We start from the raw sequence: 68839 nt of genomic DNA on the forward strand, positions 1-68839 counted from the left end.
ATAATTTAGTAAAAAGTTGTTTCACTGTAGCATGTAAGAGTATAAATAAAACTATCGTGAATTGTTACAATGAATTTTTTTTTTTTTTTTTTGGAAAAAATGGTGGTCTTGGTTACGAGGGTGCTATGGTTTTTTTCAATTTTTACCACAATAAAAATATGTTTTTACCTCCCCACAGCTTATCAAGAGCTTTTTTAGACTTTTCATAAAATTTTAAACAATAAAAATACTTCTTTATCTCTAAAATCAAAAAACTGTTAGGTTATTAGACAAGGGTTTTTTTTTAATTCTTCATGTACAATTAAAATATGTATTTGACCTTAGAAAAGATAAAAAATAAGGTTTGCATTCAAGGGTATTTTATATTTTCATATTAGTTTTTTGGATAATTACTAGAGTCACGGGAGTGTTTAGGTATTTTACGTTGAGTTTTTTATTTCTTAATCAAAAATGCTATCGATGCGTGCTAAGCACATGATAATGAGTAGTTGGTGTCCGTGCTTTTTAGAAAGCAAGTTCGACGCCACTTGGTGGCAAAACCTGACATTCTGTCATCTCTTTGGATGCGCCATTGTTTTCTTTTCCACATGTTGTGACGCGTGATGATGTATGGTGGTCAGATTATCATCGATGATAGTTTATTTAGTTTTTCCTTCCTTTTCTCTTTGCTTCCAGATATGATCTTTTCTTTTCTTTTTCTTTTTTTTTCTCTCATGTTAGATAAAATGCATGATTGTCCTCTTTATTTTTGGCTTTTCAATTTCAGTCTTCGTTCTTTTGATTTCTTATTTTGTTCTTATTTCTTTTATAAAAGTTTTTTTTTAATTTAGTTCTTTAATTACAATTTCTCATATATATGTTTTCCATTCGATCCTTATTCCTTTGATTTTTGTCCCCTTTAATTACAGTTTTTTGGCTTTCAATTTCATCCTTTAATAAAAAAAATTATTGTTTTATATTTTTTCAATTTGATCCTCATTATTTTAATTTATTTTTTATTTTTGTTAAAGCTATTTTTCAATTAATTTTAACCCTACAATTGAAAATTTTTGTTTGCCTTCTTTTTTTTTTCACCCTCATTATTTTAGATCCTTTTGTTCTTTTATGTGATTGATTTTTTTTTTTATGATTTTATCTTTTAAATTTGATTTGTTAGGGATTCGTATTCATACGATCTTATCGTTTTGCATTAGTTTTTTTTTAATATTTTTTTTGTGATTATCTTTAATTTCTTTTCTATGGGTTTATTTCGGTCTCATGATGCAAATCACGGGTTTTGCAAGCCTTTTTTTAATATAATTTTTTTATTAAAAAAATTTGTTTTATTTTTCAAGATATTATTCTAATTCATCTATATTTTGTTTTTACACAAATGAACTTTATTTTTCAAAATAAGAAATATTCATTTTTAAATAATATTTCTGATATGTCTGGCCTTACGCAATATTTTTTTAGAGTGTGAGTTTATTCAATTAGTTTCACTTGTATTTATCTTTTAAATCACGAGTTTTTTTAGGCATGAGTTTATCTTTTATTGATTTAAATAAACAAGTTTAATAAACACAATCCAATAAATATCTCATTTTGTATGATTGAATATCTAATCTACATTCATCTCTCAATTTTTTTCAAATTCTCTTTTGGTTATTGTTAACTACTTTTTTTATTTTTTTTACATAGATGATTATCGATTTATTTAATTAGATTCTTGTATAAGCATTTCCATTTACACTTTGAATTTTTTTATGTAAAAAAACACATCAAAGAAGCATGCATACCTAGTAATTTTTTTACAACCCGCAATGGAGCATGAGTTAAATAGCTAGTTATAACTTATACAGTATTTGGGATGCTGGATAAAAATGATAATTTTGAACAATACAAAAATCATTTTTTTCATGTTTAATGTTATTCTAGTGGATAAATTCTTGTTCCACTAAAAGTGATAGAGCAAGCTTGTTTAATTATCTGCATAAGGATTAACCTGGATTGATTCAGGTTAATATAAAGATAAAAATAATTATTATAATAGTTTTAAAACCCGATTAAAGAATCGACCCGAGATAAGGCTCAGGTCATGGGTTGAGAGACTTAACATGAGTTGACCTGAATTTAAAAAAAGAGTTCAAAGAAACCTCAATTTTTTACCAAAAAAATTCAAAAAAAATCAATGGATTCTTGACCTATGTTTTATCTCGAGTCAACCAGGTTACAGGTTGACTCAGGTTTTTTATCGGATCAGGATAAATAAATTCTTCCTTTATTTTTTTAAACCTGGACTAGCTAGTTCTAAATTGACATAATCTTGTACAAAATCTACTAAACATAAAATAAAATAAATTATTTAGTTCAATTCAATTCACACGAAAAAACAATTAATTTTTATCAATTTTAATTAAATATTTTCTAGTGTACCAAACATTCTATTCTATGTAACTACATTAATTAATCCTAGAGTTTTAGAAAAATGTATAATTAATCCCTATATTTTTAGTTGATTTATATTTTACTACTTTTCCTACGTTGTTTAAATTTTTTATTTCTTGAGAAACGTAATAGAAATAAGAAAAATAGGAAATACAGGGAGATTTGATTAGAAAATGAGACATTTTAAAACAAAACTTTAAAAACAAAGATGATCAACATGGGTTGAGGGATTAATTAATAATTTATAATACTACAGGGACTAATAAATTAAAATTTAAATTGTATAAGGACTAAGTTATTATCAACTAATCTAAAATGCGAATTTATAGCTTCTCGTTCACTCTCTCCCCTGCTTTCTGGGTTTGAAGTGCCATGGACAAGGCAACATCTTGGTAATCCTTATTTTCTTCAACGCTAAACTGTAAGCTTCAATCGACCGGTAATGGCCTAACTTGTTCTGGGTTTCGATTATTATCTGATAATTCAACGTTACATACAACGTTTTAACTGCTATTATGTGATTTTTAGCATCTCACTTTGTCTCTGTCTGAAAGAAAGCGTCCATATCGTAGCCCCTAATATAAAACTATGCTGATATTGTAAAATAGTTGGAGTTATTGCATAGAAAATGAATCAAATATTGCTTCTTTAGAGTATGAATGAGTTTAACTTTAGCTAAATAGGAAATATCTTGGTTGCAAATTTCAATCTTTGATGGGGATTTTCGGTTTTTGTGTATATTTTGGTACTTAATCCTGGGTCTCTAAGTTAACCTTTTGACAATTTAGCAAACTAGCATTCTTTGAACCAGTTCTCAATTGTAATTGCTTCTGAGTTATTATGCTTGGCTTTAAGTTTCTTGTAATTCATTGGAAAATATGGACTTGTCTGCTCTCATGTTTAACAGGATAAGGAGTGATAAAGGAATCAACACCAGGATACTGATGGCCATTGTTACTGGGTTCCCGAAACAATTTTCAGGTCTGTTTCTTTCTCGTTTGGTATTAGTGTTTCTTCACTATCTTCTTTTTTTTCTTTTGGTTTTATGTAACTTGTTTCTCTTTGGTACAGGTTTGGTTTGTCCTCGTAACTATAAACTATCATTTGGGACTCAGAGATGTAATGAAGTCAAATTTAGTGATTATGGTGCTGTTCGGCTGGAATGTAGAAGGGTGATTCTACTTTTTACTTGTTTTTGATAGTTTGCTTCTTTTTTTTATATATAAGTAAATTTAATATGCTATTGCATGAAGATGCTTGCCGTTGATTATTGTAATTTGATCTTGTAGAATCCCAGAGGAGAACTTCGATATGTTCCTGCCAAGCTGTCTTGCAATAAGCATGTTCTGTATGCAGGAAGAGGTCCTTACCAATTGAGCCATGAAGATGACTTGCCCCAAAAGCCCTTTTGGCTAAGTTTTATTAAGGAAGCCATCGGGTATTTTAATTCACATATTTTTATTCTACTTCTGGTTTTTAGCATATTGATTCTGTTATAGGCCTCCGATAGTTTCTTGCTGCATTTAGTGGAATTACTATAGATGCTGTGTATTTTGATATGAAAGAAGGATGCAGTGAGCATTCCCAAAGTGAATGATGTTTATTCTTCCTTTCAGGGCTTGGAAAGCTTTGTTTGTATTTCTGGCTGAGCAACCCAGTCAGCTGAAGTACATAGAGTGGCCAGGTTTCCAGAGCACGGTATGTTGCAGTAGCATAATATTTTTCTCATTTCAAAGAGGTAGAATCAAAAGTAGCATGGAGCAAAGTTGATTTATACCACCAAAATACATATTACCAGTATGGCTAATCTGCAGTTTTTTTGGATCGGGGTGATTGTTGTCTTCCGTGTAATTCTAGTCAAAGTTTGGATATTAAAAGCCATTTCTATTCAAAGATTCTTAGGTTTTTCCTTTGGTCTTGTGCAGCTGAGAACTGCTATGCTCACTCTTGTTCTTGTTGCGCTGCTGATTGTTGCCCTATCTTCAGTTGACTCTGTTCTATGCTACGTGTTAGCTTTGCTTCTAAGGAGAACCCCTTGATAGAAGACTGAACTCCAAAAAAGCGTGCTTTCACCCCTGGCCAAGCTCCATTTTGGGAGATGCTTGCTAGTCTGTTTCCTGCCGAGATGTAAGTAGAAAACTCTTTTCCTGATGGCATGAATTGAGCTGCTGGAGAAACATCTTACGAGAAAATAGCAGAGCTACTGAGTGGCGGGAAGAAAACTACACATGCTGAGCTATTTGGCCTTTTTATTCCTCTCTTTTTTTTGTCTGGGCGGATAGTTCATGTTATTTCATCCGTATAAATTGCAGCTAGCATTTGCTTTTGAAGCCATCAATTAAGTGTGTGATTATGTAGCTGAAAATGTTTTTTATAAATAATAAAAAAAAACAATAAATTGCCTTTTTGGATTATTTTTTTTATGATTTCTATGAGGATGTTAAAATTATCGAAAACATTAACATTCTAGATTAAACCCATCAAATGTCTTCATATTAAAATCATTTTAATATATCTATAAAGGATATTAATTAAATGTTTTTCCAGACCAAAAAAAAAAGAACATTTTAAAAAACTAATGAATGCGTAAAGAGACGAGCATTGATACCCTTGTGAAGTTCCCCGACCGGAACCTAACCAACTTCAGCGGTTTTATGTTTTCTTCCCCTCTGTATGGAACGCAACTTTAGCAGAGTTATGAATTCAAGCATGGCCAAAAAGAATTGGAAGTGAACATTAAAGTACCGTCTATGGCAAGTTCATTACCCTGCAAGTTGTAAAGCAGAACCCAGAAGAGAGAGAGAGAGAGAGAGACCATATCATATGATCAAGGTAATTAATAATTTATGATTTAATAGCAAACTAGGAGTTGTTACAAACAAATTCCAGAAGATGGAATGTTACATGATGCATAACCGTCTACACAAATCAAATCTCAACTCTATCAATGAAACAGGAATCACTAAATCCATCGTCCTGTTTTTCATTACAAGCCTTGAAGAAGATTATGTGGCACGGGAAACTTCTAAGAATTGGAACAATGTCTAAGACCCTTGTACAAGAAAAAAAAAAAAAGTGTGGAAATCACATCGAAACTTTATCCCATTGAAACTGAAAAACACAGAAGATCTCCTGACTGAAAAAGGAAGAGAGAATAGAAGCTTGAGTATTAAAAACTTGGAAAACTGCACCACTTTACACCATTCCCGTACCACCATTTGAGAGTTTTTCTAAAACCAAAAACTGTCAGGATTCGACCGATCTGTTCAAGGTTTTGAAGAGGAGCAGCTTCAAGCTTCAAGGAAATATGGCAACACCAATGCTATGTCTGGAAAAAAAAATTCATGGCAACATCCTGGTCCGTGCCTCTTAAAGAATACCTCACAGCTCAATTCATATAGGGAAGTGCACAAAATGAATATCATGAGTGATGCAGGTGAAACGCTCAGAAGAACCCACTAGCGGAAGACAAGTTCCAGCAGAAAAAATCACAACAGCATCATACTTGATATTTTAATAACTTCTCCTTCACTGGGGGCTCCAAAGCAGACATGTACTGGTCCCATGCTCCATTCCTGAGCATCTGTAATCGCATACATTGCCAGACAAAGTATATATGAACCTATATTGCCAATAATTATTCTTACGCTAGGAAATGAATATACATTAACCAAGTACACAACAATATAGAAGAAGATCCCGAAAGGAAAACTAAAATAGGGCATGGGAAGAAGATTGTAGGTTTTTTATTTTTTTTCACTTGTGGTTTTGCCTGCACACATTTGCAAGCTTCAATTCCTTGTCTGCAGAAATAACAGTCTGAAAAGGGATTTTTGGTGTAAATATTTTATTAAAAAATCATATAGTGTGCACCATAATACCAAGGCTTATAAATATCAGTTTCAAAATACTTGAGTTCCATGGCATTGAAATGTGGCCAGAACTTATTAGATAAACTATATATAGCAAGTGGGATGTATTTCTGACCTGTTTATAACCATGCAACACCTGGCAAACTTCATTGTGTAGCTCTGCACTTCTTATTTCCTACACAAATAAGTTCCCAAACAATAAGGTATTAAATCATTTCACAAAATATAACTTGTGAAATACAAGCAGCAACACCATCATTACATGCCAACTTGCGATCGCTTTGCACATGAAAACAAGCGAACTTAGAGCTCCAGAAGGATTTGTTCTGACCTGAAATGTAAAAACCACCTAAACATAAGTTTTAACTATGGATCCAATTCCACTGAAAAACCATTCTGAGAGCAAATGCATACCATTGCACATAGACCTCGGAAGGCATCCTCCTTCTCAATATCATCATGTATCCTGTCAAAAGTCAATTCTGTTAAGTTTGTGGTTGCATGAAAAGTTTCATGAACAGAGATGAAGATGGACCGACACTTACATTGACAGAGCAATGCACCATGATTGCATGAAATGCTCCATATGTGGTGATACAAGCTCAGGACAAACCCATGCAAGTCTCCCAAGTGTGATTGCACTATTTTCTGTGAGTGACTTGTTGTTCAGTTCCTGCTCAGCACCAGAAATCATATGATAAATATCACGAAGCCACACCCACACACACAATAATAACAAGAAGACCATCACCTCTGAATGTTGAAGGATTGGAACCAAGCATGACATGACAGTCATAACAATAGGAGAAATTTCTTGACGAACCTAACATTGTAAGAATCACAAAATCAAAAATTGTGTTACCATTGATAAAAATATGAAACCAACAAGGGAGCTGAACAGTAAGTCTCATTGTACATGGAATTGCATTTTATGTCCTTAGGTTCACCCAATATTTTCTATGGACATTTCCCAACCAAGTCTTAAAATTTCCAAGTTGTGCGCAGATGGACAAAGAAGACGAGACAGAAAGATGATAACAAGATACTGGAATTCCCAGTCGCCACCATCAGCAATGAAAATGGGACCACATCGCAACAACATGGAAACTTTTGAGCCCAAATAGGAAAACAAAAAAGCTAGTGTTAAAACATACTTCACTCTTACATTATACTGTATATTAAGTCAACTATACGCAGCCACCCACTGACCTTAACTGCTAATTCTCCAATAGCCCAACAGGCATTATTTGCTACTGAAATGGTTTCCTTCAGTTTAGGAGTGTTCTGCAGGAAGCATTTTTTTTGTTATGCAAATATGCTGCTGGTCAAATATAATGCTCACAAAATCATGACATGAGATTCACTAACCAGTTGTTTGACTGCAACATCAAGAAATTCAGGCAATCGGGGGCCCAAATGAACAGTACATACCTAGACCAAAACCACCATAAGGCATTGATATTTACCAAATGTACCATAATAATGAAAAACACATGAGCCAATCACTAATCTTGTGGCCCAGGGTTAACTAGCTGCCTTTTCTTTAAGCAGTCACAAGAGTAAACTTCCCATCTCTGAATATTAGGGAGAGGGGTGAAAGTTAGATTCAGTCAACAGGAGAATGCAATTCCAACTTACTCTTGCAAGGTCCCCAAGGAGTGCAAAAGCACTTTGTCGAACATCATAAGCATCATCCATGCAACATTGCAGGAGGAGGTCCCTCAAATTACTTTGTGAAACCTGCAGATGGAACTTCATAAGATAACTAACAAGCAAGACATATTTGCAGCAAATTGCAGTGATTATAAAGCATCAAATGCACACAACGCCATGGTTAGCACGTAAATGTACGGTGTGCACTCCATCAGTGCTACATCCAGTATGAATATGCAAATCGTTAAATCTCATACAAACACTGCTTTCTTTCCAAAGTACGGTGGCAAAATTGCATTCTAAAGCAGAAGCAAACAAAGCAACAAAGATATATGTCCATTGAACACCATAATTCTTCGCATTGATTCATGGGATAGTATGAATGGAAGAAACAGAAATTTGCTTTGCACTTTTTTTTGGCAGATGAACCAACTTCTTGTACGGGAGAGCAAAATAAGCAATTTCACAACAGAAGAAAAGATTTAGAAGAGGAGTACCAAACTTTCTATCCCGCTACCAAGACCCTCAGCAAGTCCAGAGAGAAGATCTAGAGAGCACACGATGAATTCTTTATCATACAGAAACCCAGCTGCAACAGGATCAGCCTGTAATAAAAATTGACTGAGTCTCTAAAAATACATAATCCAATAAAAAGAACCACCAAAACAGATTGTTATATAGGTGATTAGAGGTAATAAAATATCAACAGGACAAGCCACTCAGCCACAAAGGGATATTATTTCTTTTTAGAATAAAATCATGGAAGCATAATTTTTTATTTGCGTTTGTTGGGCAACAAAAGAAAGTAACAGAAGTCATAATTCAGCACGTTGGCCCATAAATATAGCACACCATGTGCACCCTTGCCCTCTTGAAAATGAGGGGCCAAAGCTCATTAGTTATCCCATCACTGCTAAAATGGTCAATGAGAAAATAGGCAGTGAAATTTGAGGCATAATTAAAAGTTGAAACTAAAAAACATGGTTGGAAGTGCATAAGCTATTAAACAGTAGAGGCCAGTACTCAATAGCATAAAGTACAATCCGAAATAAAAACCACTCAAAAGCAGAAACAAATGACTACTGAGTGTAAAACAAATCATCACTTCTGGATAATAAACATTGTATAAAAGAATACGCTCAAACCTTTGCTAACTGTTGGCTATGGATTATGGCTGTGCACCTCTGAAACACAGGTTCTGCAAATTGAGAGAATCCTGCACCCAATGCCTGAAAGAAACAAAAAAAAATGTGCATCTTTAATCCCAGTATAGCCTGAGAAATGTATCTTTAAAAAATGTCTTAAATTGATGATTGTAATTACATTTTAGGATGGGATGATTATCAATTTTAATAAAAATTAAAACATGCCCCATCTTTCCATAAATCTGAAAGCACCACTACAAGGACGCATCTCTTACTTCTTACATAATATTGACTTCATGTGAACAGCAGGGACATGGATAAAGGTCAAAATTTAAAATTAATCACACCTTTGCTAAGGATGTAAAGCACTCCAGCAGGGGAAAGAGATCTTTGTCTGAGTTTGAAAGCTGCTGCCACTTTGCAATTAATGGTGGCATCAAAATTTCAAGATAAGCAGGCTGCAAATTACCAAGATAGTCAATTAAGTCAAATTGCTAGTAAAACTCTCAACTGTATGCATCATTTGAAAGGAGACATGAGAGGAAATTATGGGAACAAGCATGGGGGATCAGTCAAATGATGTTGAAACCTGATTCAGTTCTGCTCCAACAGCATCTGCTAGAGTTCCAATAGCATCATATACAATTCTAAGGTTCCTTCTCTGGATCAAATAACACATGTAAATGAAAGAGTCTAATGGTGACCATAAGCTGTTTATGAACTTAACAACAAAATCAACAAATTTACATCTAATCATTTTAACAGTAGAAAAGTTAAGTGTCAAGAAGGAACCTGATATTTCCCAAAAGCACACACAAGGTGCTGTAAAATAATTTCTAATCGTGGTGCCAACTCTTCAGCAGCCTCCTGTAAACGCAAATAAAGCATTCACATCTATGCAAAACATTGAAAACATAAGAAACAATTAAAATGAAACTGTTGGAAGGACCTCTTCTAGTGTTGCAAGAGCTGAGCAAGCAGCCTCTTGCACACGCTTGTTAGTATCCAATATTCTTCGTAGAAGACCCATAAGAACTTTGTCAAACTGTTCGTAGCCTTTCTGGTGGCCACTTTCCTGGATAGATAAGGGAAGAATCTTCAAGTGAATAATCCAGAATCAAAAAGAGAAAACTGAAGGTAATGCAGCACCAATGAATGATTCATCCTTATAACAATAAGTGAGGCAACTAAATTTAGTGAATAGCCAGGAAGCAAACACACTTGTTTTCAAAAAAAAAAGTTGATTTAACAAAAATGGACAATACCTGAACAACATATTTGCTGAATCGCGAAATTGTCCAACAGGAAATGCTCCGTATGAGGGGAAATTTATCATCTAATAGAGGAAGAAGAAAACCCACCATCTGCATGTACAAAACACTTAAATTTCTTGCAGTAATTCAACATTATGAAACACTAAATTTACAAAATAGCATTCTACTGTAGAGGGAAAAGGATAACGATGTAAAATCGCTTAACGAGGAGGATTGAGGGATAACACAGAAGATACAAGCACTACAATCAAGATACAAGCACTACAATTAAGGCCATTTCTTATAAATAAAATTTCACTGGGAGAAAGAGACAGGTGGCTTTAAGCCAAGTTCATGGATTAGAACAGAAGAAATAATGAAAACAAAAAAATAAATAAAATTCAAGCTGTGTTAACTGCAAAAGGCACCACGAGGCCATCGTCCACCAAATATGTAATTACCCTAAAGATTCAAATTTGATCTCTAATGTCAGATTCTTAACACCTTCAAAAGTCTACCATTTCTCTCTTTTCAGACTAAACTAGTTATGAGAAATACTTAATTAATTTCCAAGAAAACATAAAGTCATAGCTGCATCCATTATATTTGACACCCATGTCATCTGCTTTAAGACTTCAAAAATTATTACCTGGGATAAATTAGGATAAAGACCATTTATGCAACCCTCAGCGACAGCACCAAGAGCCAAAACAGCTGCTTCTCTGTCTTTCCAGGATTCATCACCACTAGCAGACAGCTTAGCCTGCGGATATTTTGAAGTCACGGTAACTATTCAATATATGAGCATATAAATATAAGATTATAATTCAACATAATGAGATCTGTGGAGATTGCATAACAATTATGGCTGATTGAAATAGCTTGCTCATAACAGGATTCGTGGTTTCTTTTCCAGTTCTTTAGGTGGCAAGAGCAGGACTCAAACTGAAGATCTACCCTCTCCCCAATATGTATGGATGGGGGGCTAAATGACCAATTGGTATGGCTAGATTTATAGTATTACAACTGTCAGTATGCTCACAATCAATTCTCTAGAGATAACATGCCAATGACCAGCTGCAACCACACCATCCGTAAACTAATTTCCCATAGAAATATGTGCTATTAAACTTATAAACATAAACATGCATGTTGGCTTGGTGCCTTTGCCAAACTTGCACAATCCAAGTCAACGGCTCAATCCAGGAAACATTTCATCTTCTGATCAACCATGAAGACTAAGTGTTTCAACAGCTACTTCTGGCCTAACAAGGGAAAGATGGGGAACAAATAAAGGCAATAGCACTTGGAGGACAAAATCTCTACTAATGCACAATGGAGATAAAAAGTCAAGCACATAAACTATGCTTCCAATGAGATTAATGCATCCAACACCAGATAAGTTAACTACCTGAACAACAGGCATCAACGTTGGAAGAATCTCGTCTCCAAACACATTTGAGAGAATATCAAGAGCTGCTGCACTGCATTTTCTTAAATTCCACACATTCACTATGTCATCATCCTGCAATCACACCAAATTATTGATTTAGAAGAATTTTCATCAATTACCTTGTCTTTCTACATTAAATGCACCACAAATTTCAATATGTTTACCAAATCATAAGCTAAAGAAACAAAATGAATAAAGATGTAAAGATTCTAGTAGCTTACATCATCTTCCACGCTATCTGATCCATGAAATCGTGATGTATGAAACCGAGGTTTCAGATCCTGCAGTGCAGAAATTATACAGAAAGAAGAAGAAAAATACTTAGTTTCAAATGCAGTACTTCAAGCATGAAGTCGGTAAAGAAACATAACAATCTAGAACACCCTGGAATTGAAACACAAAAATAAACAGATTGAACCTGATCCCGGTCTGGGAGAGACTCATCTTCCTGCAACAATGAATTGATGCCAGGTAAATAATGAGTTATAACAAATGCTATCCAGAATCACCAAAAAACATAAAACAACCCAAAGAGAAAAAGTTACCTCAGCCTCAGCGAGCGACTCATCATCATCAGCATAAGCCATATTTGACAGCAAAACCTGAAAAAGTTTGGCCAGAGGTTTGGAAAAAAGTTGCAAGTGGCTCTGAAGAAATTTAGTAGGAAATAAAGCAACAAAAATATAAAGGGCTTATGCAGTACCGGAATCAGACGTGGCAAGAATTCTCTTAAATTCTCAGGAGGTAACTGAGCATCACAGTATGCAGACCTGCAATTATAACCGATATTAAGAAGGATGCGAAAGTGGACATATAAATAGTTGTAAAAACTGAGAAGGCATGTAAATATTCATCAGCAAATAAGTTCACATAGGTTGTGCTTGCAAGGTTAAAGAGAATAAAATATTTCTCTTGTTAATCATGCTTAAAACAGTTTGAAAGAGGGGATGAAATGGCTTCCAACATTTAAGTTTTAACACCAAAAGAAGAAGAATTGTCAACCTGGAGAGAAAATTTAGAAAGGGGTCCTAAACACTAACTTTACGGCACTGTCACCAGGACATCAATGCCACCATCACAAGAAAGCTACTGGGATCAGCACCATCATGTTTCACTGATGCCATTACTAATTCACTGCACTACCACCCCGAACACTACCACATACATTTTCACCTTTAAGGTTCTTAAAAGATCTCACATAATCAGTTGCCCTCGACATTTATTCTTACTGACTCCTATTCATGAAAATCATTAGACTACAAAATTCCAAGACAACCCCAACCCAAGACAGACGTAAACTCAAAATTCCATTTTTTACATATATAAGAGTTTCTACTGGAGAGAGGCAAGAAGAAAAAGTTTTTTTCAATCCCAATAAATAACACCGCTTGATCTTCTGTTTTGGAATGTCAATAGAAAATTTGGAATGAAACCTGTAAATTCAAGACATCAACGTAGAACTAGAAAAGAAATAGATTAGGGGGTCAATCCACATCCTATCTCATACATAATGGGATCAACTTCAAGTTACCATGATGTCTATAACCAATTCCCCAACCCAAGATGTCAAAGCTACAAAATTATCAAATATGTTGTTCATGGAGTGGAGGTTTACCAGAATTCACAGGCTTCAAGAGCCACTTCATCATCACCATCCTTGTTGACTTGCAAGATATATTCAGCTACACTCCTCAAATGTGGCTAAAAATAGCGAAAAAGTCATATCAATGACATAGAAAGTTAAAGCAGGGTGGGATAATAAAACTATGGCACGATAAGGCAATTGTAGAACATTAAAAAGAGATGCTCAGTGGTGCACAAGGGCAAGTAAAAAACAACTAATAAGCGACTAAAAACGATACAGTACAAGTCCAGTCAGAAAGAATATGCACGAGATTAAAGTAACAAGATACCCACCTCCAAGAAAGATGGTCGGACCTCAATTAGCTGTACAAAAGCTGCACAAACCTGTATGACACAGTTAAAAGATACATGGATCAGTACAGCCAAACTTGTGAAACAGAAAAGCTATATTCTGAATAATTACCAAAGATTATATTTCAATTCTTTTTGCTGTGCTGGGAACCGAAACATAACATGATAAATGAATCCCAACAAAAAGTACAATTAAAACACCACATTTTATAGTCAGATTACAACAACCAATAAATGAAAACCAGAAGCAGATAAGTTACTATTTTTTCATGCAAGTTAGATTCAATTGTGATGAGGCGATGAGAAAGTATTCACCAATTTTCGCACTTCTGCAGCCTGGTCATTAGCAAGAGCAAACAAACCTTGAAGGTACTGATTCATGGATGCATATAGAGCCTGCAAGAAATTAACATATGTAACCAATTGTCTCCTAGTATCACAAAAGCATCTAGCAGTGACTGGGAAACAAGATGAAAGCAAAAAGTAAACTCACAGCAGGCATTAACATAATGTATTGATTTACAGAACCCAATGCCAGCTTTCTCAGTGAAGGATGAGGTGACTGGAAAAACTGTTCATAGCAAAACCAGGTTAACGCAATTAGCTTAGTGGAGATCGTAAAACAAGAAGAACCTCCATAATGATCTCAGAGCTCTGAGCAAACACCCATCTAACCTGATATAATCGAGGAAGAAAAATCTTGATAGGTCGTTCAGACAACCCAGGCACGTCCGAATCCAAAACTTGCGGAATATCCTCACAAATCTACATCATCAAAGCATCACCTTAATACATTAGTTATCACCACCCGGCGAGAAAACACATTCTCTAATTCATATATTTCACACAAAAACCACGCCAAATAAATTATCATGAGCCTTTCCTCTTGGCCACATTCATCAATATCACACGCTGGATAACAAATACTTAATCTATTGACTTGCATAAAACCCAAACTTGATCAACGAAGAAGTAATCAACAGTACCTTGGACAGAGCATCCATAGCGCCTTCCATGTGATTAAGATCATTGCTATCCAAACAAGTAATGACAGCTTGCAACAACTCCGGCCATCCCAAAATCCCTCCTAGTTGAACAAAAACACTAATAATCGTCCCTGCCGTCGACCTTATATGCCTATCCGCTGCTCCTAAACACGGCAACAACTCCGATTTTATATATTGTTGATTGTCAGGCGTCATAGTTTTATAAGCATTTCTTAGGTTATTTTTCAACAATAAACCTGCCGCCTGCCTTATCTCCACCGATTTCCCCTAAAAACCAAATAACAATAATTAAATTAAAAAATTACCGATAATCGGACGCAAAATTGATGAGAAAATCGGTTACCTCGGCTCGAGAGAAAATGAAAGCGAGGTAATTATTAAAATCGGGGAATTGAGAGAAGTGCTGTAATTGTTGCCAAATCTGAGACTTATCAGCGGTTGAAGTTGGTGAAATTTGATGCTCTAATAATCCACAGATCTCCTTGAACCCTTCTTCCTGTGGCTGCCACGCCGCCGCCGCTGGTGCCTCCATCAATCCAGTTCTTGAACGAGTTTCGGGAAGAAGGGGATGGAGGAGTCCTTTTCTCTCTTCCTGTGTGGATTCTTTCAGGGGAATATTCTCGCCGCTTCCAAGTAGCGCAGTCTACTTCTAGTGTGCAAGCGAGAGAAGGAGAGAGTTCTGCTTTGGGGTGGGGGGTTTTGTGCGATAGGGTACACGGCAGAGTTGTGTGTGAGCACTCGGCACCGATGGGTTAATGATTGGATCGGATTATTAGGATTGTTAAAGGAAGGGGAATATTTTGAATTACTTCACTTGATTGGTGTGCTTAATGGCTGCTAGTTGCTATGCTGTAAGCCATTATTGTTATTTTTCTATTTAGTTTTGTGATTTCTAATTGTCAATTTTTTATTTTTTATTTTTTATTTTACAAAGGCTTGAATTGTCAACTATATCTAAACTATTCGTCTAAGATTACATCTTTTATTGTTTGTATTGTTCTTCCATCACAAAATATCTATTTTTATTCAAAACTATATTAACAAATATTCTGAAATGTATAGTGTTTTGACTGTGTGTGCACTGTGGACTGAGGGACATTCGACTTTCACAGTAAAATTTCTTAGCTTTGAATGCTTAAAATGAGGGTATTACTGTCTTTTCACGTGAAGTAAAATTACTTTTTTCCCCTTTGATTGAAAAAATTAAAGCCTTGGATTTTAGTATTTTTCATATGTTGCAATTAAAACATGAGTTTACTCTTGTAAATGACAAAAGACCATGCATGTATTTAGTGGTGTTTTTTTTTAGTTTAATGTGGGTGTCCGGGTCAGTTTACGCGTACCTCGACTAATGTAGTGTTTTGATTCTTGCAAAGTGATTTATTTGTTATATACAAGTTACTGAGAGATGTTTTAGTAATTTTATATTGATTTTAACAGTATAGGTATCATATTGACCTTAAAAAGTGAAAAGCAATAACTTTTGGTGTAGGGGCCTTATAGTAATTTTAATTTTTTAATTAATAATGGAATTATTTCGTTATCTCTACCATTCAATTTGTTAACATTGACTTCCGAGCTTGGTTGTCATTTTCTCATGATTTTTTTTGTTATTATTGTTAGTCCTTGGGGTATTTTTATTTTTTTACAAATTAATAAACAATATAATTACTTAATTATCCTTGTTATTTATTTTTTTTACCCTTGTGTTAAGGGCTTGATTGCAGTTTCTAATTATTTTTTTATTATTATTGTTTAATTCTAGAGGCATTTTCAGTTTCGTTCAAATTAAAAAGAGAAATCTACTTGCATGTGCCTTGCAAGTGTCAACCGCTTCACCGTCTTTGAACGGCACATGCGGATGACTTTGGTAGTGGAAATCATCACTCTGTTGCATCATTAGATTCGTCTCGACATCCTATATCTCATTAGGTAGTGCATGTATGGTGGTTATGGCTGGTTTGGCTCTAATTTGCTTTTTTTTCTTCTTCAAATTGTGTGTTGATCATGCAAAAAATTACATCAACCCTTCAATTTATTTTTTCTTTTGATTCGGCCCTTCTTTTCTTAATTGCAATCGTTTTATTTACATTGATTTTTTATAATTGGATTTTATTTTTTATTTCATCCCTAGTGGTTTGATGACCTTCAATTTATTTTTTCTTTTGATTCAGCCCTTCTTTTCTTAATTGCAATTGTTTTATTTACATTGATTTTTTATAATTGAATTTTATTTTTTATTTCATCCCTAGTGGTTTGATGTTGTTAATTTTTTTTTATCATATTTGATCATCATTCTTTTAATTGCTATTTTTTTTAGTTTTGAATCATTTTCTTGATTGAATTGTTTTTCTTTAATTCCATCCCTATGCATTAATTTTCATTTAATTTTTATTTTGAATTTGGTCATAATTCTTTTAATTGCTATTTTTTGAATCATTTTTTTAATTCATTTGTTTTTTTCAATTTCATCCCAAAACACTTAATTTCATTTGATTGTTATATCGAATTTAGTCCTAATTCTTTTAATTGCTATTTGTTTTGTTTTGCATTGTTTTTTTTTTCTCGATTTCATCCCTCAATATTTATTTGTTGAAGAATCTTGTTTCTTTGTTTTTCCGGGTTTGCTTTTAATAGGGTCACCCCGGTCTCATAACCCGAGTCATAGATCTGACATATTAGCTAAAGTCAACTTTGATTTTTTTTAAAAGCATTTTTTACAAAAAAAATTTTCAAATTGGACGATTAAATTGAAAAAGAAAAGGAAAGAACTTCAATAAAAAAATCAAAAGAATGAGGGATAAATTGAAAAAAAAAGAGCATAAACTTTGATTGAAGGACAAAGTAAAAAATAATTAAAACTTTGACAAAAAAGCCAAAGGTTAAAATGAGAAATCAAAAAAATAAGAATCAAATTAAAAAAAAAACATATGACAAATTATAATTGAAGAACTGAATTGAAAATATACAAAACTTTTGTAAAAGGGTCAAAGACAAAAATAAGCCATAAAAAACATAAGGACTAAAATTGAAAAAAAAGAAGAAGGAGAAGAACACAAGACAAACATGTAGTTACGTTGGGAGAGATAGGAAAGAAGGAAACAGAAAAAAAGAAAAAGAAATGTTGATCGGTGATAAACCGTCCATCAACCACAGTCATGCGCCACACCAAGACAAAAGGAACGTAGTGGTGCTTCTAAGAAAACAGTGGAAGGCCAGGTTTCAAAAATTGGTGGCGTCGTATGCACCGTCTTTTTCTATATCTTCCCATCATATTAGCAGATGTTCATTCTTTATATTTTGTTAATGTGTTCGGCCTTGTATAATAATTTTTATAGCGTGAGTTTATTCAGTCAATCTTATTTGTATTTATCATTTAAGTCATGAGTTTTTCAAAATTGATTTATCTTTTATTTATTTAAATAAATAAATTTAGTAAACACAATCAATGAATATCTTATTTTTGTAGTTTCTTTTTTATTTATTGTTAATGACTTTTTATTTATTTACATAAATAGTTATCGATTTATTTAGTTAGATAAATGCATGAGATTTTCAATTTATATTCTAATTTTTTTATGTAAAAAAACACATCTAAATACCCTGCATATCTGGTATTTTTTTTTATAAAAAAATTGTAACCCAAGGTGAAATATGAGTTAAATGGCCAGTAAATAACTAGAATTCAAGATAAAAGTAAAAGGTTGGTCCTTTGTTTTTTCAGTGTATGCACACAAAGTAGTCCATCAACATGCATATTTGAGTATATTTTACATTTTTATTGTTTGTGTATAGTTATTTCCTCGCAACATACATGCTTAGATTCAAAACTATATGAATAACCTTGAATTCAATAACCTTAAAATGCTTTTTTCTTTGAGTAGTCCTATCTCTACTTTGGAAACAGGCTGCCTCGAGCTAAGGGCAGTTTCCTCCGTGAGCGTTGTTGTTCGGGACCTGGGGTCTTTCAAGGGTTCTCAGATCTGCGTTTTCTCAACAAGAATTTTCCCCGACGAAAGAAAAAGAAAACAATCATTGCACTGTCAAATGATTTTCCTTCCTCTTCTAGTCTTCTCCAAATCAGAATTTAATACTTTGATCCTTCCTCTGATGTAGACTGTACCTTCTGCAGACTAATTAGGTCGTTTGGTACTGTATCAGGGCAGTGTCGGTCCATCTGTCTTCAACCGCAGTGCAGAAATGGGGGGAGCTGCATTGGGCAACACCAGTCTTTTCTTCCAGGTGACTATTGAGCCAAAGGACCTCCAGCAGAGCTTGATTAGAACGTATGATCTTGTTTATCCCTTCATCAACAATCCAAATTGTAGCGAAACAGACAGCAGGTCTTGTCTTCAGGCGAACATGCAAGCAAAAACAGGGAACATGATGCCATTGTTTCATGAATATACTTGTATTTGAGAGAGCCTTTGCTGCTGCAGTCCTCAGACAGACAAAGAAAGAAGCCATAACGGTTGGCTTGTCTGGACTCAATTCCTGTCTAGCTCGTAAGCTTCCAATTCTGGGCTTGAATAACGCGTGCTCTTACCAATGGGCTTAGCTGTGAACTAATTTGTGGAAAAGATTTTACAAAAAATGTTTTTTTATTTGTTTTTTCATAAAGTATTTAAAAATCAATTAATACATTATTTTATAATTAATTTATAAAAGGTATTTTCATATTACCAAAATATTTTATGAAATAATTTACTAACAATACGCTACCCAACACCCCCCGGCCCCCACTTCATTTCTCTACCGGTATCTTCTTTACCATCATTATTATTATTATTATTATCACTATATTTTTTTTCTTTTTTCTTTTATCACTTACCAAGCATATATTAACACGAAAAATACATTTCCGTGAAGAACACCTCTCTCCCAGTTTATCAGTTGAGTTGGTACGAATTTGATGGAGCAATCCAGACCATAAATTTTGACTAATTTGAGCCATGTAGCACCGTTGGATCAAGCGGGACCATATGAACCATGGGTCCAAGCTCCAAGGGTGGAGAAAAATAGGTCCAAGTCATAACATTTAGGCCACCTGTCACTACAAATCAAGAAACCCAGCCCATTGCAACTACAAGCAGCTTTCTACAAGGAAAAAAAAAGGGAATAAGACGAAACCTTTACGTTAATACGTGCTAAATAATTGGTACATAGATTAATTTCACCGCGCTTCGTTCTTTTCTTATACTTCCCAGATCTGCCAGTCATTGTAATTTACCTGCAATCTTTTTTATTAATTTCAAGATTTTTATCAAGTTTTTGGAACTCATTTTCTTGAAGAAAGAGGGATCAATTCAGTGAATATTAATAATAATCTTATGGAGAGTGATGGGCAACGGTCCGTTTCTTTACGGTTGAACCGGAGAGGTGGAGACTACCGTAGCAACAACGATAATAATCAAACACCATCAAATAATTCTAAAGGTAATCACTATTTAATCACATGGGTTTGTGTTCTTTGTGATTTTGGCAGTAAGGGGTTTTGTGTTTTTGTTTCAGTCCAGTCTGATGGTGGTGTTATGGTGAAACAGATGGTGGAGGTTTTTTTAGTGCTGGGAAGTTGCCAAGTGATTATCCTGTGAAGATAATTTGGAAGAGAGGATTTGTTCGCTTGGTTCTTGTTGCCGGCATTCTTTGGATGTTACTCATTCTTGCTGTCTTATCATTTCATGTTTGGTCTTGTCAGTCTTCTTCTGTATTCTTTTCAGGTAAATGTTTTACCAACATTTTTAAGTCCTGCTACTCGTTTTTTGTGTATTTACTCATTGTGATTCGCGCGCTTATACGAGGTTAGTGATAAGGTGACTTGTTTTTTCTTGGATTCTAACAATCTGGGGAATTCAAGAAATTGGTAGATGCAAAGTTTCCCATTATAGGAGTGACACCTTGTTCAAGAATTGGATGGGATATCTGTATTGTTTTGGCCAACTGTTTATGTGAACATGATGATGCAATCCTGGTATTTGCGTTATACAAATTTGTGTTATGTGGTTTGATATGATATCGGTTATGTTTGGCATGCAGTTATCTGTAATAAAGAAAGCAAGGTATACAACTTTTTAAACACGTGGGGATTTGTGCCGCAGCAACATCGTAAGAATTATAGCAACATCTGTTCCTTGAAGTGTTGATCGCTATGTGGTTGTTATAATTGACACTACTTGCCTCTGAATCTTTAGGTTGTCCGATCCCTGTCATCGGTAACCCTGAAAGAATAGTTATTCCGGAGGGAAGAACTCATGACCAAATTGTTAAAAACATTTCCTATGTTATGGAGGATGAGGATGGGTCTCAGTCATCCCCATTATTTGGAGGACGTCAAAGCTGGAAACAAAGAGAGAAGAGTTTTAATTTAAGTTCTTCCATGAAGGTACATACATAAACACTCATTGTAAAGTCAATTTTGTTGTTAGTTTAGTTCCTTATTCCTGACAATAGCAAATTAATCTTCGATGTTGATTTTATGATGATGGAGGGAATTGGATGTTTTTGGATTTTATGTGAATCACATTCTCACAACTAGTGGAAGACTGGAAGTTGAAATTTTCTGTTACTTATGGCTGTCCTTCAGTGAATTTAATTCTGTTTCTTATTTTTAAATGTGCAATCTGCCTTTCAGGTGCATTGTGGATTTATGCATAATGGTGGTGCAGACATGGATCTTGTAGATATTGAATATGTCAAGAACTGTAGGTTTGTGGTTGCATCTGGAATTTTCGATGGATATGATGTACCTCACCAGCCTTCAAATATAAGCGAACGTTCTAGGAAACTCTTTTGTTTTCTCATGGTGGTGGATGAGATCTCTCTTGATTTCATAAAGGAAAACGTTACTGTCAGGGAGGACCATAACAGGGGACGATGGGTTGGTATTTGGCGTCTTATTCTGCTGAAGCATTCACCTTATGACGAGCCTAGGAGGAATGGGAAAGTTCCCAAGATTTTAACCCACAGATTATTTCCTCAAGCACAGTACAGCATCTGGATTGATGGTAAAATGGAGCTGCTTGTTGATCCATTACAAATTCTAGAAAGGTACTTCCTTGCATGGTTAATTTACAGGTCACGTCTTTTAGTCCTGTCATTTTAATCACAAAGGTGGAGATGAAAAGTAAATGAATTTAAAACTTGAAGGTTAGCCTTTCTTTTGTTATAGTGCTATCTTACAGCATGAGCGAAATATATGTTGTCTGTTAAATAACCCTTGAAGATAAACTCTTGCTGACAAGGTTTATGGGTATGCTATGATCCCTTTGTTTCGCCACTATCATTGACACACGTGCGTGTGCACAAGCACATGTTTCTGTCTGTGAATATAAAAGGAATCGGTAACAGGTAATTTGAATGGCCTTTGATCTGCAGATACTTATGGCGTGGGAAGAATACGTTTGCCATTGCTCAGCACAAACATCATCGAAGCATATATGATGAGGCTGATGCAAATAAGCGGAGGAAACGTTATGCCCGACCCCTCATTGATCTCCATATGAAAATATATTATTATGAGGGAATGGAGTCCTGGAGTCCGAAGAAAAGCAGTGTTAGTGGTAAGAAGAGAAATCACAACTTCTTTAATCCTTTATTTTGTTGCATTTCTTAGTTTTTTGGGGTGACACTTGTTCATATGATTGCTAGTTCACTTGCTAGTTATAACATTTTACATAGGAGCAAATGAGCGCACAGACGAGGGCTGTAAAAGTGATAATCATGGTGATTTACACAAGTTTTTCTCGTCTATTTATTGATGTTGGTAAATGCAGATGTGCCAGAGGGAGCTATTATCATACGGGAACATACAGCAATGAGTAACCTGTTTAGCTGCTTGTGGTTTAACGAGGTCAATCTCTTCACACCAAGAGACCAATTGAGTTTTGGCTATGTTGTGTACAGATTAGGAGGTGCATTCAGGTTCTTTATGTTTCCAAACTGCGAGTACAACTCACTTTTTGTGTTGCATCCACACACCCGAGAGCATTCATCCAAAGTAGAGTGGGTAAAAAGTATAAGCGAATTTAAGGGGAACGGTAGCAGTATGAAGGAGAGCAGAGGCGGGTTAGGCCTGTGGACTCCTTATCCTGGGGATCTCAGTTCAGTTGTACTGCCAAAAGTAGCAAGAACATCAAAAGCAGGCTGAAGTTAATCCTTTTGACACTTTTAACATTATTGATCTCTTTTATTAATTAGCCCCTAATACATTATTAGAGAAAGAAAACCAATGCCTAGCCCAGTTCTGTACATTATCTGTGAAAGAAAAGGAAATGTCGGGTGCTTAATTTTTGTATCCTGTAGGTTCTAGAAATCTGATTACCTTTTAAAATCACTCTGAAAAAAGCCTGAACACCTTTTGAAAGATTGTTTTGTTGTTCATGGTTTGTGTCCTGCCAACTTCTTTTAATAAACTTTTCCATATTAAAGACATTATTATCAAGCAATACCTTGCTCTTGGATTTCTTTTTACTGTCCTTTTTTAAGCCTCGCTTTTAGACGAATGATCCTTCTGCCGATGGCTCCCTTGGCATTTCCCTTTCAGCCTAAAGCTAAGAGCTTTGTACGAGTTGCAGTTCCCTTTGTTTTTACCATGATTGATTACGATCCTTGAGAGTCTAATGGATCATTTCTGTCAGTGTGAAGCATGCGCGCGTGAACCCATTGTGTGATTTGCAGTCGGTAGTAGGATCACACATGGCTTGGATCTGAGACTGCGAGCAGCATGGCTATCTGTCAGAGAGTTGAGGCCGCGAGATGTGTAGCATACAACAGTCGTGAGAAAGCTTTCCCACTGGCAGTCCAATGGAGGAGCAGTCAAGTGAAAGCAGATGGTCATGCTCACTTCCAAGGCTGGTCTGTTAAATGACTTTGCAAGGACACAGAATGTATAACAAAATCTGACATGGTTAATAAATTAAGAAAATGTTGCTTGAACAACGTCCATCTTGCCGCCAGATGGTATCCATTTTTTGGGTAAATCGCAAATTAAGAAAACCATACATCATCGAACCTTGTTAATTGTAACATTGATCATAAGATGCTGCTGAAACAGGAAAGAGAATCACGGGAGCGTGAAATTATTGGCTCTCTGTGCTTTGTTTGAGAAAAAAATTGTTGAAATAAATAAATAAAACGCTTGATTTCCTATATATATATATATATATAAAAGGATAGGCTTACAAAATAAAATAAAAAAGGCAAAAAAAGAAGCATCACATAAGGCCAGGCCCTAACTTTACTATAAGTCCCACGACTGGGCAAGGGGTATCACCATGACCAACTAATAAATAAATTACAGGGTAACACAGTCCTCAGTTTTTTTGGTCTTTTGACGAGCCGGACACCTTCAAATTCGTGACCCAAATGGGCACACTACCTTATTATTTCTGAAGAAAAGGAACTTTAGACAGATCAACTTCTTATAGCTCATAGAAAGAAAATAATCAAAGACTACAAACTTCTTTTCTCAATTGGCTGCATCTCGGCTGTAGAACTGGTCGAGGGTCTTAGCAGGTATACGGTGGAGTAGCTCACGGGGAAAGATGCGGAGCAGAGTCCATGCCAAATCAAGTGACTGGAAGATGTTGCGGGTGTCATAAGCTCCTTGAGCGACGAATTTCCTCTCAAATTTGTCCAAGAACTCTAAATATAGCTGTTTATTGAAGAGAACACATGTTAGTTCCCGTGAATCAAATAATTATAAACATAGCAGCAATACTGTGTGAGAACAGGGGAGAGTAATGACCAGATCTTCAGAAGAAAGAGCTTCTTCTCCAACCACTGCTTTCATGGCCTGAACATCCTTCCCAATAGCATAGTTTGCATACAGCTGAGAGATAAAGAAGTTTTGAATAAAATCAAAGGTTAGACAGCTTAAAATGGGACAATAAACTAAAAACCAAGCAACAATGGTTAACAAATCAGACCTGGTTGGACACATCAGAATGGTCCTTGCGAGTCATTCCCTCACCAATGGCACTCTACAATGGTAATCAATGACACAATTTATAATATGCCTATAATATGCCTTGTACCTTCTAATTGGTTATGAACCATCTAGCATATCAATCCTTGATGTATTGAGAATTCAGAGAAGATTCATCCTTACCTTCATGAGACGAGACAAAGATGGGAGGACGTTGATGGGAGGATAAATCTGCCAATCAAAATGGGTCAACATTCAATCAAAAGCTCCTACATAGAGAAATCTAAGTTACCTAGGACCCATGGCATGTTGTAAGACAGCTAAGAGAAACGATTGATCATGTGTCCTCTGAACTTGCCTGCCTATTTTGTAGCTGCCTGTCAACATAAATCTGTCCCTCTGTGATGTATCCCGTAAGATCAGGGGTGGGATGAGTTATATCTGGTCAAATAAGAAAATCAAGTTAAAGAAAGTGTTCTTGTTCAAGGAAAGAAATACGGGATATTCAGTGTCGTCTGAGAATACATTACCGTCATTTGGCATAGTTAAAATTGGAATTTGGGTGATGGAGCCTGTTCTTCCTTCAATACGACCAGCTCGCTCATATATTGTTGCCAAATCAGTGTACATATATCCCGGATAACCACGCCTTCCAGGTACTTCTTCTCGGGCAGCAGACACCTGGAATGGCAATCGATAGTTTTTGTCACACAAACACAATAACATGAAACTTGAATATCTCATAATGTACCTGGTAATATTATAATTTAAACTGTTAACTGTCTGAATTTCAAACAAACTGAACAGCTGACAATTAATACTCCAGAAACAAGCTAGATATATTGAGCAATAGACCCACAAAAAATATAACAATAGATATTTATGCATGCAAGTAAATGCTTCTAATGTATGTACAAACTCAGTAAGATACATTCTCCCATATGTTGCTTTAACTCACCTCACGAAGAGCATCAGCATAAGAACTCATATCAGTTAATATGACAAGAACATGCTTCCCACATTCATATGCCAAATATTCTGCAGTTGTAAGAGCAATACGAGGTGTGATAATACGTTCAATTGTAGGATCATTTGCCTGTATGACACATTAAGAGAATCAAATTTCAGAAAGAATTCATGAACGGTACAAGATAATAAATTACAACCTCCAGTCACAAAAAATTACATGTTCAAGAATACAACAAAAACAAGGTTCAAATGTCAAAGCAAAAGTTTACCAAGTTTAGAAAGAGGGTCACTCTTTCCATTGACCCATTTTCCTCAAAATCACGTTTGAAAAATTGTGCAGTTTCCATGTTTACACCCATAGCTGCAAATACAATGGCAAAATTTTCCTCCTCCCCACCCTGAAAGTTCACATGGCAAGTTAGTAACCTAATTACAAACTTTAGTTAAAAAGAGCTGAGAAAGAAATGTCAACCAAACAACTACCTAAGTAACAAGAAGCTCCTATTTCAAGGCAAAAGAAAACAGGGAATTGAAGTAATAACACCAGCGATGCCTAACTACTGCACATGCAATTTGATTTGGCACTTAAAAAAATCAAGGAATTCTACTAATATAGTTAACTCAACAGCAAAAGAGCTTTTGAAGTAATTTTTAAGTGTGATATAATCGCAGTACACATTAAATTTAAATTCTTCTGATGATGCTACTATCTCCATTTGAAAATATGTTTTATTTATTACAATGTCTCAAAAGAATATACTGTCAAGGCTCCATTATACAGGAACATTATTCAACCATGCATGTAACAGTTATTTCACTTAGCGGGAACAGGGTTGTGAGTCTAATTCTAACTGTGCAATAAAGTGTGGATGTTACCTCAAGAAGATTGTCAGACTTCTCCAATCGCTTTACCAAACCTGCTTGGCGACATATTTGAGCAGCTATTTCATTATGGGGAAGACCAGCGGCAGAAAACAGAGGGATCTTCTGTCCTCTAGCAATAGAATTCATGACATCAATTGTCGAAATCCCTGTCTGAATCATCTCCTCAGGATAGGTTCTTTCACTAGGGTTGATTGAACTCCCTGCAGAAGGCATAACATATAGTAAAGGGCCGTTAATATTATTAACTCTAAAAGTGTCAGCAAGCGACATATATTAATAAAGACTGTTCACTTCAAAAGATTGCCTACCAGATATATCCAAATAAGCTTCAGGCAAAATAGGAGGACCATTATCAATAGGCTTCCCAGAACCATTAAAAATGCGGCCAAGCATGTCCAAGGAGACTGGAGTTTTCAAAACCTACAAAAAAGGCCAGGGAAAGTAAGTGTATCAATAGTGTAGACCTAGACTCCAAGGAAACTACTATGATAAAATTTAAAATTTAAAGGGTTACATTATGCAAAGATGTAAATGGCCATACACTAACTTCTCTATTAGTAATGACTTAAGAGGCATATACTAAAATCCAGCGCAAGCAATATTCCACATCAGAAAAAAAATCAAATATCAATATCAATTTGAACTTTATCCTTGAAATTTACAAGTCCTAACTCCTAACCTGCTGAAAATTATGAAATACATGAATTTATGTACTTGCCTCAGTGGTAAGGCTCAGCCATGTTTCTTTAAGATATAAATGCAATTCATTCTCTACTTATATTTCACCCCAGAAGCTATTTTCTGCAGATTTTTCCCAGAAGAACAAGTTATAATTGAATTTCTAGCAAAATGAGATCTAATTATCTGGTAAAAGTTTGTTTGCTGGCATGCAAACACGTTAGCGTGCAGATAGTTTAAGCAGCTCAAAGTACCTGCTAAAATCTCCAACATTTAATTTGCAGCGTTTAACAAGTTCAAGGCTCATTAGCATGAGCAATTGCAATTGTTTCTTTGATACGAAAAATCAAGAACTTTTTAAAAGTAAAATAATAATAAATAAGACTTCATACCTCTCCAGTAAATTGCACAGTTGTAAACTTGTTGTCAATGCCAGAGGTTCCTTCAAAAACCTGGCCAAGAAAATACCGTGTAAAAAATGCCTTCAGCCTTTAAAACAGGTGCACTTTTTTTCACACCACAATTGATTAAAGATTCATTATTAGTTGCTGACCCAAAGAAAAGATCCACTACAAATTAAGCTAAAAGCATCATCTTGAAGTAACTCAATTTATAACAAATCCTTCTACAACTGGACACACGACCACGACACAAACTTAAAGTTTAGCAATTTACTTTAACCAGGAAAGAAACCAACTTATATCCAACCTGCAGACACAAAGAAAAAAGATGGAGAATGCTGAATAGCAATCACCTGAACAACAGCTTTCTCCCCATCAACTTCCAAGACTTGACCACGTCTGGTTGATCCATCGCCCAAACGAATATTAACAATCTCTTGATATTTGGGTCCCTAACACAGTGAATCAAACAATGCACCAATCAATAAAAACTGAAGCAGCACCATAGTGTTTAATAAAACAAACAAATTATCCTGATTATTTCAATCAAGAAAACAGAAGTATTTACCTTCACTTTTTCAAGTATAACAAGAGGTCCAGCAACTCCAGAAACAGTTCTATACTCTGTAATACATCAAACAAAAACTTTAAGCTCATGAAAACAACCCCCTACCACCTCGATCATTGCCCTTAAAACACTCAGCAAATTTAAATTAAACAAAAAATCTGTATCTTCCTAACGGATTTCCTCCCATCCCAAACATTTTTATATATTTCACCGGTCCATTATCAGTTTCAATTCCATTACAATTCACATGATATATCCGAACCAAATTTGTTATTTATTACCATCGAACAACACTACACAAATATAATAGGTAGAAAAATGTGCAAAACTTACCCATGCCGATCTCGAGCGTTCCCTCCTCCATATCGTGATTGTTTGTTTCTAAACCCATTATCAACCTTCATCCACAAAAAAAAAAAAAATCAAATTAATTCCAATACATTAATCAAAATACACAAATTTAATTTCCGTATAAAAAACAGAAACGTCATTAACATTCAGCAACTAAATACCAGTTGACCTAAAAATTAAAAAAGAAAGCTTTTCAATTTCAAAATTTGAAATCCACAGCAGGAACGGATCAATAAATATAACAATCTAATAAAATATCCAAAACTTCCCTACATTTTCTTAGCCAACAACAAACAAAGCTTAATCAATCAGAGACACCGAAATAACTCACTCACTGCTCAGCATCAAAACCCAACCAGACTAACTAACTAACCAACTAGATTGAAATATTGAAGAGCATCAAAAACGAAAATTCCAATTCTCTGCAATCGATTCTATCAGTAAAAAATAGATGAGAGATTTTTATTGATTTATTGATTTATTTATGAAATGATAGTGAAAGGAGAGAAATGAAAATTTTGGATCTGAAATGGAGACGTACCTTTTTTTTTTTATCTGGCTCTGGTACACAGCGAGAGAGAAGAGAGCGATAGGGGGAGAGGGGAGGGGAAAAAACGAGCAAGCTGAGAGATCTGATTAATTTTGATTTTTTTCTTAAATAAAAAAACTTTGTTTTATAAGAAATTATTGAGAGGATGACTAAAGTAGTTATTTATTAATAATGGTAATAAGGATAAAAACCCTTCCTCCGGATTTACTGTGGTGGGATCTCATACAGAGGGCGTCACGCGAGACTTGCAAGAGATAAAAAGAGCGCGTAAATTTTAGTTCAGTTTAACCCTTATAGATTAAAAATTGTTCCACTTCGTTTCATGTAGTCTCAATTTACCCCATGGTGAATTGAGGGTAAACTTGGTATTTGCATTCTCGATTGCCAGGGCCTCAATGCCCATCGACAATGGAATTCAAGTTAGGGCATAATATTAATGAGTTCTTTTCTCTTTTTTTTTAGGGGCCGGGCCTCTACCAACCTCCCATGTCTCCCTTGGTATTAGATTTTTTTTTTTTTTTTTTATAAATCCTGATTAATATAAAAATAGCTAGTTTGTAATTGCAATATTAAATTAATAGTGGCGGTGAAGAAAGATGTATTTAATTGACGAACGAGAGAAATAATAGTTGTAAATAACATGATGGAAAAAAAGAAAATCTTTGAAATAAAGCTTTTTTTAAAAAAAATAATGGATTTTTTAAATATAACTCTCCTCAATTCAAGAACTACATATGTACAATCACACTCATTTGAAAATAAATTTTCCCAAAATTCAAAGAAAAAGCCACCAAAAGACTTTTAGGGGTGTTGTGAATGTGGTGTTTTTTAGTAAAAATTTATTTTAATATTAAGACATCAAAATAATTTAATAATATAAAAAAAATTAGAAGGGGTTCTATAGTATTTTAACATTGCACATAAAATTTTTGAACAAATGTTAAATTTTTGTAACACAACAATTTTTGTTTTACTAAGTGGGATTAAAAAGGTTTATTAACTCAAAATTTATTTATTTTTCATTTCTTGATCCCACATGTGAGAATGTTCACATAATTAATGCAAAATCCATGTTATTTTTTATTTCTACAATATTTATTTATTTTTATTGTTAATAGTAAGCATAATTTTTACATTTTCTGAGACTTGATATGAAAAATGATCTTGGTTATTGGAATCACTCAATCAACTCATATATTACAAAATTAAACTGCATTAATATTTTTTTCAAAATGATATTTTTTTTAAAAAAATCTCTTTAATGTTGACCTATTTGAGTCACAAGGCAACCAATTAGGTTAATTAAGTTCAACTCAGTCAATATCTTTTTTAATTCAAATTGAAAATCAACCCGAGCCATAGTTTTTCATGTCAATTCATTGGGCTAAGCCAAGTTTAAAAACTATGGTGTAAAGTGTAAAGTCTCAAAAATTATGGCATACACGTTGAACTTGATGCTACAATAACACTGCATGAACTTGAAGAACTATGAGAGATCAGTGCAACATATTAGTATATTCGAATGAAAGGTTCACTGGAGGAAATAATCAGACAGTGGAAATTGAGAGCTGAACTCCTTAAAGTTTCTGTTAAGGTTTCTGAGAGCTTGGATATGAGGTTCATCTTCATCTAGTGAAATTATTTTAGCATAATTTCCTTCTCCAAGAAAGTCTACCACTCGGTTGGCACCCTCCAGTCCAGTCACGTAAGATTTTTCCTGTTGGAAGTAACATGTAGAACCATACAATTAAAATTTTGTTTTTTTTAACCCACTCAAGGCAATCAATTTAATCAAAAAGAGATAGCACCTGTGACCATGATCCGTGCCGCGAAATAATCCAATCGCCAGCCATGAACAAGTTCGGGAAAGATGTAGATCCACGCATCATATATTTGTATGAACCTGCGAGAGGAAAAGTTGGATGAGATTAATGGAAAAAAAGGAAAGGTTGGACTTGATGCAGAAAAGATTGTTGAATCTTAATGAAGCAGAAAAGGCCTATCAAACAGTGTCTAGTGCGAAACAAGATGTTATTAGCCTGCAAAGCTCTTAGAAAGCTACCTGGAAAGAAATGTGTCAAGGATTTTGGAAATCTGGCAATTTCCACATTGGTAACATGAGCTACCTCAAAGTCCTTGACGCACTTGGAGAGATAAGACATTACTTTTGTAGCTATGTATTCGTCTTTGAGCAGTACCAACTCATTACCATGATACTGCATATGAAAAGTAATCAAAATAAAGGTACGCATCACCTCAGACAAAATTTGTTAAAGATCGTATCCTTTGTTATAGAATAATACTCACAAAATCAGCTTGGACAATTGTTACAGGACTGTTCCTATGCTCATCAAAAAGTTCATTCAAGTTAAAGAAAGTCCACCCAGACGAATCATCAAAGGAAGAGCAAACATTCCTTGCAAATGGAATCCTGATCTGCTCACACAAGTCAGAGTAGAAAGGTGCAAGATTTTTTAAGTACATAAGCATAGACTTCAAGAAAAATGGAGTTGTCTAAGTATCCATGCTTATCATTATAAGTCGTGTTGGTGCAAAAATGTTGCATTTAAGCTAAACATGTGGTTAATGGCGAGACATGATGACCTTTATTTGTCTATCTTATAATACATGTTGGCACTTCATTCTGCATATAAGCTAGAATTTAAAGTTCTAGATACCTGAATGCTTCATTCATTATAAATAAACCAAGAAAATAAACTAACGTTTGCAAAAGTAAACTAGTTTTGGGTTTTAGATGGTTCATATCTTTATTTGAATGAGAAATCCAAAGAGAAAAGACATGTAGGATTATCCCTGGACATACCTTCTTGTCTAGCCAAAGTTTAGTGGAGACCAAATCACTGGCAGCCAGGTTTAAAACCTTCAGAAACTCCTCTCTTGTATTTAATGCTGCACTATATAAGACCTAATTATCGGTTAAAATAGGTTTATAATCCAAGGTGAAAAATGTTTCTCCATTGAGTGTCACATTTATCGATTTAACAATTGAGTAAAAAAACATGTACATTGAGCTGAAAGTTCAACTAATAGTGAAAATTTGAAATCAAAGGTGAAAAAAGTTACGGAACAACAAACCTATTCTTAGTGAGTTCCTGGACCGTGGAAATTCCAACAGCCAAAATAACTGCATCTGCCTTGTATGTCTCATTGTCACAAACCACGTCTGAAATGCAACCTGTTTCCTCATCGAATGAAAAATCTATCACCTTTTTACTGTCCACAAATTGACAACCTTTATTACTCATCAACTCTATCCATGGATTGAAAATCCTTTCTTTGACTGACCCGCGACACCATACCATATCGAGATCTCCCTATAAGCATCCAAATAAATGATATTTGTAAAATTTATATCAAGAAAATGAAAATAACACACAATGCAGAAGTACCATAATCATGCAGAAGTAATACCATATTGATGCAGTGGTATGCAATAATACAATAGTATATGATGCAAAAGAGATCAAAGAAAAAAAATTAATACAACCTTTCTAAATTTTACCTCGCGGCCAATAATTTGGAATTGTATTTAACTACATCGTTCATCAGACAGTGATACACTGTTGCAGCTTAGGTAGTGGCGGAGCTAGAGTTTTTTCAATGAGGGGGCAAATTATTAACAAATACTATATTATATAGATATGCATTAGAAATCAATTCAAAACACATATACTAATTCATATCAAGTAAAATTAGTTTAAAAATACTTTTAAACTGAAAAAACTTACATTATAATTGTTCTCTTCGAGTTTTTATATTTTGGAACCGCTTCATAATAGCTTCATTATCAATCTTATCGAAGATATCTTTCTCAATGTATATAACCAAACTATCATTCATCCACTTATCTCCCATCGTATTCCACAATCTACTCTTGACAATATGCATAGCAGAAAAAACTCTCTCCACTGTAGCAGTTGCAACTGGTAGAAGTAATGACAATTTGATAAGCATATATACTAATGAAAATATCAAATTCTTCTTTGTTTTTACCATTTTCTCTACAAGACTAGCAATACCTTCAATACCAGAGAACTCATCATCATCACGTAGATCAATAATATATGTATCAAGTTGGTCACCAAGTACCATAAGGTCTACTATAGAGAATTCATTGGGATAAAAAAGAGCAAGGCGAATAAGCTTTTCTTTATTGAAAGTAGAGAAAGAGTCACTTGGATTTAAACATACCACACAAAGAAGTAACTTTGTACTCGTCTCGGTAAAATGATCATCCAACTCAGTAAGTTGCATGTCAATGATATTGTTGAACAATTCATAACGAAAATGGTGTAGGTTTGTAATCCCTTGAGATTTTCGCCTTGAACGCCCACGAAGGTTGTACTCATCATCCATGTTTAGAATATCAATATCATGTTTGATGCAAAAAGATAACACTTCTTCCAGTAAAGATTCCCAATCATTCTCTCTCATCATTTTGAATCATTCCTTTGATGTTTTCAATAAACTTATATCATTTTCTATGTCTTGATCTTTTCTTTGTAATGCTTGTGAGAACTCATTAGTAACTGTTAGTATCCTTCTTAAACAATGAAGCATAAATACAAAATTAAATGATTCCATAATATCTGTTAAAACAATTGTTTTTGTTCTTTGTTCTTAGTTCATCCCATCCTTCCTTATAATCTCAAGCACATCAAGAACTGATGAAAACATTGCAAGTAGATGAATAATTGTAACATAGTAGGAGCCCCAACGGGTATCACCATATATTCTAAAAGAAGTTTCTTGATTCAAGCCTTGTCCACTAGAAATTTCTCCATTTTCAAGTCCTTCAATAATTCTAGCATATTGTTTTTCTCTAATCACCCCATCCTTTTGCATGATGCTCCAACTATGTTTATAGTGCTAAAAATAAAATTAAAGACATCTCCAACTTCATTATGTTTCTTTATAACAACCACAAGAGTCAATTGAAGTCTGTGACCAAAACAATGTATATAATATACACTTGGATTGCTATTTACAATAAATGCTTTCAATCCATTGAATTCACCTGGCATGTTACTAGATCCATTATATCCCTGACCATGCAATCTTGATATGCTTAGCATATGTTTAGAAAACAAAGCTTCAATAGCTGCCTTGAGTGAACTAGCAGTTGTATCCCACACATGTTGAATACCAAGAAAATGTTCAATTATATGTCCATTATTGCCTACATATCATAGAACAACTGCCATTTGTTCATTGATTGATATGTCACGTGACTCATCAATTAAAATTGAAAATAATGAGTCACCTAGATCTTTAATAATCACATTTGTAATCTCCCCTGCAGCAGCTTGAGTAATGTCTTTTTGAATATCTAAAGAAGTCAATTTATTATGTTTAGGAGCTTCACTAAAAGTAACTCTTTTAATAGCTTCATTATTTCTGAAAAGGAAATGCAAGAGCTCTAGATAATTTCCTTGGTTGCTTAAACATTCACATTCATCATGACCATGAAATGGAAGTCCTTGGTGCAACAAAAAACGAGCACACTCTATTGAAGCATTCAATCGAGTTCGATAATCACTTTGACTCTTTACTGTTTGCTCAGATAACAAAGTCATGATACTTTGTTTTTCATTCATCAAATTCTCATATTTTATTCGAGCTGCATTGTGACTACTATTAGACTTTCCAATATGAAGATCAAATCTTTCCTTTTTTTCCAATTTGAAAACCCATCACCTACAAAAGAATCAACACCCTCTTTTGAAGAGATAACAATACAAGCAAAAGACACCATCTTTGGCTATGTTGTACTCTAACCATGTTGGGTATGCACCAAACGAAGCCGGATTAAAGCGTCGTAGTGTTGATATATTCCCAAATTGTTTTTAAGGAAAATCACAGTGTTAAGGTTGGCAATGACCTTTTTGTAGATAAGCTCTTCGGATTGCATCCCTATCATTTATATGGTATTCATAAATTGGTCTTCTTAAGCCAGGGTCAGTAAGGAGAGTGTCAGAGTTGATTTCAATGAATTTTCTTTGAACTTGATTGAGTTACATGACTCAAAGCTTTGATTGACTCTTTATCCTCAATGGATTTACGCTTGAAATACTTGTCTAGTGACATGTTAATTTAATATGAACATGCTGGATTTTTTTTATCATCATTAGTGTCTGCATAATAATTAACACAACTACACAATAATTCACTGTTAAATAAAAGTCAGTTGAGTTACACAATAATTCTAAATCTTCCATATGAAATTCATAGCAAAATACACATCAATTCATCAAATCAAAACCTATTTCAATTCATATCTATATGTATATAATAAGTATATTGATTACATTATACTTAATCATTTCTAGATATTTAATTGAGGAGCAATGCCTAGTGTATGTGTAAGAGGAATAATTCTTGAAAAACATGCTTTCTACTTGATATTTTACTTACAAACAAAACATGTGAAAAATATTAAATTTCAATAAACTAATCTGCTAATGCAAGAGATGTCAAGAATAGTGGTTTTGCATGAATATTAATTGATTCCTTTATAATAAGAAAAGAAACATTTAATTGATTAAATTAGCAAATTTAAACATTTATTTTGAACATATTCATACCAAAACCCTTAATTATCATAAACCCTAATATTTTTAATAACTAATTATAAAAGAATAAAATTAAAATTAAACAATGAAATAAATATAAAAAATAAAGAAAATTTACCTAATATATAAAGCAAAAGGCAAAAAAAAATTAATTGCTTAACTATACTTGATGAGAAATTTGCATATTGAAGAGGCAGAGAACAATAACTCATGAAAAGAACAAAGCGGCGCAGCAGCTCATGAAAAGAACAAAGCGGCAAAGACAGGGAACAAAAAATACTCTTTGTTAATCAGGGGACTCCATATTTTTAAGCCGGTCCCTATTGATTTGATATAGAAACAAAAGGGAGAAAGGAAAAATTTGTGGAATGAGCTGTGTGTGTGTGTGTGTGTGTGTGTGTGTGTGTGTGTGTGTATAAGTCAACAATAATAAACAATAATAACTTCAACTTTCCTTCCCTACAGTAACAATTCCCTAAACTAATATATTAATATTTTAACATAAAAAAAGTTAAGGGGGCAATTGCCCCCTTTTGTCCTTCTATGGCTCCGCCACTGAGCCTTGGCTATGGAACCGAGCAAAGCTTGCATGAAATAGGCCTGGTGGTCTCTTTAAGTTAAAGGGTAATGCTGAATGACATTGTTATTATTGTGAGATACACTATTTATAACTAGGATTGATTGTGTTTACCTTCTGGCATATATAAAATTCTTTGTATTTACTGTAATACAACCTTTAAAAGCAATGTTGTAGAATGATAACTCTAAGCTTTTGGCTTCCAATCTTATTCTTGTCTCACGGTACCAGAGCTTTTGCATGTCAAAAGAAAGTGCAACCAACACAAACAAAACTCCTAGTCAATTGAGAGGAAGAGATAACCAAACACAACCCTCTAATGATCCTTGTTCACTATATTTTTGGCATCCCTTAGATAACCCGGGGACTACTCTCATGACTCGTGTTCTCAATGGGGATAATTACCTACATGAAAGAGAGCCATAAAGAATGCTCTCTACGGAAAAAAAAAAGTTTTATTGATGGATCTTTTGAGAGACTAGAATAGACTGCATAACAATATACAGTTAGGACAAATTGCAATTCCATGGTTATTCCATGGATTTTCAATGCTTTATCATGAGATTTGCATGATAATATGGTTTATGCTAACATTACAAGAGAGTTATGGCTAGAATTATAGGAGCATTTTTTTCAAGTGAACGCTGCACGCATGACATGAACTCAAGAAAAGATCTACATGCTTCGTCAAGACAACGAAACAATTGATATCTATTATTCCAAGTTTAAGGCTCTTTAGGATGAACTCCAAATATTTGATATTATTCCTTAATGTCACTGGTACTGGAAAAGAATTTCCAGCAGTTAAAAAGAGAGGGAAGGTGCTTCAATTTTTCCTTAGTCTAAATGATTCTTTCAAGACGATATGTTTCTAAATCCTAAATAGTGAGCTTTTATTATAATTAAGTAAATTATATGGCATGATTTTTCATGAAGAAAGATAACAAGCAATAGCATGGTCACATCTTTCTATCATAGAAGCCACTACACTTACTGCCACTTCAAAACTCAATAGGAGACATAACAGATTTTAGAAGCAATATGAGCATTGAAATTATTCAAATCATACACAAATTAAATGCTATTAGCTGATAAGGTATCAATTAGGTTGAAAACAACAACATCGCAGTGATTAAAAGAAACCAAGCAAGCCTGCAACCTGGAAGTTAATGAACCATGTATATATTGTGAACTCAACTGATTCAGGGGGAACAACAGGACTGAGTGATGGCTCAAATATTTCACTCATCTCTGGTCTTACTATGGAACAATATAATCAACTTATGTGTTTTCTAAATTGTGGTTCCTTGAGCCTCGTTAATCATACTGGTAAGTCTGATAACATATAGGTTATTGACAATGATGTCTTTAACCATATGGTTGGTTCCAATTAACTTTTTGATAAAAAGCTTGCTATTTCAAATCATGTTCTAGTTGGTTAACCTAATAGTAATAAATTACTTACCACTCATATAGAAGATATTGTCATAACTCCTCTTCTAAAACTTTAAGATGTTCTTTGTGTCTTTGGTTTCTCCTGTACTCTATTGTATGTTAAAAAGATAGCTAATAAATTGTGTGGTCCTTTTTTTTGTTGATTTTTATATCTTTCAAGACCTCAAAACGTGAAGGCTGATTGGAGTAGGTAAGCTTCAAAATAAGGTTTATCAATGCTCTTTTAATAACGGTTCTTGTGTTGCTCATTCAGCTTCAAGCATCAAGGATGCAAGTTTATGGCATCAATGTTTGGACCATATTTTTTTTTCTCATTTAAAACAAATTCCTCTTATGAATAATGTTATTTTTAAAGATTCTGTCTGTGACATATGTCACAAGTCCAATCAAACTCGTTTGTGTTTTCCTAAAAGTTCAAATAAAAGTTTAAGGTGTTTCTTTTTAATTCATTATGATGTTTTAGGATATTATCAAACACCATCTTTCTGTGGTGCCTATTATTTTTTAAGTATTGTTGATGACTTTCTAGATGTACATGGGTTTACTCAATATGTCAAAAATCTAAAACATCTAATTTTTTTACTTTATTTTGTAATATGGTTCAAACATAATACAACCTTCTAGTTCCAACGATTAGGAGTGATAATAGAAGGGGGAGTTTACCTCTCATAAATTCAAATAATTTTATGTTTTAAGAAGCATTGAATTGCGCTCATACCCCACAACAAAATGGATTGGGGGAATGCAAGCATCGTCATATTTTTGAAATGGCTCATGCTTTTCGATTTCATAAACACCTCCCTCTTAAGTTTTGGGGTGAGTGTGTTCTTACAATTATGTACTTGATCAATATCACTCTCTCCCCATTCCTAAATGGAAAAACACCATCTGAAGTGTTATTAGGTAAAGCTTCTACCTATAACCATCTTCATGTCTTTGTATCTTCGTGTTATGCTCATAATTATTCTAAGTCATATGATAAAATTGATCTGCGTGCCTTTCGTTGTGTTTTTCTTGGTTATTCTTATGGTAAAAAATGTTAAAAAATCTATGATTTGAATACACACAAATCATTCATCTCACATGATGTTATTTTTTATGAGCATGTGTTTCATTTCAATTCTAATCATGATCAGGATACCAATATCATTGTCCTTTTACCTTTGTTTGAGTCTCATATTGACAATGTAGTTGAGTCTATATCATCATTGCCAAACTCCACACCTAATTTTCATGCTAGAAATACTTCTCCACCCATTGAGCAAGTCATGCATGTTCCTGCTTCTCTCAAACCCAGACGTGAACGCCAACTTGCGTCCAAACTCTAAGGTTTTGCCTTTGAGCTACCATCTTCAATAAATCCCTTTGCACTTGCACTTCCAATAACTAACTCAGGTATTGCTTACCCCTTTTCCTTTATTATTTCATATACATATTTTTCACATTCTCACCAATCCTTTTTAGCAGTCATCACTTCCCTTGATAAGCCTTGGACATAGTCCCAAGCCATTAAAGATCCTAGATGGCAGCAACCTATGCAAATTGAAATTATTGCTCTTGAGACTAATGTTACTTGGGACTTGAAGCACCTACTTCCTGTAAAACATTTCATTAACTCCAAATGCGTTTATAAAATCAAATGCAATGTTGATGGGACTGTTGAGAGATTTAAAGCTTGACTTGTCACTAAGGGGTTTACTCAGGTTGAAAGAATTGTTTATATCGACACCTTCACTCTAATTGCTAAAATTACTAGTGTTCGTTGCCTTTTAGCAGTGGCTACCAGTGAAGGATGGAAATTGCATCAACTGGTTGTCAACAATGACTTCTTACATGGTGACTTAAACAAGGAAATTTATATGAAAATACTCATGGGCTTCTACAAACCTTGTGATACTCATGTGTGCTGCTTGCACAATTCTTTATATGGTATCAAATAGGCTTTCAGGAAATGGTTCCATAAGTTCCAGACTTTCTTGGTTGATCTTGGTTTCCAACAATCAGGTGCTAACCATTCTCTATTCATAAATGGAAGAGACAATATCTTTATTGCTCTCCTAGTATATATGGATGATGTTATTGTGGCTAGTTATGATTCTAATCAAATTTCTAATCTTAAAAGAACACTTACATGCTTAATTTCACATCAAAGGTCTTGGTGTATTGAAGCATTTTTTAGGAATTGAAGTTGTTCTCTTCTCCTAAAAGCATTATTCTTAAACAAAGTACTTATGCCTTGGATATTCTTCAAGAAAAGGGTCTTCTAGCTAGCAAACATATGCACTTCCCTATGGAGCAGAAGCTTAAACTCCAACTTGATCTTGGTAAACTAGTGGCTGACCCATGTCAATATCAACGACTCATTGGGCGATTACTTTATCTGACTGTCACGTGGTTAGACTTGAGCTACTTAGTTCAAGTTCTAAGTCAGTTCATACAAGATCCACGACAACCCTATCTTAATGTTGTTGTGTGCATCTTGCGTTATATTAAATTGTCACCTAGCCAAGGTATATTTCTTCCTAGCACTAGTTCTTTACACTTACAAACTTATTGTGATTTAGATTGAGCTAATTGTCTTACCACTCGTCGATCCACCTCTGGTTATGTTGTGTTTCTTGGTGATTCTCCTGTTTCTTGGTGATTCTCCTGTTTCTTGAAAATCAAAGAAACAAGTCATTGTTTCTCATTTCTCAGCTTAAGCAGAATATAAAACTATTACATCTATGACTAGTGAATTCATTTGGCTTCATACTCTTCTTCAAGACTTACAAGTTGATTGCTCTTCTCTAGCTCATCTTTATTGTGACAATCAAACAACCATCCTATATTGTTGCAAATCCTGTTTTTCATAAACGAACTAAACATATTAAAGTTGATTTTCACTTAATCCGGGAATATGTTCAACACAATGGCATCCCTACCTTTGATGTTTCTTCTACAAATCAACTTGTTGATCTTTTTTACTAAGGCTTTGGGTCATGATCAGTTCATGCGAGTCCTCATCAAGATGGGAATTTCAGCTCTTCATTCTCCGACTTGAGTCCTTATAACTAGGTCCTTTCTGGTATATATACATTTATTTTAGCTCCTAGGATTTCTCCTAAAAATCCTCTGTATTTACTACTTTAAAGGCAATATTGTAGGATCAGAATTCTAAGATTTTGGCTTTCAATCTTGTACTTTTCTCAGTTATATATGAGTCTCCTGACGTTTATGTGGGTGAAAAAAAAAAACTGATAGTATATGAAATTGGTGCAATTGCATCTATTTTAACGACACATTTATAAAACTGATAGTTTATGAAATTGGTGCAATTGCATCTGTTTTAACGGCACATTTATCACACTATCGAGCTTTAAGATTTGATAGCATTGAAGAGCCTTTAAATAAGAACGACAAATCCACCCACGTTGGCACTAAAGAGGAAACCAAGTTGTCATACCTGATGTGAAATGGCCATGAACTGCAGCATTCCAAGTGCAGCAGCTGCACTGCATTGCTCTAGCGGAGCACACAAACCCACTTGAAGTAATGACCCAAAAACATCCTGATAAAGTCTTTCTGAGAAGCCAGCCTGTTTGAGAAGCTCCCTTGTAGTAACTGATCAGTAAGCTTCTAAATGAGTCATCTCAACCACATGCTTGAAGTAGTAGATGTAAAAATCAAATTTCAAATGTTAGAAAGCCACAGTTATCATCAAGATCCTTACCTGAATCATATTTCCTCCAAGCCGTGTCAGTGTTGTCGAAGTCAATTACTGCAAGAAGGTAGAGATAGATAATAAGTGGAAAGAAAATTACAAAAAAAGTAACAAAGCACCTTTAACAGAGTCTCCCAAGTATCAAATGCATGTTCGAACAGGATGTTGTACCTGCGGCCATTAGAGGAACAGATGTTAATCTATCCACCAATGGGAGCCGATTGAACTGCAAATATGTTGCCAGATCAAATTTTTCAGGAACTAAGAAATTTTTTGTGAGTGAGAAATAAGACATAGACACAACACAAGACATACTTGAGTATAGAATAAGGTTCCTAATGGTGCAGGAAGTTGAGGCCGATCTTGGAGAACAGGAAATTCAACCTGCAGAATGATCCGTGGATTTGTTGAGACATACCAAAGCCACTTGACTTGAGCTTGCAAATTTGTCAATAAGGAGTGAAATTTTTGGAAACTTTTCTCCTCTCTGAACATTTCAAATAAGTCTAATTACCTCTAGTCCCTCTTTTGAATATTGTGCGGACTGCAACCAATTAGTAAAGGGCTTCATGCCCAGTTCGTCAACAAGGCTAAATATGTTTTTGTAGGGATACCAAAAACCTAAATATAAAGCAGAAACTAGATATTAGATTTCAAATTATGAGAGAAAAATTAATGTCATAATTTTCTCATACTGTTGAAACACAACGTGGATGTGACACAGTTGAAGAAGAGATATGACAGGCTCACAGACCCATTTGAATGGTCTCTTCTACATCCTAATCAAATTCATGCATCTAAGACTAGGAAGAAGAAAAACAAAATCAACAGTGTTTATATAACTTCATAAAAAGTTCATCCATGAAGCAGCAAAGTTCCTGCTTAGCAAATCTCATTAGAGACCCTGCCTGCCTGCAATTATCAGTTTCTTCATCTCTTTTAAATATGAGCCAAGGGATGTAAGCATCTAGTAGGATGAAAACGTGGAACAACTGACTCCAGAAAAGGAAAAGATAATTAAAAGGGAATTATGCTGTACCGTGGATACCAACATCATCAGGATCACCAAAATCATACCCATCTCCAAGAACAGTAACGTCAAATCCCTGATCAAAATATCAGTACTCCATATTCAGTACTTTAGCTTTAAGATCTCAATTATAAGTTTTTATTCACCAAAACACGAACAAAGATAGAGATTGAGACAGGGAAAAAAGACCTGGTTACAGAGGTGGTATGCAGCACCAAGACCAGCCCAGCCTGAGCCAACAATGACTACCTTCCTTTTGTTGTTGTTGTACTCTCCATTACTGGCATGGATTTGTCGAGTTGCTGCTTTGCGAGAAAGCCCACTTCTACTTTTATCTCTACATCTTGTGTTTGCAAACACATAAGATGTGAGAGGGAACCTACAACAGCCCAGTAACATCCTTTCGCTTTCCCTCCCTCTGTCAACAGTTTTCAACTGCTAGTCATTTAGCTTCCAGGAAGCACAAAGTGCCCAGTTTATATGGTCCACCCTATCTTGAGCATGAATGGTACTTACTAAACTAGTACTGTCCAAAGGGAGATACAGAGATTTGTCCACTGTCCTTGCCACAAATGTGATATCAGGATAAAGAAAAAAGGGAAAAAAACGGTGAACCACACACATCCATACATTGAAGTGTAAACTGCAGAACTTAAAGCAGAAGAAGCAGTTGGTATGCAAGTTTGACAGGGTGTGGGCAATGACCATCATTAGGAGAATGGAGATACATCTAATCATTCTTGGGGAGTAACCAAAAGGACCAGTTGTCTATTTTTGACATGGGAACATATATCTTTTGATAAAAAATAAATTTTTGTTCCATTTTTTTCTTCTTTAAGTACAAACAAATTGATAAGAAAAACCTTGAACATGCTTCACCACTAATCAAAACACACAAATAAATACAGCGAAAAGACAAGTACTTTATGCTTGAGAATTTGAGCTCTTCATGCCAATTAACAAATAACACATCCAGTTAGCTGTGTGGTATTATTCTCTATTGGAGTAATGATTGAATTGATAGCAAAGTAATCACAATACAGAGACATACAAGGACAGAGGAGGCTAACTTGAGGCATAAGTTCACCAACAAGTTTTAAATCTTTGATATGTCCGGCAAACATATACCCTCAGAAAACACCCAAACCATTGATAGCATCGTGTTTAGTTTTAAATCTTAGGGACTCAATTGAAATAGATTGCATAATTGGGATACTAATCTGTAGTTTACGGAATATTCTCTCACTGATTAACCGTTGCTTGCTTACTCAGTCTTCTCTTCTCTCTTACAACACAAAAAAGAAACCAAACCAGCCATACATTTTTATCCACAAAGAGAACAACAGATGGCTGCCACTCTCTCAGTCCGGTCCAATCACCTCTCTCCACCCGGTTCACCTCTCTCCCGACTACCGGTTCACAATCCCTTAAACGTAAATCAAATAAAATCATCATTAAAAAAAGACCCTGTTTTCTGGAGGGGAGTAATTGTGCAACCCAGGCGTATTTTAGTGAGAGCAGGCTCCAGAGCCGATGATTCGTCGGCGCCGTTTGAGATGTCAGTGGAGAGCGCACTCAAACTTCTCGGTGTCTCAGACGGCGCGTCATTCGATGAAATACTTCGCGCCAAAAATTCCATTGTCGCTACATGTAAAGATGACCAGGAAGCCATTGCACAGGTGATAAACATGTTCTCACTCACACTTGACTACTATCTCTTTCTTTTTTTCTGAATAAATTTTTGCAATTTTATCTAATTGTGAAAATTTGGGCTTTTAACTTTTAAATTTAGTATATGAAGATGGGTGTAGTTAGTTAAATGTGTTAGTTTTATTAATGGGTAATTTTTAAACTTGATCAATTAGATCAAGGTTTGAGACTTTAGGTGTTTTGAAGTGTTTTTATTGTTTTTTGGATGGTTGTTAATGATGGGTTTTTGCAAATTGTGAGGTTTAGCTTGCAATGTTTGGAAATTTGTTTCTGGGCTTCATGCCGAAGCTGGATTAATTATTGCATTTGTGTTAAATTTAGTTTACAGTGGATTGGATTTGTGTTATCATGGCGATTAGAATTTCAAGTTTTGTTTTTTGTTTGAGTTTTGAAGGTAACTGGAAGCCAGCGTGTCATTAGATGCATAACCAGGTAATGGTTAGAACGTAGAATTGCCAAAGGTACCTTAGCTCTATGTTCTGTGTAAAAAGTGATGAGTGAGTTTAGTGGTGGAGGTACTGGATTTATGGGGTGCAGATACACGTTGCTGTCCCGTGTTGAGATTTAGCGTGTTTTTGGTTGGTGATTTTCGAGAGATTTTTGAGATATTGATCTTGGTCCATGGCATGTAAATCGCAGCATGTAGTGTCTTTTAGGTCTTTTGCCATTTTCTAGCCTTATTTCAAGATAGTAGTTAAGGTTTATTTTGCTTGGGTTTTGTGAACCTTTAATTTGAAGCTTGGGTAAGAGAGCGCCCCGGTTTCTCCCCTTTCCAATTGATGTTTCTGCATGTATGTTGACCTATCTTGCTACAGTTCTTCATTTTTCTATAAGATAGTGTTGTCTTTATGAAATAGTGGCCGTTAAATTGACATTGCTATAGTTGAATTAATGACATTTGCTTTCTGTCACAAGCATTTATTGAGCTGGAAGCTGGAATAAGATTTTGCACCACTGTGTTTTAGATATTTTTTTCTGTCATGAGCACTATAGTTAAATTGTGATTTTTAGGTTGAAGCCGCATATGATATGTTGCTCATGCGGAGCTTAACTCAGCGCCGGGCAGGAAAAGTCGTGAGTAGTAACATTCGTTATGCTGATGTTAAACCTGTAAGTGGCCCTGGGATGGGACCAATGCCACAGTGGGTGCAGACTACAATTAAGAAAACCCCTGTTTCAGTGGAAACACCATCAACTGGAGAGTTGGGCTTACAAGCAGGAGTGTATGGAGCTTTGATGGTTTTAACTTATGTTAATGGCACTTCCATGCCTTCTGTGGCACCTTATGCGGGGGCTGATGTTCCTGGCCTGATATTAGCTACAAGCTTTGGTGCTTCCTTGTACTTCATGACCAAAAAGAATGTGAAGTTAGGTAATGCTCTTTCCATATACGCTACATCAAATTGCTAGGAATTTAATCTTTCTTTATGCAGTTCATCAAATTTCAAGGAATTTGGCCTAAAATTTCATATGCTCGAATCAGATCATTTTTTCAGGTTAAAAGTTTCTTTGTTCTGTCAATGATGCACAGTATGCAATTGCTTAATTATGCTGATTGTCCCTTGCAACTTCATAATGGTTGGAGATAAAGCAAAAGGGGTGTGCGTGTGTGTTTGGGTTTGGGTTTGGGTTTGGTTGTGGGGGGTTGCCCAGGAATAATTTGGGTGTAACATTCTAGGATGATACCCATATGGGTTACCAGGGCTTACTGTGTGAGACCGAAACTCAGTCTCAGGGGAAATTGGTAGTTTGTTTTCAGTTTCTGTGAATCGATGACTTCTTGTAAACAAAGACTGCATAGCTTCTATACATTTTGTGAATTTCAACTCTGTATGAGGAGCAGAAAGCATCTAAGAATGTTGCTGGTCACCTTTGCAGGGAAAGCTACTATAATAACCATAGGGGGGCTCGTGGCTGGAGCAGTGGTGGGGTCAGCAGTTGAGAATTGGTTGCAGGTTGACATTGTCCCGTTTCTTGGACTACACTCCCCAGCAGCTGTAGTTAGTGAATTCATACTCTTATCTCAATTCTTGGTCTCTCTGTACCTAAGGTAGGGTTATGATGAGATTGAAATTGCAATATAATTGTAAAACCTGTAATTATTCAATTGCGTGATCACACCGAGCTTTTTTAGGTTGCTTATCATTGCATATTGTACAAAACTAGCAAATAGAATGTAGCGAGACTTGAATTGACTTGGAATTTGCTTGACATTACAATGATCTTCTACACGCCTATTTAATGTTTTAACGCATTCTTTGTCAGTTAAAATTCAGTCCTTAGACCTTGAGGAATTATTACCCTTTGTTATTTTTTGTTTAAAAAACTGAAACCTGATGCCCCAGTATGCTTTGCCTGTATCCTGTTTGATCAGAAATCGTGTTCTGGCATGATTAAATTGACTTTGACACTGGCGATTCTGTGTTCATGTCTTTGTTTCTCTATCTCTTGTCAGTTTTTGGATAGGAGCGGCCGCATTTCCTTTTTATTTTAGTTTTTCTTTTGCCCGCAACAAAGGTTGAGTGCTTCCACCCCTTCAGGAAAACTACCCACCATTGTTGTGAGATCTCCCGGGTATACTATTTTTATGTTAAAACCCAAAAATGCATGCATAAATATAGAGCGGGAGATAGTTTACCCTGTCACCACATGGTTTGTGTTCCAGGCTACTTGATGAGTTCTCAGCCTTCCTCCCACCTGCCTCGGTAAAAAGCCTTTTAACCCCAACTTTGCTTTAGGCCGAATTTCCTGCCGGGCACCTAAATCAACTATTTCCGGGAGTGAAGTGAACTATTTCCGGGAGTGAAGTGAAATCAAAATGGAATACGGCTGTGGTTTAAATTATTTTTTTATAAAAATATATTAAAATAATATTTTTTATTTTTTTAAAATTATTTTTGATTTTAGCATATTAAAATAATTTAAAAATAAAAAAAAATAATTTCAATGTTTTCAAACACATTCTTTGCCGACTCACAGCACTGACATCTGGACAAGAGCCAAATATTAAAGCTGCTCAAGTGAATCGGCATGAACATCATCCATGGACAAAGTAGGAGTAGGGCTTTGCTCCGGAAATAGCCATTTACAAATAAATTTATATTGGCAGACCCTTGGAGAAGGGGACTGCTATAACTGTGAAAGATCGAGAGTTGAGCATCCGGACTGCTTATGGCTAACCACAAATTAAAGAAAACAGAAGGTAAAGGAAAGCAGTGGACCTGCCTTCCCTTGGCTTCTATGCTTCAGCAGTCTACTCTGTTTGTTTAAGTGGCCACATCATATTTTTCAAAAAAAGAATAAAAAAAAATTCAAATTAATTTATTATTTTTTATTATTTTGATATATTAATATCAAAAATAAATCTTAAAAAATAAAAATATATTATTTTAATATATTTACAAATAAAAAATACTTTAAAACAGTTAATACTGGTATATATATACCCCGTACCAAAAAAAAAAAGAATTAAAAGATGGGTTTTTTAACCATTGTTTCCGCTGAAATTACTGCATCTGTCAGTAATGTCGCCTGTCGTAAGATGTTACTCTGATTTTGGATAAAAGTTTTCAGCAAAGGTTGACAGATAAGGGAAGCATTTCTCTTCTGGGCATCATCCCAGCGCTGAAAATTGAAGAGCAATCCTCTCTTAACTCTTGCAAGATAGCAACCTATGACTAAAACATCTCTTCGTTCAACACCAAACTGTGACTAATTACGATGACCTCCCATATAGAATTCCCCCCCTCAGCAGTACTCATTACTGAAACTCCAATTGACAATAAACAACAAGTAATTCGTTGCTACAAAAACCTGGTAAAATAGAAATTTCAACTGTCTCAGCGAGCTAAAGATTGCTTTGACAGTATATTCCAAATAAAAAATATTTTGAAAAACAATCTTTTATAATTACTCAATCTCGTATCCACACACACAGACAAACACACGAACGTTGCTTAGTAGTGTCACGTGGTGTGTTTGACGAGAATTGTAATTTTGATTCAATTTTTGAATGATTGAGGAACTGCTATCTAGATTTTAATTTATATAGCACTTTTCAAACCGTGTGTATCTGGAGTTGTTAGTCTCCTATTTTTTATGTAACATTTGCGTACAACAATTCTTTTTTGGAAACATTACTGGTAAAATTTATCGATTGAACTGGGAGGTGTTTATCTGCGGCCTGCTTGTGACGAGTATTAGGGAACCAAGCTAGGACTTGTAGCACAGAGCTCTCTTAGAACTCTTTCTTCCCCTTGTGGGACAGGAATAAACTACCGGGCTACCATTTTTCATGTAATGATTCTTTGCCTGCTCATGATCAGTATTAGAAGTATGTGCTCCCGAAATCCGACTATTTGGCCAAGCACAAGCTTCAGGACTAGATAGATATATCTTTGAAGCCTAGTTTATACTTCTTTCTTGCCACTGATCATAACCTGATGGCCCTTATCGTGGTCCGCCATAGAAGAAGGGGATTGCTATGGTTAACTCCCTGTAGCCGTGCGAGTTTCACCTTGCCTATGGTCAATCCCACAGTGAAGAAAAGCATTGGACCTCCGATCCCTTTCCCAATATTTTGCTTCCCCGTGGCATATAGAAAGCTAAGAGTGGCTCAAAATTTTCTGCTCGATTTTCTGCTTCAGTCCTGTCATAAGACGTTACTCATTATTTTTTATAAAAATTTATCATGCTTCAGTCATTTGGAAAGGTTGACGGATAGGGGAAGCACTTCTCTGAGCATCATATCCCCAGGGCGAAGAGCTGAAAAGAGGTCCGCTCTTAACAAGTTTAGCAAGGGAGCAATCTATCAACAAAAACCTGACATTTATCGGGTCTACACCAAACTGTAAATAATTACAATGACTGCCCACTTGGAATTTTACCTCGGCACTTCTTGATATGAATATCAAGAACGAGGCTAGAAAACAAAAGGTTTTACAGGTCTCTAAAAAAAAGCAGGCAATACAACTCCAATTGACGAAAAACAATCAGGAATTCATTGCTACAAAAACCTGGTACCATAGAAATCTAAAGTTGTCTCAGCGAGCTGCTTCAACAGTGTATATACCAACCATACATGAAATGGGAGATGATCGAGGTCCATTGCAGCCTTTTTCTGTCACCTGCTGCCATTTTCTTCAGCCAGGGAGTCCCCTATAAAAGATTGCTTCTCCATTTTACCGGCATTATTTTCACTATGATTCACAAGATCATTGTACATCTTCATAGAAGCCTTAGAGAACTCCGTTAAGGACTCAAAAACCGTTGAAAATCGTGTCTGAAATCCACTCAGCGTGATCCTTTGTGTTTCTTGCACGTAGTTGTGGTGTTTTTCCTTTTCTATATCCAGCTTCTTCCTAAACATGTCCAGCTGATCTTTCTTCTCAGTCAGGTGCTCATGCTGGTGTTCTGTCTCTTGCTCAGGTTTATACTCTAGAAGTTTGGATTCGTGAAACCTGTTCTCTACCTTCTGGAATGACAGGTTTCTTCTGTCAAGTTCTTTCGCTAGGCTGTCAACTTTCCTCTTCTGTTGTTGTTCCTCCCCTTGCTGAGCCCACAAAGCCCTTACATCTTTTGAGAAGCTTTTCAACGCGAACGATACTGCCTTATCTGGTAACTTATCCACAGAAGACAACCAATCATGGCAGATCACGAGTAATGGGGGACCAAATGCTCGATACGGCGCTGCTGAACTCCTGCCCCGGGAGTAGAATTCAACCTCAGGGACTACGAACTTGCTTAACCAACTATGGAGAGCTTCCACGTATGCCTTTTGTGCTGCAACATACTCTTCAAAGCATGCACGCCAATTCAGAAGCTCAGCCTCAAGCTGAAGTGTCGCAAGCCGGTGCGAATCATTGCAGAATTTTCCATATGTGGGGCTAGCGAAAGTTTTTACTTCAAGTAGAATTTTGTTCTGGGTTTCATGGGATTCCAACATAATCTTCCAGGTGTGCGTTAGGCTGCAAATAGAGTAAGATAAATGAAAAAACCAGGAAACCCAGAATGAAAATTGAACGGAATTGCTTGTAGTTTCTGTAACTTCCTTACCCTTTTAGCAGTTCTACGATTTGAGGCTGCAGTTCTTCATCTCTTAGTTTCTCAATTCTCTTAGATATTGACTCAGCACTTCGAATTGCAACCAAGATCCTAGCATATAAATCTTTTACTGCTGCTCTGGTCTTATCTATGGTGAGTTCATCATCTCCCCTGACATCCTGGTTTCTCATTCGTGAACACTTTTTTTCATATATTTTTCGTGTACTGTCCCCTGCCTGGGGAACAATAAAAACATGCTCGGGTTTAAATAAAAGATTACAAAATTTGGCTTTCCAAACCATCTTGCAATTCTCTTTGTCAATAGTTAACTTCATTTTTTTAAATATACTCAAGGTTATCGAGACCAATGTCCATGCATCTTGTCTTTGAAGCTAGTGGACTTTTCCAAAATGGGCAGCTTCTTCATAAATGTTGTTAAGAGAACAGTGCACACAAACTAGAAATCCCCCTTCATGGGGAACCGAGTCCCATTGATGTTCAATTTTATCTTGATTATAGAAAATTTCATGATCTGAAGAAATTGTAAGGCAAACTTCATAAACAAACAATCTGAAGAAACAGTTTTGAGTGATTGTGACTTACCTTAACCTCTTCATAGAGCTTCTTTTCCCAAGCATACAACCTTCCAAGTGTAAGTGAATGGCTTCCTGAATCCATTCCTCCATAATCATCAAAGAGATCATTTTTATACTCTGTCCAGGTAGAAGAACCTTTCAAACTGGATGCTACAAGGCTCTTACATGATGATGGCTTTGATGAAGTCGACCGATGCCATGCAATGGCTTGGATTAGTTTTGTTGAGTTCTCTGAATTCATTTAATACGGTGATGAGTCTTGAAAGATTGATATTGACAGTAGAAGTATGGAGTAAGATGCTCTATTGTTTTACACGATATAGAAACGCAACAAAATAATATGGAAAACAGATATTGCATTGTCCCAGTTTGATAAATTAGTGAAACGAGTCTCATAATTAGAAGTAATTTGGAACTGCATTCCAAATAGTATTTCTCTAAATTCTGAATTTATTTTTTATGTTAATAAATCATGATGTTCTATATCAAAAATAATTTTAAAAAAATAAAAAAATAGTATTTTTATGTATTTCAAAACAAAAAAATAAATTAAAAAACAATCATTATCACACTTAAGATATAAACCAGCAAGTTCGAAGACTTTTCATGCCTGTGATTTAGAGCTATCATTTTTAGGAATTATTGTAGGAAGTTTGCTTACACATATTCTCAAACCACGATAAATTGATAATAATAAAAAACACAGAGACAAAAAGAAATTGTGGAGGTGAATAAAAACAATTTATTTTTCAAGTGATGTTAAAAATAAAAAAAATACAAGAAAATATATAGACGTTGGATTGATGGGACCTACAAGTGATCCCACTTCAAGATCATGATAAAAAGGGCTATTCCTGGAGTTTTTTCTTGTCCTGTCTGCTTTTATGTGTTAGCATTGCTCAAGAATAAACAAGTTCTCATACAATGGAAGAAGTTTTATTCTATTCATTACATGCCAACCAAAAAAGGCAGGGCAGATCTTCAAATAGAAGAACTTGCCCTATTTAAGCACCCACACAAACAAGGACCACAGTACATGTTTTCAAAATTGAAAGAATAAAATTCATAGAGTGGACTAACTAAAAGATTACCAAAAGCAATAGAAGAATAAAGCTAGAAAAGAATTCCGACAAAAAGAAAGAAACAAGTCATAGCATGCGAAGACCAATTACTTCAAGAAAGTGAGCAGATACATTTGGTAGCTTAGTCTGCGTGATTTAGATAGGATTATGCAAAACAGTATTCTAAGGCAGAGGAAGAAGATTCACATGGTAGTTAGTAGAAAATCACTTTAATTTCTGAGCAAAGATAAAATAAAATATTGGAAATCTTTTCCCCTAAATTTTTTTAAAAAATTGGACAAAGATCTAAACTAAGACTCACCATATGAAGCAATAATGTTATTTCCTCAACAAATACTCTTCTCATGTTATGTCCTCTCCAAATTGAATTCAGAAATTGGGTTTTAAGTTTTAACTATAAAAACTATTTCAAGTGATGCAGAAAGTTGGGAATTGGAAGTGAAAATAGCTGACAGTAAATAGGACAATGAACACGGGTAAAGAACCACCTCGGAGTATTTGAGACCATACTAGGATACCAATGTTTACTTGGTACAACTGTTGCAATTGAAGATTAATATTCTTGCAAAAATAACAGGAAATAAAAGGTTAATAATGACAGAAACATAACAATATAATTACCCTACCTTTAATTTCCTCCAAGCCAGAATGCAAAAAAACTTTATTAGCCTCAAGCATCCTTGAAACATCCTTGCCAGAATCATAAGCCCTAATGAAATGGTCCTCGATATCCTTCAATGCCTCCAATAACTCCCTCCCTCTCTCTGGCTTATCAATTACTGTAAGCCCATTTTGCTTTTCTTGGCTGTCATCACCACCTCCATCAACTACCTTAACCACATTACCCCCACTCTCCCCAAGATCTCCTTTTCCTTTCTCTTCAACAAACACCACATTTTTCGCTTCCTCTTCTTCTCTATCTCCTTCTTCTTCTAGGTCAGGAATCCCTTCCTGTTCTCTCACAAACCTCAAATCATCATCAGAAGTTCTCGTGTAAGCGCCCATAATCTCTGGTCTCATGGCAGTGTCAAAAGGGTTAAAGAAATCCCACCCAAAATCCCTCTGTGGTGATTGTGGCGGCAGCGGCATTTGCATATAATAGTACCCAAAACTTTGTTGACCACGCTCCTCTCTCTGCATGACTTCTTCTTTATTACTCTCTTCCTCATGATCACTAGAATCAGAAGAAGATGTTGAAGAACCACAAGACTCGCAAGCGATGGCTTCTTCATGAGTTGTTGACTCAGATGGTCTTTGTTGAAGAAACATTGGGTTTGTTATAACATTTTGCTGCTCATTTGATGGTGGAGATGGGCAAGAAGGGAAAGTAATGAGAAATGGTGAAGTTGGAGAAGAATGTCTAGCTACAAAAAGCTTTATGCCTGCTGCTACTGCATAGAGAGATTGACAATATCTACAATGTGCTTCTGCTAGTGCATGTCTTCTCTCTACAGCAAGCTTCAACTGGCGTTTCCTCTCTCTACAGATAGATACAACCTCTTCTTCTTCTAGCTTAGAAGCAACACATCCCATTGTTTCACTTTGTTAAAGCTGAAAGTGTCTTCTCTGTGTGTGTTGGCTTCTATATAGGCGTGGATGCTGCCTTTAGAGAAATGGAAGAATGTAAAGAGAGAAAGGTGGTTTTTTGAGAGAATCTATGTATTCTTTAGGGATAAAAAGGAGGCGCGGTTGGGCCAAAATGGGTTTTATGTAGTTTTCAGCAATGGTTTTATACATGTAGAGCAGAAAATGTTGCTTTTGAAGATGTTTCGGGTTGTCCGAGTTCATCTTTTGCAAAAGAAGTGATTTTCTGCTAGAAATTTGGTTCTGGGAGAAGATATAGAGCAACCCATTTCATTTCTTGGCTAGGGAAACATGAAAGAAAAGTTGTAGAGTTAAAAATGCATTACCAGAAAGTTAGTTTTTGTTTAAAAGAACACAAAGGAAAAAGAAGAAGAAACTTTCTTTGTCAAAGAGAGAAGAGGCTTTGGTGGTGATCCTATCTAACCTTTGTATCAGACTAAAAATGGCTTAGCACTATAGCAGAGAATGTGGGGAGACAGAAGTCCTTCTGGTTTAGCTAAAAAGCTGAAGCAAAAGGAGTGAGACTACTCTTCAAAAAGAAATGAACAAGGAGGAGGGAAAGCCCTTTTCTTTTCCCCCCTCTTGGCTTCTGCTAAAATGGTTTTAGGGGTGATTAACTCTTGACAAGCTACTGGCTTGAGATCATCAAAGTAAATGGAGAGAAGGGAGGGAACCAGTCTAGCAGGTACAGACAACAAGGGAAAGCCCTTTAGGGTATTTGGCAGCGGTTAAAACTTAAAAGAAAGTAGGGGCTCGAGAAAGAGAGAGAGGAGATGGTATTGGTGGTGTCCTTGTGACTGGTAACTCTTTACTTAAATGTATTTGCCCATGGTGATGTTTGGCGATTTAATTGCATTTTTAATAAATTTTAAAAATTAAAAAATATATATTGTTTTAATATATTTTTAAACTTAAAAAAAACATCTTCAATCAATCAGACTTCCCTACAAAAGAAATAGTAAAAGTTGTGCTGATAAATAAATTTAGCAGAGATTTTTACAGGGAAAGACCAGGCAAGCCACTTGGGAGGTTGGGACAGGCTAGTGAGTAAAAAGAGGAGTCAATTTACTGTTAAAAGTATTGTGACTACAGGGATGCGAGATGAGAGAGAGAGAGAGAGAGAGATTTTGTCTTGTTTCTGGTGCAGTAGTGTTGTCTTTGTTTATGTTTTGAGTAAAATCATGACCCGGTCGCTGTTGTTTTTTTAGGTGTTTGGAACTGAAAGTTATTTTATTTAAAAATATATTTTTAATATTAGTTAAAATATATTAATATAATATTTCTTAATATTTAGATATATTTTGTAAATGCACTAAAATACAATTTCAATTACAAAAACAATGTACAATATGATAATCCCTCTAAATTAAAAAGAAATAAGTTGTGGTAGTAGAAAATAGAGGGAGCAGCTTAACGGTGCATGAAGACCAGCAATTCCGAGCCAAGTAAAGCTCCAAAGTATGATACAAAAAACATGTGCAAATATTGGGAGTGGCGCCATGTTCTTTGCAAAAGTGCACCTAAATATGCATGATCCAGGCTTCGCTGCGAGTTGGGCTAAAAAACATTTGTTGAAACTGGTAATATATTTTTTAATAGTAATTTTCAAAAAAAATTATAAGCTCAAAATTTAATATATATTTAATAAAATAAATTGAAAATTATATACATTAATAAATATTAAAATGAGTTATTAATATTCACTAAAAATCAACACCCATATCTGTATTTACTTATTAGAAAATAATATAAATCATATCATGTGACTTCACCTAATAGTTTAAGTTATTGGATTGAAATAGCTTAAATAAATTGAAAAACTTCAATTTTAAATAAACTTAATGTGAAAATATCTACTACAGTGAAAAAGTGATATTTTTTAATTTTTTTTTTAATTTAGTTTTATTGTAGTGATATGTTAGAAGGAGCTAATAAACTTGAGCAGAGCAGCATTGTCATAAAAAACTGTTGAGCTTAATGGTTGTCGTGGTCTTGAGAAAATCATCATTCCATGCCTAGCAATTAAGAATCTTGCAGGTTTTAGGACCCGATCATTAAGCGCTAATTCAAGAATCAAGATTTTTTTTTCTTTCCATGTCCAGACTTGATATTCATTACTTTAATTAGTCAATTTTCTTTAGAAAAATGAATTTCAAAAATAAAAATATTTTATTTATTTTCACATTAAAAAAAAAAGAGACTAAATCGGCATCACCATACCTTGATGTTTTTTTGCTCTTTAGCATCCTCCAACTTGACAGCAGTTGGCTTGAGTTCTTATTTGGAATCCTGGGCTAATTTAACCTTACCGCCAAAAGAGTTCTTCTTAGACAGGACAACATTCACTTCTATACATGTGGTAATAAATAACTAGGGTGGGAAAAAAAACTGAATTATAAAAAAAAATTAATTAAATTGATTAGAATTTTTAGAAAATTGACCAATTCGGTTCGGTTTTATAAGCCTGAAACTGAAAAAACCGAACCGAATCCAAACCGAAAAAAACCGAGCCAGACTGAAAAAACCGAGTCAAACCAGAACCGGTCAATTTGAACCGGTTTTTGTTCTAGAATAACTGAATCAAACCAAAATTATTGGTTGAAACTGTTTTGATTTTTTAAAATAATAATAAAAAAATCAGTTCTGGTTACTCAATGGCTATAGCTTTGAAATTACTCGAATGAGTCTTGTATTGCCATAGGCTTCGTTGCATCCTTCAAGGTTCTTCTTTATCATAAAAGCCTCGTCATCTTTGTTTATTGACTTTATATTCCAAACTTTAATTTTTTTGAGCAGGAACAAAAAAAAATAGTCAATTTAGAGGACCTGGAATCTGTATAGTTCGTATATCACTCCCTTTTCTGCATCATTAACGGTCCATTCAAAGGATCAAAATATTTTAAATTAGTAGCATTATGTTCCCTCGGCTGAGATATCCCATGTCTAGAATGTGATCCTAATTGCCTGTCAAAATACTTGTGTTGTCCATTATTATCTACATGAAAGAAGAAATAAATCAAGAACAATACAAAGATATCAATTTCTTTAGAGAATATGTTTGCATAATAAATTAGGTCCTAAAAGATGATTTTTGGAATATTTAATAATTAAAAATAAATGGCACATGTTTGCATAATAAATTAGATCCTAAAGTTATGTTTTTTCAATGTGAGATTTGAAACCCATTAGTATATATACTTTATATTCCCAAGAAAAAAATCATGTTTATTCAATATGGGATAAAAAACATTTTAGTTTAAATACTTCAACTTAAAAAGATAACATATTATCTTTTCAATGTAGGATTTGAAACCTTTTCATATATATACTCTATGTTCCTATGAAAAAAGTTATGTTTTTCACTATGGGATTTGAAACCCATTAGTATATATAATCTATATTTCCAAGAAAAAAGTTATGTTTTTTTAATGTGGGATAAAAAACTTTGTTAGTTTAAATATTTTAACTTAAAAGTTTAACATAATATCTTTTTAATGTGGGATAAAAAACTTTTTAAAATATTCTTTTAAACTTCATAATATATATAATGACATTGATTTTTTCATATGAAATATTAAAATTTTAATTTTTTTTAATTTTTTCAGGTTGACCCATGAAACTCAGGACCCGATCCCTTGACCAAGTCAACCTCAAACCGGGTTTAATAACTATGCCTTATCCAACTAACTCTCGAGTCAAATTCAAGAGCTTGCATTTTTGCTCCTTCGTGGAATTGTAGAATCAAGCAAAAGATAGAAGAATTCTATCACATTCCTCATAGTATGAATCAAGTGCACAAGAGCAACATGCACACCAAGTGTATAAGAGCAAGCCTAGGGAGACGACATAGGATAAAGATCGAAGAAATGAGAAACAGTAAATCAATGGCGTCAAAGTCATTTGCATATATACAAAACACAATGGCATTTTTTTTATTAAAAAAAAAAGGAAGAAGAAAGAGATTTACCTAGTGAGCACCTTGCTAGTATTACATGATCTAGAGAGAAGGGAAGAGAGTGAAAGTGAAAAAAATACAATTAATTAACACATAAACCTCAAACACAATTGCAATAATAATAAAATAAAGAGTTGGAGATTTACCTGGCGATGAGGATTCTAGCCTTAAGAATGGAGTGAGAGAGGAAGAGAATAAAAGGGAAGAGAGGGAGAGGGGGTTGATAATGAGAAAAAAAGAACAAGAGATAGAGAAGGAGACACGTTCTGTAATGAAATTAGGAATTCTAATCTTTTAATTAGAAATTTTTATTGATAGATTTACTGATAGAAAATTAAATATTTATATATGATAAATGTCCATCGATAATTTTGTTTGTGATGAAAACTTGAAATTCTCCATTAATCTAGAAACTTTTTGAAGACTCATTGAAATTCCTAGATGAATTTTCATTCCATTGGTTATTCTATTTGAAATGGTCAATGACGAAGCTATGTAATTTTTTTCAATTATTAGAAACTCTTGGAAGGGATTATTCTATCAATGATTCTGTCTAGAATATTAATGGCAAAGCGATGTAATTTTTTTCTAACTCTCTAAAACTCTTTAAAAGACTTATTCCGTCAGTGATTCCATGTGAAATGGACAATGGAAAAGTCATATAATTATTTTTCAATTCTTTAGAACTCTTTGATATGCTTATTTCGTTTAAGATGGTTAGTGGAAAAGCATGTAATTTATTTTTAACTCTCTAAAACCCTTTGAGAAGCTTATTCTGTCGATAATTAGGTTTGTATATATATTTCATTGGTAACCCCATCGATGAAAAACACTTTTTAATTGCAAGTGTTCTTGTTTTTCTTATCTATCCAACCTATAAATACAGTAAAATCACAAACAAAATAATATCATTTCTATTCATAATAACAAAATCACAACAATAATATGTTCTATCAGTGTTAACAACATTTCATCATAAAGGAACAACCGTAAAGATCACATTAAAGTATAATTCATTACACATTAATGTATTACAATTTAATCAGATTCTTCTTCTTCTTCTTCTTCTTCTTCAATTTCATATCGTCATGCTTATTGTTATCTTCTTCATTGAACTAATACTCATCAATATCATCATCTTCATTAACTTTTGTATATTCACTAGTTCTTGATATGTCATTTAACTCATCAATATCAATATCAACATTAACATCAATATTAATAAAAATATTTTCAACAACATGAAAATTAAAATTTTCTTCTAAGTCGGTAGATGGAGCAACTCGATATGCATCAACCAACTCTTCAATTTAAAAGACATCATCTACGGTATTTACTTCATTGTTATTTTCTAGAACAACTTGGACATGACCCCTACGTTTGGTTTTCACTACTAATAACCAATCAACCTTGGAACAATCTTTTCTAAATGAATAAACTTGTTGGTATTGTTTGACAAAAACAAAGATATAATTTACATTACAAAGTATTGCCTTTATATTAATTTCAACAAGACCATGGTAGGGATATACTATGATTCCTCTATCGGTGGTATCATACAAATATCATTTGAATAATAAGACTTTATTAAGCTCGGTATAATATTTCAGTTCAATTATCTCTTCTAACTTCTCATAATAATCAACTTTAAACTCATTAGAAGTTGTTCCTTTAACACAAACTCCACTATTATAGGTCTTTCTACCATGACCATACTTTTTGGTATGAAAGATATATTCGTTGATGAAATACTTGTTAAGCACTTGACCTTTCTTGCAGGACCCAAACATAATAATTTTAAACTATCACTATCATTCCCTTTTAATTGATAAACTCGGTATATGATTACAACCATTAACACTTAACGATAAATATTTAATAAAATAAAGTATTAAGAGAAATATTAATTATTACTATAAATATTTTATTGTAAATTACAAATATGTAAGAATTAAAATCCACACAAAAATTATTTAAAAATAACAATATATTAACAATGTAATTAGTGAATAAAAAATCCCAATTCATTATAATTAAATAACACTTAATTATATACACGTCTAGATTTTATTTATGTTAAGTATCTTCTCTTTACTAGGTTTTTTATAACGTTTAACTCAAAATTATTTAATTTATTTTAATAATATCCTAATCATTATCCATGTTTTTTTTTTAAAAAAAAAAGGAGCTGGATCCGTACTGCACTTTGTTACTTCAAAAGGAGGAAGCTCCAGGATTGCACTGCGCCATAAATTGACTGGGTAATTTTACCATTATTTTTTTTAATTATTATTTTCCAATGTCCTTTGATGGTAAGCAAAGGGTGCAATAGAAATAAAAACCAGATACCCCATTTCTTTTCTTTTTTAAAATAAATTAAAAAAAAAAAACTCTTCTCTGGAAGGAGAAAGGGGAGCACTGAGGCAGGGATTGGTTGAGCTAAAACATGATCATTGGTACAAGCAATGCGATTTTTGTTGCGTGTTGATTACTAACTCAATTTATTAAAAAAATATAAACCCTAATTTTTATTGCCAATAACTTCTTTAGGGATCAAGCCAAGACGAAGTGCGTCGGAGACAGAACAGAAAAGGGATTTCAACATCTGCACTGGATAGAATCCATCTCCAACAACTCTTCTACTCAAGTTAAAACTGAACTAACATGGTTTCAAGTTCCAACACCAGAACTAATCTGCATTTACCTGCTAGTCTTGAGGTGGACAGAAAGATTTCTTGAAGAATCACCTTATTATAAAAATAGTTTCAATCTTCATGCCAAATGGTTTTGTTGAATCACAACAACAAGCCAACCAAAACACTCTTTTCTCGTACTCATTCAAGGCTTATTACACATGTAACGGTTCTCTTAATTTTGTCTGTCTAATGCCAGACCAGTCCACAAAGACACGACGAGGAAAGAAGAAAGCCCTAAACTACTGCTGCTCAAGGGTTTGGATGTTTTCTTTTAGAAGGGGTGGGATCTGCCTGTATTTTGTAACATAGCACTTGGAATGTTGGGAGCTGAATCTGCAAGGGCAAGGCAGTGTTTTGAAACTGGTGGAAACATGCTCCCATGAATTTAATTTGGCCCTCGATAAATAGAGTGATTCATCCTTGACCATCAAGGCCATTGAGAATGGTGCCACTGTAATAAAAAAAATGGCAATTAGGTGAAACAGAACAGAAAAAGATGTGGGTTAGGAAGAACATGCCCTGACAAAGAGCTTGACAGCTCAGGGGAAAAGGCCATCCATCCTTCCCCTCTCTCCAATAATATCATCGTGGTTGTTTTTTTATAAATAAATAAAGAATTTGGCATGCTAGAATGCGATTAAAAATAACATAAAATTTAAATTTTTTAAAACACGAAAATAAACTATTCTTTGAGAATATCTGATAATTTGCTGTCATGGCCGGAGAACGATGGCTGTGTATGGTGATGCCCTACAAGCTATAGACGCTGACCTTGAGGTTGGCTTGGTTAGCACATGGCTAGTGAAAAAGTTATCTCTCACGATTTCTCTAGTTCTGATGGCCTGACCGGAAAAAGGTATTCAGTCAACACTAGCAAATTGAGCCGCTCAGTGTCTCGGGTTGGAGTAAAAAAAAAAATCAAACGCTAATAAAAATATTTAGGTATTGCTAACCATGAATCTAAAATTAGTTGGGTATTAAAATAATATTTTATTTAATATTAAAATAAAAATATATTAGATCTATATAAATAAATTAAGATTGACATGTAAAACTTACAATAATAATCTTAAAAAAAAAACTAAAAGCTAAATTTTTAACTAACAGTGACAAAAAAAAATGTTTGTTAGTCATTATGGTGATCAAAAAATCAGACATATAAATTTTTTATTTAAAAACTCATTTTCAACTCATTTCAATATCAAAACACCTTACAAACACTCTTAAAACATCAACAAAATCACTCTAATAAACAAAAAAAAAGGATTTAAATCACAAAATCAACTCGAATAAAATTTCTCATTCTCGACCTAGATTTGGTTTTTTAAGTAATATTAAGGCTCAAAACAATTAATATATGACTTTTCTTATCAGATAAATTCCGTTGACCTAGATTTCAATTATTTTGATGGTCAGAATTTATCAATAATAATCTTCTCTCTTTTCATCGGATTCCGGCGAGTATTTCTTTTTTCTCTTACAAAAAAAAACTGAAAAATAAAAAAAATAAAATTTAATATCAAATTTGAGTATCTTACAACTAAAAGGATCAAATCACTTATTAACTAGAAAAAAATGAGGGACCAAAATAATTTCTTTTGATGAAATTTGAAGTTAGTCATTTATTTTTTCTGTGTTTTTCACTTTCATCCTCTGTTTTCATTTCATTCTCTTCAAAAAAAAATGTGATTGTTTATTAATTTAAGCTCAGAAGGGTTCAATTATATATATAAAAAAAATAAAAACCAAATTAATTTTTTTTAAAAATATTAACCATTTCAATCTGCTGTGATCTGCGAGACACTGCAAGCTCAACAGTAAAATCACCACGCAGCATAGTGTTTTTCTTTTTAATTTAATATCGCACAGAGGCCAGGCCTAGGCCACCATCCGATTATGAACTGAAAACAACTGCAGTATGGATTGCGATCATAAATGGGTTTTTGTGTGAAGATTGATTCCAGGAGCAGGCTAGACCCAGTATCATGAAATTAATGAATGCATGCTTAATTGTTCCAGGATAAGCTCGTTAACGAGGTCAAAAGACCGAAAATCATCAGAGGTACATGAGCATAAAAATGAACTTTATCTGCTAGCACCACAAGCACAAAGGTGCAGCCGTCTTCTCGTCTTGAATCAAACATGAAATTCGCCGATACAACGAGGTGTGTTCATATTTGTGGCTTGAATCAAACAGCCGATGAATGAATCCGTTCCGTGTATCAAACAAATAACACTAAAACCATCATGGAAATATTCTCACCTCAGCAAAGTGTCCATTTTTGGACAATCTGCTCAACTACATCTGGCTGCATCTCACAAAAACTACATACTGAATCCCATAGCCATTTCCTCCAAGTCATTTTCAGTTTAAACTTTTAAAGTCTGTCAAATCAATGTATTTTCATGAGAATAACATTACATGTTTTGTTTCCCAATTAGAACTGCTTCCAGTGCATGCTGTCTCCTTGAAAACCCCGTTCTAGAATCTGCCAGAACCCGAATTGATAGCAGCTGAAACTTTGTTCTGTGTCAGCGTCCGGTAAAATCAAATTTCAAGCAGCGAGCATGCAGGGGGGAAGAAAGGGAGCTTAATTTGCCAAGTTGTAAAATTTACAGAAGTAGAACACAGATGAAGGCAAAGAAAACTAAGGGCAGAAAACTTCCCGATAAATAACTATTATAATCATGACCTTGTACTTATCCAGTTCTAGGGTTTTTCGCACAGAAGCTAAATTCAAGTATGAGTTCCGGTTAAAAGTTATAGTGTACATTAAAGAATTTGAAGGGCGGCTCCTCTTATCTATTTCAGAAGCTACCTGGTATTCACACGAGAATAATACAAGAGACAAAAACATGAGATATAGCTTCATCAAAGCCTGCCAGCTTCCGTTGGTGTGGTACAAGGAGCCAGTGTGTTGGGAGGCAGGCTGATTCCACCCCCTCTAACAGATATATTTGAGCATTTGACTGAGCTAGCCCTGCTTACAACATTCGAGTCAAGGAACACAACAATCACAGTTATGTCATCATGGAAATGCCGCCGCACACCACGATCAATCTTTTTCAGGTCTGAATATCTCATTTCTCTCTTCTTTGCTGCTTCTTGCAAGGCAGCTTTTACAAGCCTCCTTGCACTTCCCTACATGAACAAACCAAACAATTTTATAAATGGATTCATCTTGAAGTTTACAGTACCACGTGCATTAAGTTCCCAGTAGGACATGAATCCACCACCACGATGATGAGACCTCTTGGTTTATTTCATGTTTATTCAATTGACATGAATCCATCACCACGATGATGAGACCTCTTGGTTTATTTCATGTTTATTCAATTAAACAAGCGTTAAAATATGGAACCAGGGATGAGAATAGAATATGAAGCAAAATGTAAGAACATGAAAAAAAAACTTTAAAGAATGAGTTTGGAGGCTTGCTTTACAGCCCAAATCTACAGTTGAACTTGCAACTGAAACACTCAGTAACAGAAAATGGTAAACTTTCCATTTCCAAATTGCAAACAATTAATTTAGAGGCATGCAAGACCTTGCTAGTTAAAATTCCAGATGAAGAGCACTACAAACACTTTTTTATCAGCAGGACTGTTTACAGCATTTCAAGACCCAAAGTTGCTATTCACTCTCAATGAAGATAATCTAACTATGTTTTCAAGAGAAAAACAAGTGAGAGAAAGAGAGAAAAGAACAGAAACAGGAAACATTTGGGGCTGAAAACTTCTCTCTCTTTCTTCCAAAGAGAAGTTGATTTCACAAGCAAAACGTTGATATATTAAGTTTGCATGGAAACAAACAAGAACTATTCTAACTGAAGGTACAGTCCGAATGTGCAATTTCCCTATTGTTTCTCTATGCATGGACGATGATGAGAGAAAGTGTTACAAACAGGTGAAAATCATTAAAGATTAACAATTTCTACCACGGAGATATATGTTACTTACATTGTGTGGATGATTTTGAACAATATCAACTGCTTCTTGATTGCTTAGGTGCTCCCAAAGGCCATCAGAGGCAAATATAATAAATTGATCATGAGCCTGCAGCTGGTGCGCTGATATTGATGGTTCTGAGCTCAATATTGGATTTTTAAAAGGTTCTCGAAGTCGAAATTTAGCAAATAAAGGTTCCCTGTTGAACTCGGCCTTCTTCAAATATACATCACCAATAGATCTGGAAACCTATGAGGTCAAAGGATAGCGATCATCAGTCAACAAACTCAAAAGCAAGGTTGCATTAAGTCAAAACTGGAACACATCAAAAAGTATTTCATGAAATTTAAGAAAAACAGTTGATTTAACACCATGAAATATTAACCTTATTTGGCATACCATGTCAAATTATCTGATTCAAGTCAAAGAATGCATATTCGTATTTGCCTAGGAGCAGTCAAGTAATAGAAGGTGTGTGCCATTGACTCAATTTTGTAGTTCTCCATATTATAACCACATGATCATTTTTCTAAAAGCTACTACAGGTACCTAAAAGTAACCAGGCCATAGAGCTGATAGAGCTATGAACAACACCACTAAAAAGACTATGACTGCAAAGCCACTCAAAATCTTATCCTGTAGGGTGATATCAACCTCAGCTATCCAGGTATTGAAGACTACTTACAAACAGTCACACCAATGCCTAACAAATCCAAAGAACATCAAGCTAGACAGGGAGAATACTTTTCCAGATATAAATAGACAGCCAGCTCCAGCTGACTCTACCCATATCCACCATGTGCTACAAAGTGGAAATCAACAACAATGCCTTAGAGTGAGGCCATCTTCTCATGCCAAAGAGAATGGGAACTGAAATTGATGCTGAATTTAAAAAATACCCCGTTCCAACTCCTTTCATTGTATAAAATGTCCCCGAGCTCTTAACACATCAACCGACAATAATCAGCGTCTAGAATACAAGTCTACAAGGACAGGAAACTGCGGGGTTGATCCACACCTTTTTTCAAGTGAAAAATGAAGAACATAATAACACATATTTGGATAGTGAACAGCTTACCTGTATAAGACCTTTTACACGCCACACATTGTGCTTTAAAACTACAATCTGTGAGTCATCAGGATGCAAGGCGTGCAGTTCACGTCTCACAGACTCTATGCAAGCGTTGTGCTCAGCAGATAGCTGAATAGACAGAACTTCCCCTGTTGCCTTCACAGCTCTACCCAAAACAGCACGCGAATCACCGAGGTTGGCAATGTAAAGGGTTCCATTACAGATAACACCAACCAGGCAGCAGGATCCAACTGCTGCAATTTGGGGTTTCATAGGCCACTGTTTAGTAACGAGAGAAAGAAAACCCTCTTCTGTTGCTTGAAATGCCTTCCGTATCACTTCCACTGACATCGATTGTTGCTCCGAAGTAAACCCTGCAGTTAAGCATTAAACCTGAAAATTTTAGTGCATAGAATAGACTTAATATCCAAAAGCCCACCAACAAGCTAAATTTAAAATCAAATTGAATTTATTGGAAAAAAGTGGAGAAAGAAAGGAAGATAAATCCACAACTAGAAACCTGCATATTTTTAAATCAATGATGGATTAAACACTTGACCCTTGTCCACCCATGTGCCTATCATACCATCAACTTAGGACAACACCAGTCATAAAACTCCTCTTCAAGTGCGACCAGGATACCTATTTGGGTTATTAGAAATAAACTTTTAAGATTTAGAACCAAACAAAAAGAATGGCATATGTGATTCTGTGATATTTGGACTAAGCACCCTCAGACAATAGCAACGTAAGGGATTGGACGGCAACTGGGTAAATCTCCACCCAGCAGGAGCCTTTTTTCACAATAAGGTTTCAACCACGGCATGATTCTTCACTTTCTGTCATCAAATCCATACCCTTTACCTTGGTATTCTCAGCAAGTATAACAAGGATAGGCAATAGCTAGGAAACACAAAGTCAAAAATACATGCAGAAGAGTTCATTAACTTACTCTTGAGATGCTGAAAGAGGTGATCGTTGATGTAGCGCGATGTCTCAGGCCCTCCATGTCCATCATAAACCCCAACAAAAGTACCATGTGGGCCAGATTCATGTAAGCTCAAACTTCCCGACTCAAGCTGACTCTGATCCTCAAGTAAATTGTTAGCCTGCACTACTGCCATAGAAAATTCACCATTTACGTGCTGCCCATGATCTTTGTACCACAACAGCCCGTCCTGGCGACCAACAGTATCTGAATTCGTGTGAACATATTGATCAGACCTTGGCCGGAAGCAGGCCCTCAAAAGGTTCATCAACCCAGATAACATCCCTCATCTCATCCAAACACCCTCCAAATAATCCACATTTAATAAGTGCCCAAAAGAACTCTGACCTAGAAACCTCAGAACGACTTGTGTCCTCCTCTACTTTACAACACAGTAAGTATGCTCTACAACAAGATCAATGACAAAACAAAATGAATAATCTTCAAACGGAGGCCTAATAAAATTCAGATAAAAACCCGCTACTGAATACTCAATGCTCAACAAAACAAATTGTTGATAAAAAACCCCAATCCTGACCTCAACATGCTCTAGTTATCAGCAAGCTAGTTTTGTACAACAAAACCAACAAAAAATAAATTCACAAAGAAATCAGTAGCTGTATCGCTGGGGTTTAACAGATCAATAAAATATATAAAACAAGCTTCCTTTTCCGCTAGTTTCAATCCATGAACAGCAAAACAACATATGAAATCAAGGCCTATGGTAACAAAACAATTATGTTCTCTCTCTAAACAAAAACCCCAACACCCTAATATTGAAAAAAAAAAGGAACCTTTGACACGAAAAGGAGTGGTCAAAGGCCACTTTTTTCTCACGGTTTGGTCAGCCATTGAAAAAATCCAGAAGGTCTGACATTTAACATTGAATCATCAAAACCCATGATGATACAAATCAGCAATGACTCATTAATCACCATAATTTAACTGATTATTATAAAACAAAGAGAATCAAACTTTTTTTCTTCCTTTCCAAGCTTACCTTGTTATAATTTGACTTGTCCTTCAAAGCTACTAACTGAAACAGCTAAACAAAGAACTACTTCTTGTGGGCTTATCAGAGTGTTAGATCTATGGATCCAACGGAATCAGGAGAGCATAAAGCACGAAGGGGTTTTACCAGTTTTTTTAGTGGTTTTGTAGATGATGAAATTGTTGAAAAAGAAGTTGAATGGGGTTGTGCCTTATAACAAAAGTGAAGTTGGACCCAACTTGGATCTCTCTCTCTCTCCCTCTCTCTCTCTGGTCTTAACTAGTAGACAAGCCCCATAAAAGACCAACAATGGAGAGCTTCAAGCCAGCAAAGCAGAGGTCCAGTTTTGGGCTCCACACACACTTTGGTAATAGAGAGAGAGTCAATGAACTGATGGATTTTATATTTTGGATGATAACTCGTTAATTTTTGGCCTAGCCAATAACTAATTTCCTATTTTACTTATCATTTTGTGCTTGAATTTGTTGTAATATTATTTGGTAAAATGAAATTATTTACTAATTCTGATTAGATGTGAACGGTGTTTTTAACACGAATCACGGTTTATTCTTTTCTTGGACATCAAGATGTTTGTGGATAAATTTATGTGTAAGTTAAAATTATTTTTTCTTGAATAAATTTTAAAAATGCATCCTAAATCCTACCTAGAGAATAAATGAAATCTTGAAAGAAAAAAATTAAAAAAAAATTACTAGATTATGTTTAATTAGTGTCTTAAAAAATGAAGAACAAATATATTTTTTTAAATAAGTAATAATTAAATGTTATCTAAATTGATTGTATATTATCGTTTTAATGCGCTGATTTTAAAATAATTTTTTTAAAAAAAATATTATTTTAATGTATTTTGAAATGAAAAGTATTTTGAAAATTAACCGTAACTATATTCCAAAATAAATAATAAAATGAAAATAAAAATAAATAAATTAACAAAAACGTTATATTAAAAAAAAATTCTGAAATAAATATAAAGGATTGTAACTAAGGAAATAAAAAATAATAAATTTCATTGGTGCTCTTAAAACTCCTCTAAGAATAGACAGATCATTCATATAGGGAAAAAATGATAATGATATCATGTACGGCAATATAATGGGTGTTGCATGAAATGCGGTTCACATGAATCCACGTGGAATGTGACATCGTACCAAGGTATAGTTATGTGAGCTAGTGTCATTTTTGCATTGGTTAAATTATCGTTTCTGCTGGACTACTTTATTACGTGTCGGCATATGAAAGAGGAAGCATGCTAGGTGGGGTACACTTAGGTAACCGGATGCTACCGCGGGTTACTTTTAAGATAGTTATCTGGCAGTCACACTTTAAAAAAAAATTAAAATTTTTTATTTCTTTTAGTTTTAAATTATTTTTCATGTTTTTTATAATTATTTTAATATAGTAATTTAAAAAAAAAATATATAATAAAAAAATATTTTAATACATTTCTAAATAAAAAATACTTTAAAAAATAACATCTATTACAAATCAATATTAAAACTAAAATCGTCAGCGCAATTCTCTTTCATTCTAGTCATACTCCCAGCTATTTTTTATTTTTTAGTTAGATATATAATTTTAAAATCAATTTAAACATTAATCAATTTTTTGCCAAAAAATTTTAAAAAATGCATTTCTATATCTTCTAATATATTCAAGAAAATTTCTTATATATAATTTTTTCAATATTAAATTGGAAAAAAAATAAGCAAACATTCTAAATAACA

The 68839-nt window shown here is 34.6% G+C and overlaps 8 protein-coding genes across 15 annotated transcripts; 3 read left to right on the forward strand and 5 right to left on the reverse strand.

Moving 5' to 3' along the window:
• The first annotated feature begins 2743 nt into the window (after positions 1 to 2743).
• Positions 2744 to 4841, forward strand: LOC133698922 (uncharacterized). Its single transcript, XM_062122034.1, has 6 exons — positions 2744 to 2866; positions 3335 to 3408; positions 3499 to 3599; positions 3717 to 3865; positions 4044 to 4125; positions 4353 to 4841. Exons 2-6 carry the CDS (start codon positions 3372 to 3374, stop codon positions 4464 to 4466), a joined length of 483 nt encoding a protein of 160 aa, XP_061978018.1. The 5' UTR covers positions 2744 to 2866; positions 3335 to 3371; the 3' UTR covers positions 4467 to 4841.
• Positions 4842 to 5251: 410 nt separating this feature from the next.
• Positions 5252 to 15581, reverse strand: LOC133699174 (transportin-1-like). The gene is made up of 29 exons (XM_062122332.1): positions 15089 to 15581; positions 14725 to 15012; positions 14414 to 14503; positions 14232 to 14309; positions 14054 to 14134; positions 13721 to 13771; positions 13419 to 13504; positions 12507 to 12573; positions 12349 to 12405; positions 12222 to 12251; positions 12025 to 12084; positions 11762 to 11875; positions 11000 to 11113; positions 10363 to 10461; positions 10047 to 10172; positions 9890 to 9964; positions 9687 to 9758; positions 9445 to 9555; positions 9098 to 9181; positions 8450 to 8557; positions 7938 to 8039; positions 7668 to 7730; positions 7509 to 7583; positions 7051 to 7122; positions 6845 to 6972; positions 6714 to 6765; positions 6562 to 6630; positions 6415 to 6474; positions 5252 to 6010 (listed from the first exon to the last, which is right to left on the reverse strand). Exons 1-29 carry the CDS (start codon positions 15275 to 15277, stop codon positions 5927 to 5929), a joined length of 2685 nt encoding a protein of 894 aa, XP_061978316.1. The 5' UTR covers positions 15278 to 15581; the 3' UTR covers positions 5252 to 5926.
• Positions 15582 to 19848: 4267 nt separating this feature from the next.
• Positions 19849 to 23189, forward strand: LOC133699475 (probable hexosyltransferase MUCI70). 3 transcript variants are annotated; one of them, XM_062122712.1, is made up of 7 exons: positions 19849 to 20181; positions 20289 to 20465; positions 20782 to 20850; positions 20937 to 21127; positions 21377 to 21792; positions 22120 to 22304; positions 22518 to 23189. In XM_062122712.1, the coding sequence occupies exons 1-7, from the start codon at positions 20076 to 20078 to the stop codon at positions 22889 to 22891; spliced, it is 1518 nt and encodes a 505-aa protein (XP_061978696.1). In that variant the 5' UTR covers positions 19849 to 20075; the 3' UTR covers positions 22892 to 23189. The 3 variants fall into 3 exon arrangements, with proteins under 3 accessions (XP_061978696.1, XP_061978697.1, XP_061978698.1); XM_062122713.1 differs by having other exon boundaries at positions 19851 to 20181; positions 20257 to 20465; XM_062122714.1 differs by having other exon boundaries at positions 19851 to 20181; positions 20262 to 20465.
• Positions 23190 to 23953: 764 nt separating this feature from the next.
• LOC133699476 (V-type proton ATPase subunit B 2-like) lies at positions 23954 to 29217 on the reverse strand. 3 transcript variants are annotated; one of them, XM_062122716.1, is made up of 15 exons: positions 29064 to 29217; positions 28505 to 28569; positions 28172 to 28227; positions 27957 to 28055; positions 27595 to 27654; positions 26833 to 26944; positions 26516 to 26724; positions 25909 to 26037; positions 25629 to 25766; positions 25201 to 25351; positions 25029 to 25111; positions 24854 to 24901; positions 24672 to 24725; positions 24491 to 24574; positions 23954 to 24397 (listed from the first exon to the last, which is right to left on the reverse strand). In XM_062122716.1, the coding sequence occupies exons 2-15, from the start codon at positions 28560 to 28562 to the stop codon at positions 24212 to 24214; spliced, it is 1467 nt and encodes a 488-aa protein (XP_061978700.1). In that variant the 5' UTR covers positions 28563 to 28569; positions 29064 to 29217; the 3' UTR covers positions 23954 to 24211. The 3 variants fall into 3 exon arrangements, with proteins under 3 accessions (XP_061978700.1, XP_061978701.1, XP_061978699.1); XM_062122717.1 differs by having other exon boundaries at positions 28505 to 28570; positions 29067 to 29186; XM_062122715.1 differs by lacking the exon at positions 29064 to 29217 and adding an exon at positions 28854 to 28882.
• Positions 29218 to 30523: 1306 nt separating this feature from the next.
• LOC133699474 (uncharacterized) lies at positions 30524 to 43529 on the reverse strand. Of its 3 annotated transcripts, XM_062122710.1 has the most exons (14): positions 43482 to 43497; positions 42620 to 42987; positions 42440 to 42506; positions 41915 to 42021; positions 41716 to 41784; positions 41572 to 41626; positions 41410 to 41457; positions 41143 to 41300; positions 32169 to 32407; positions 31897 to 31987; positions 31380 to 31508; positions 31135 to 31288; positions 30881 to 30975; positions 30524 to 30789 (listed from the first exon to the last, which is right to left on the reverse strand). In XM_062122710.1, exons 2-14 carry the CDS (start codon positions 42827 to 42829, stop codon positions 30604 to 30606), a joined length of 1608 nt encoding a protein of 535 aa, XP_061978694.1. In that variant the 5' UTR covers positions 42830 to 42987; positions 43482 to 43497; the 3' UTR covers positions 30524 to 30603. The 3 variants fall into 3 exon arrangements, with proteins under 3 accessions (XP_061978694.1, XP_061978693.1, XP_061978695.1); XM_062122709.1 differs by having other exon boundaries at positions 42620 to 43529; XM_062122711.1 differs by lacking the exons at positions 41572 to 41626; positions 41716 to 41784; positions 41915 to 42021 and having other exon boundaries at positions 42620 to 43529.
• Positions 43530 to 43706: 177 nt separating this feature from the next.
• LOC133699478 (protein CHAPERONE-LIKE PROTEIN OF POR1, chloroplastic-like) lies at positions 43707 to 46390 on the forward strand. 2 transcript variants are annotated; one of them, XM_062122719.1, is made up of 4 exons: positions 43970 to 44109; positions 44535 to 44572; positions 45152 to 45512; positions 46019 to 46390. In XM_062122719.1, the coding sequence occupies exons 2-4, from the start codon at positions 44561 to 44563 to the stop codon at positions 46192 to 46194; spliced, it is 549 nt and encodes a 182-aa protein (XP_061978703.1). In that variant the 5' UTR covers positions 43970 to 44109; positions 44535 to 44560; the 3' UTR covers positions 46195 to 46390. The 2 variants fall into 2 exon arrangements, with proteins under 2 accessions (XP_061978702.1, XP_061978703.1); XM_062122718.1 differs by lacking the exon at positions 44535 to 44572 and having other exon boundaries at positions 43707 to 44109.
• Positions 46391 to 48948: 2558 nt separating this feature from the next.
• On the reverse strand, positions 48949 to 54232 carry LOC133698582 (protein ALTERED PHOSPHATE STARVATION RESPONSE 1-like). The gene is made up of 4 exons (XM_062121558.1): positions 52487 to 54232; positions 50786 to 51009; positions 50195 to 50418; positions 48949 to 50106 (listed from the first exon to the last, which is right to left on the reverse strand). Exons 1-4 carry the CDS (start codon positions 53391 to 53393, stop codon positions 49263 to 49265), a joined length of 2199 nt encoding a protein of 732 aa, XP_061977542.1. The 5' UTR covers positions 53394 to 54232; the 3' UTR covers positions 48949 to 49262.
• Positions 54233 to 62744: 8512 nt separating this feature from the next.
• LOC133699290 (probable protein phosphatase 2C 60) lies at positions 62745 to 67440 on the reverse strand. The gene is made up of 5 exons (XM_062122496.1): positions 67104 to 67440; positions 66068 to 66508; positions 65122 to 65489; positions 64056 to 64292; positions 62745 to 63237 (listed from the first exon to the last, which is right to left on the reverse strand). Exons 2-5 carry the CDS (start codon positions 66384 to 66386, stop codon positions 62968 to 62970), a joined length of 1194 nt encoding a protein of 397 aa, XP_061978480.1. The 5' UTR covers positions 66387 to 66508; positions 67104 to 67440; the 3' UTR covers positions 62745 to 62967.
• Positions 67441 to 68839: the final 1399 nt, after the last annotated feature.

The sequence above is a fragment of the Populus nigra genome, chromosome 7 (genome assembly GCF_951802175.1).
Source record: "Populus nigra chromosome 7, ddPopNigr1.1, whole genome shotgun sequence".
NCBI lineage: Eukaryota > Viridiplantae > Streptophyta > Magnoliopsida > Malpighiales > Salicaceae > Populus > Populus nigra.

Excerpts from the sequence above, each read along its gene's own strand:
- LOC133699478 (XM_062122718.1), top strand. The coding sequence starts at position 43,777 with ATGGCTGCCACTCTCTCAGTCCGGTCCAATCACCTCTCTCCACCCGGT. Across the intron at positions 44,110-45,151 it reads ACCAGGAAGCCATTGCACAG|GTTGAAGCCGCATATGATAT; the intron begins GTGATAAACATG and ends TGTGATTTTTAG. Across the intron at positions 45,513-46,018 it reads CAAAAAGAATGTGAAGTTAG|GGAAAGCTACTATAATAACC; the intron begins GTAATGCTCTTT and ends TCACCTTTGCAG.
- LOC133699474 (XM_062122709.1), bottom strand. The coding sequence starts at position 42,829 with ATGTTACTGGGCTGTTGTAGGTTCCCTCTCACATCTTATGTGTTTGCA. Across the intron at positions 42,022-42,439 it reads TGATGATGTTGGTATCCACG|GTTTTTGGTATCCCTACAAA; the intron begins GTACAGCATAAT and ends CTTTATATTTAG. Across the intron at positions 30,790-30,880 it reads GGCACGGATCATGGTCACAG|GAAAAATCTTACGTGACTGG; the intron begins GTGCTATCTCTT and ends TACTTCCAACAG.
- LOC133698582 (XM_062121558.1), bottom strand. The coding sequence starts at position 53,393 with ATGGGATGTGTTGCTTCTAAGCTAGAAGAAGAAGAGGTTGTATCTATC. Across the intron at positions 50,419-50,785 it reads AGCTCTATGAAGAGGTTAAG|GCAGGGGACAGTACACGAAA; the intron begins GTAAGTCACAAT and ends ATTGTTCCCCAG. Across the intron at positions 50,107-50,194 it reads ATCGTAGAACTGCTAAAAGG|CCTAACGCACACCTGGAAGA; the intron begins GTAAGGAAGTTA and ends CTCTATTTGCAG.
- LOC133698922 (XM_062122034.1), top strand. The coding sequence starts at position 3,372 with ATGGCCATTGTTACTGGGTTCCCGAAACAATTTTCAG. Across the intron at positions 3,409-3,498 it reads GTTCCCGAAACAATTTTCAG|GTTTGGTTTGTCCTCGTAAC; the intron begins GTCTGTTTCTTT and ends TCTTTGGTACAG. Across the intron at positions 3,600-3,716 it reads TTCGGCTGGAATGTAGAAGG|AATCCCAGAGGAGAACTTCG; the intron begins GTGATTCTACTT and ends TTGATCTTGTAG.
- LOC133699174 (XM_062122332.1), bottom strand. The coding sequence starts at position 15,277 with ATGGAGGCACCAGCGGCGGCGGCGTGGCAGCCACAGGAAGAAGGGTTC. Across the intron at positions 13,505-13,720 it reads TCCGACCATCTTTCTTGGAG|CCACATTTGAGGAGTGTAGC; the intron begins GTGGGTATCTTG and ends CGCTATTTTTAG. Across the intron at positions 11,114-11,761 it reads CGTTGATGCCTGTTGTTCAG|GCTAAGCTGTCTGCTAGTGG; the intron begins GTAGTTAACTTA and ends AAATATCCGCAG.
- LOC133699290 (XM_062122496.1), bottom strand. The coding sequence starts at position 66,386 with ATGTTATCTGGGTTGATGAACCTTTTGAGGGCCTGCTTCCGGCCAAGG. Across the intron at positions 65,490-66,067 it reads CCTCTTTCAGCATCTCAAGA|GGTTTACTTCGGAGCAACAA; the intron begins GTAAGTTAATGA and ends GCTTAACTGCAG. Across the intron at positions 63,238-64,055 it reads TTCAAAATCATCCACACAAT|GGAAGTGCAAGGAGGCTTGT; the intron begins GTAAGTAACATA and ends TTGTTCATGTAG.
- LOC133699475 (XM_062122712.1), top strand. The coding sequence starts at position 20,076 with ATGGAGAGTGATGGGCAACGGTCCGTTTCTTTACGGTTGAACCGGAGA. Across the intron at positions 20,851-20,936 it reads ATTTGTGCCGCAGCAACATC|GTTGTCCGATCCCTGTCATC; the intron begins GTAAGAATTATA and ends CTGAATCTTTAG. Across the intron at positions 21,793-22,119 it reads CCATTACAAATTCTAGAAAG|ATACTTATGGCGTGGGAAGA; the intron begins GTACTTCCTTGC and ends TTTGATCTGCAG.
- LOC133699476 (XM_062122715.1), bottom strand. Across the intron at positions 28,228-28,504 it reads AACGCTCGAGATCGGCATGG|AGTATAGAACTGTTTCTGGA; the intron begins GTAAGTTTTGCA and ends GATGTATTACAG. Across the intron at positions 25,767-25,908 it reads TGACCCTCTTTCTAAACTTG|GCAAATGATCCTACAATTGA; the intron begins GTAAACTTTTGC and ends TGTGTCATACAG.